General features: G+C 37.8%; 1 protein-coding gene across 3 annotated transcripts; it reads right to left on the reverse strand.

Moving 5' to 3' along the window:
• Positions 1–10,003: 10,003 nt before the first annotated feature.
• avpr2 (arginine vasopressin receptor 2) lies at positions 10,004–35,808 on the reverse strand. Of its 3 annotated transcripts, none has more exons than XM_015377882.1 (7): positions 35,481–35,808; positions 33,442–33,492; positions 22,049–22,425; positions 19,456–19,701; positions 19,080–19,226; positions 16,838–17,369; positions 10,004–12,624 (listed from the first exon to the last, which is right to left on the reverse strand). In XM_015377882.1, exons 3-7 carry the CDS (start codon positions 22,421–22,423, stop codon positions 12,425–12,427), a joined length of 1,500 nt encoding a protein of 499 aa, XP_015233368.1. In that variant the 5' UTR covers positions 22,424–22,425; positions 33,442–33,492; positions 35,481–35,808; the 3' UTR covers positions 10,004–12,424. The 3 variants fall into 3 exon arrangements, with proteins under 3 accessions (XP_015233368.1, XP_015233370.1, XP_015233369.1); XM_015377884.1 differs by having other exon boundaries at positions 12,010–12,624; positions 35,547–35,808; XM_015377883.1 differs by lacking the exon at positions 33,442–33,492 and having other exon boundaries at positions 12,010–12,624.
• Between the last annotated feature and the right edge of the window lie 36,281 nt (positions 35,809–72,089).

Genomic DNA, 72,089 nt, shown 5'->3' on the forward strand with positions numbered 1-72,089 from the left:
CTCGAAGGACTCATAGGGCTCATAGAAGGCCACTTTAGAATGGTCCAGTGTTTTCCTCTTAGCCATTCTTGGGAGTTATTAGGTATTAGGTATTCGAAATAACGTGCAATTGTAGTCTCAGGAACATCAAGCTGCTTGGAGATGTTCTAAAAGCCTCTGCCTCTAACATGCTTGTCTATCATTTGTCCTGTTAAATAAGATTGCTTAAAAATCATTATTGTTCAACTTCATTTTTAAAACCAATTGAAAGCTGCCAATGTGCATAAATAAATAAAATGTTCTAAAACATCTTATTTGTCTTTTACTTTAAACAAGAAACATGGTCCCATCTACATAATTATATTGCAACTCACTTGTCAAACATCACAGACTGAAATCAAATTAGTTTTTTAATGTTTTTAGATTTCTAGACCTTAAAATTAATAATTGAATTTGTTAGTTAATAACAAACATCTTATATTCCATCATTTCACCTCGAGTTGGATTTAAAGTTCCAATAACAACATTTTTCCAAATATCAACATAAAAAGAAACTACATAGTTACTTTGATAAGCACTAAGCATTTACTGATTTACTAACTCAGTACTAGTAACTATAACAAAATACTCTGTTTAAAGTAACTTTGTAACACTTGTTGACACACCTTGATCTAAGAAAGTCCTTTGGTCACATTATTTTCATTCTTTTCTAGGGGTACCATCATTTACGTTCATCCCTCTTTCATGTAATCATTTTTTAAACTCAATCTGTTGTAGCATGCTTGTAAAGTAATGAAAGCAACTTTCAATTTTTGATTTGTATAGAATTTTATTCATTATTTTTTCAAATTCAAGTTGTTTCTGTGACCATTGTAGGTTTTTCTTTGATTAAACAAGAGCTACCAATGTTCTCAACGTGTGAATAGTCTTACTCTGAGTTGAAGTTACTATATATTATGATTTGTAATTTTTTATTTAATTTTTACCAGGAGACAATGATTTTAGTGTTTATCAAAACTAACTGTAGAAATGTAAAACATTATAGGATTCAACCCACTTTTTATTCTAAAGCAATGATGTTTTTGGAATTCTTGCAAAATGCATAACTTTTCTTTTTTTATGTAAATCAAGACAATCCACGTCTATCCTAAAATTGTAGTCTGATTTTATATCAGATTATTGAAGCTCTAGTTTGTAATTACTTTAATGATTGAAAAAGCCTTAAAATTAAAATTTTGGCTAAAATTGTAGTAAGGTAATTTTTTTTCTATTTTATATTTCAGTTACTAAAAATACAAAAACAAATAATGAAGTCCACATGTTGGGTTGTGTTCTGTGAGGCAGATAAAAGCTTCTCTGACAAGGGTGTGTAAAGTTCTGACTTCTGGGTCAGACGCTGATGGGCTTACTGGGAGTCAGCTATGTGGAAACTGGCGTCTCAGAAATTATCCTCACATGGGGTCTCACTTTCTGTGTAAAATCGTTGTTTTTGCTGATACCTACTCCCGTTTTCTGTAAGTCAGGACAAGGTCAACAAACCCTGGGCTACTCAATAATCTGACAGAGGGTTGTATCATTTTACTGCATGTTCGCTGCCCCCAATACAATAACAGGATTTCTTTGATTTGTTAAATATATACCATCTTTAAACGGAGATACGAAACTGTTCTTCTCTATTTAATTTCTTATTTTATTTTCTCTAAACTTTCTCATTTGCATATTCTTTGCCTATCAATTGAAATTTCTGTAAAAAACATGATGGACAAAGCTTCCCGAAATTTGTTCAAACCCTTTTTTATGCTTTTCAACGTATTTCATCGGGATTCTTGGTTAAAGTCCAACAAAGTAGTAAAACAACAAAACTGAATACAAATGTTGTAAGGTTTTTAAAAAAAATAATAATAATAATAACCACAGGTTAAACAGGAGCAGACACCTCTGAACCATTTTTTCATTAAATACTTTATAATACATACTGATCAAGCTCTGGGAAACATGTTTTATGATACAGCATATTAATGCCTTTTTTGTTTTTACTCCAGTGAGAAGAAAATTTGCAGAGGCTTGTTCATATGGCAGTAAAACATCACTGGAGTCACAAAAACAAGGTGTCTCATAATCATCAACCTTGATCCCCAAAAGCTTTTTAAATCCCTTGACATTTTCTTTCTAGAAAATACAAGGAGAACATTTGTTTTACCGGTATATCATGCAGGGGGCATTAGATATACAGTTTTGTATAGATAATAAAAAAAAAATGGCAATGATGGTATGAGATTAAATGTGAAAGAAAACAACAAAACAAAACAAACCAGGGGGATGAACAGCCTCATATATCTTTGCTTTATCTTAACATGTAGCTTGATGCATCTAGAATGGATGCAGTGTAATTGTTGTCATAGATATAACTCTTGCAGTCTTGGAATGATCTCAGCTTCATCAGATATCAGGTCTGCAGTAAGGCAGGGGGTTCCTTAGTAAAACAGATTTATACAAAGGATTATACAGGTTGCCCCCCACCCCATTCTTCAGCTGACCTCAGACTGATCAGAGGAGGGAGGACACCCTCTTTCCCCCTTCTGTCCTTGCAGCAATCTAGCTCAGGTCATTTATTTCTTTCACACCCCATCGCAGCTGTAGGCCCGGCAAACATGCTGCCCGGACGCAATAATGAGGTGACCTTGAGTTTAGACGTCGACCGCTGCTCAGTATGAAAACGAGGGGCGTCAGGACACTTGAGATAAACACGCCCACACTGTCATACATGATTATGGATAAATTGTGACCTACTTAAAGACCATCAATCTTATTTTATGAAACAAGTGGAATGATGACATCTGCAGGCTGCAGCTATAATAGCTCTGCTGCAAGGATGGAAATATTTTAACTTTCATGTTAAGAGGTGAACTTTCCCTCTACTAAAGTTCATTCATTATTAAGATGTTTTAATGTGCTCTAATGACTGTAAGAAAAGCACAATAAGCAGATCAAGCCCATGTGATCTGAAGTCTGGGCCTTTTATTGCAGAGGAATCATCCTCTGACCTCCCTGCTTCCTGACAGAGAGAGAGGAAAAACACACAAATCCTCCAAAGGTTTGGGAGAAGTTTATCCATTTCCTGATATAACAAAGTGAAACACGGGACGTTGTTGCAATAACCTTTTGTTTGGCGGGGAATCAAAGTGGGAGGCCTTGTGTCTGGGGAACAAATGCACAGTGGCGTGCTGGAAGCCCAAACACTTTGGACTCAGAGGAAAAGGTGAGGTTGCTTCTTCAACAAGGGCAAGGATTCCTGAGACACCTTGAAAGCATCCCAGCATTGTCCTGAAGACTCACATAACACTGCAGCTCGGGTGAAAACACAAATATGAGCAAAAACTAAACAGCCCTGAACAAAACAGCATTATTTTCAGGAACGTCTCAAATGAAAGGGATACTTTTACCAAACATGATAAAATCTAATCCCATTTATTCATGCAGAGTTACAGCTCTGGTAAGACATTTATGAGAACATTGATCTTGAATAGCATAGGACGGCTTCTTTTTTATGCTTTTAGTAATGCATTTCAACTGTTCAGTATGAAATTAATACACAGCATATTTGAATAAATATAGAACCTAATTGAATGTTCACAGGGTTAAAACTGTATGCACAGGTTTAAATATCCACATATTCTCCCACTGTTTATTAGATATTAATCCCTAACAAGCTGGATCTTTGACTACTCCTCTTATTAGAATGTGCTTAGCTCTTTTGAAATTGTTTTTGCCACTTTGACTTTGTCACAAACCATAGTCTGTATATTTTGCAAACGGTTTCAAAAGCTTAATGTTCAACAGTTTTATTCATCTCCAAGGCCTTTTTGATGTGTTTGTAATCCTAATTATGCTGAAACATAAAAATGTGCGCAATTTCTAACTGTGTGACGCAAACCAAACCATTGCCCCTTTCGTCCATGGATAAAATGAAAATGATTAGGATGTTCAGGAACAGAGCAGGATCCATTAAATCTGATGGATATTTTAAAAAGCTGGGGCCTCCAAAGGAAGATGGATGTTTTAATACATGGAAGAACTTTTATGGACTTTAATGTACGTGTCGACAACCCTGAAGACAGAGATCCAAATAACCAGTGATATTGTTTAAAGTTTTGGTTGGACTTAAAATGTTAAACAACTCACACTTGAGGACATACTGCATTTTGGACTTGGCCATCAGTAAAGGTCTAAATATTTCTAATGTTAATCTTTCCTACTGATCTAATTACCATAACACATGTCATAAGAGAGCATCTTATGATGGACCGTACAATTAATAACGTTACCCAGGCTTACCATTCTCCTTCCCCTTCACCCTGTCACTTTTTAGATAAGCTGGTGGATATTTTCCATTCTAAAGTTGCAGACGCCATTGGTTCCATTGCTCCAGACAGTAAAAGTGAAAGTTGTCTCTGAGAAGATGAAACATCCACGAAGAAACGCTCCAACAGTGAGAAAAGAAAAGGAGGAGGGCCAAAAAGCTGAACGAAGGTGTTGAAAGAATGGACTCCAGATTAACTATGAAATCTATAAAGAGAACCTTCACAGATATTATTAATGAGCAAAAGATGCAAGAAAATCTTTCTTCTCTGAGATATTAAACAAAAGCATCAATGATGCTCACACCTTATTTGCCAGTCGACAGGTTAACAAACCCTCCTATCCATATGGCAGGTGAACTACAATCTAAAAAGGCCTGCAATGACTTTGCAAAGATTTATACTGAAAAAACACAATGTATTAGAAAGGAAGTATGCTCATTAACATCAACTCCAGTGCCAACACTGTCTCTAGTTAGAACAAACTGTTAAAATGTCCAAATTCTGCCAAATAAACTGCAAAAGTCTGGAAGAGACTGTTCAGCAGCTAAGCTTCTCTTCCTGCTGTTTAGATGTTTTACCCCCTTTTTTATAAACTTTGATTTAAATCATAAACGCAGTCCTTACTTCAGGTCTTTTCCCCCAGGCCTTAAANTTGTCCTCACTTTCAGTTTTCTTCTGTCTGAGGTATTCGCCAAGCCATTAAAATTAATAATTGAATTTGTTAGTTAATAACAAACATCTTATATTCCATCATTTCACCTCAAGTTGGATTTAAAGTTCCAATAACAACATTTTTCCAAATATCAACATAAAAAGAAACTACATAGTTACTTTGATAAGCACTAAGCATTTACTGATTTACTAACTCAGTACTAGTAACTATAACAAAATACTCTGTTTAAAGTAACTTTGTAACACTTGTTGACACACCTTGATCTAAGAAAGTCCTTTGGTCACATTATTTTCAGTCTTTTCTAGGGGTACCATCATTTACGTTCATCCCTCTTTCATGTAATCATTTTTTAAACTCAATCTGTTGTAGCATGCTTGTAAAGTAATGAAAGCAACTTTCAATTTTTGATTTGTATAGAATTTTATTCATTATTTTTTCAAATTCAAGTTGTTTCTGTGACCATTGTAGGTTTTTCTTTGATTAAACAAGAGCTACCAATGTTCTCAACGTGTGAATAGTCTTACTCTGAGTTGAAGTTACTATATATTATGATTTGTAATTTTTTATTTAATTTTTACCAGGAGACAATGATTTTAGTGTTTATCAAAACTAACTGTAGAAATGTAAAACATTATAGGATTCAACCCACTTTTTATTCTAAAGCAATGATGTTTTTGGAATTCTTGCAAAATGCATAACTTTTCTTTTTTTATGTAAATCAAGACAATCCACGTCTATCCTAAAATTGTAGTCTGATTTTATATCAGATTATTGAAGCTCTAGTTTGTAATTACTTTAATGATTGAAAAAGCCTTAAAATTAAAATTTTGGCTAAAATTGTAGTAAGGTAATTTTTTTTCTATTTTATATTTCAGTTACTAAAAATACAAAAACAAATAATGAAGTCCACATGTTGGGTTGTGTTCTGTGAGGCAGATAAAAGCTTCTCTGACAAGGGTGTGTAAAGTTCTGACTTCTGGGTCAGACGCTGATGGGCTTACTGGGAGTCAGCTATGTGGAAACTGGCGTCTCAGAAATTATCCTCACATGGGGTCTCACTTTCTGTGTAAAATCGTTGTTTTTGCTGATACCTACTCCCGTTTTCTGTAAGTCAGGACAAGGTCAACAAACCCTGGGCTACTCAATAATCTGACAGAGGGTTGTATCATTTTACTGCATGTTCGCTGCCCCCAATACAATAACAGGATTTCTTTGATTTGTTAAATATATACCATCTTTAAACGGAGATACGAAACTGTTCTTCTCTATTTAATTTCTTATTTTATTTTCTCTAAACTTTCTCATTTGCATATTCTTTGCCTATCAATTGAAATTTCTGTAAAAAACATGATGGACAAAGCTTCCCGAAATTTGTTCAAACCCTTTTTTATGCTTTTCAACGTATTTCATCGGGATTCTTGGTTAAAGTCCAACAAAGTAGTAAAACAACAAAACTGAATACAAATGTTGTAAGGTTTTTAAAAAAAATAATAATAATAATAACCACAGGTTAAACAGGAGCAGACACCTCTGAACCATTTTTTCATTAAATACTTTATAATACATACTGATCAAGCTCTGGGAAACATGTTTTATGATACAGCATATTAATGCCTTTTTTGTTTTTACTCCAGTGAGAAGAAAATTTGCAGAGGCTTGTTCATATGGCAGTAAAACATCACTGGAGTCACAAAAACAAGGTGTCTCATAATCATCAACCTTGATCCCCAAAAGCTTTTTAAATCCCTTGACATTTTCTTTCTAGAAAATACAAGGAGAACATTTGTTTTACCGGTATATCATGCAGGGGGCATTAGATATACAGTTTTGTATAGATAATAAAAAAAAAATGGCAATGATGGTATGAGATTAAATGTGAAAGAAAACAACAAAACAAAACAAACCAGGGGGATGAACAGCCTCATATATCTTTGCTTTATCTTAACATGTAGCTTGATGCATCTAGAATGGATGCAGTGTAATTGTTGTCATAGATATAACTCTTGCAGTCTTGGAATGATCTCAGCTTCATCAGATATCAGGTCTGCAGTAAGGCAGGGGGTTCCTTAGTAAAACAGATTTATACAAAGGATTATACAGGTTGCCCCCCACCCCATTCTTCAGCTGACCTCAGACTGATCAGAGGAGGGAGGACACCCTCTTTCCCCCTTCTGTCCTTGCAGCAATCTAGCTCAGGTCATTTATTTCTTTCACACCCCATCGCAGCTGTAGGCCCGGCAAACATGCTGCCCGGACGCAATAATGAGGTGACCTTGAGTTTAGACGTCGACCGCTGCTCAGTATGAAAACGAGGGGCGTCATGACACTTGAGATAAACACGCCCACACTGTCATACATGATTATGGATAAATTGTGACCTACTTAAAGACCATCAATCTTATTTTATGAAACAAGTGGAATGATGACATCTGCAGGCTGCAGCTATAATAGCTCTGCTGCAAGGATGGAAATATTTTAACTTTCATGTTAAGAGGTGAACTTTCCCTCTACTAAAGTTCATTCATTATTAAGATGTTTTAATGTGCTCTAATGACTGTAAGAAAAGCACAATAAGCAGATCAAGCCCATGTGATCTGAAGTCTGGGCCTTTTATTGCAGAGGAATCATCCTCTGACCTCCCTGCTTCCTGACAGAGAGAGAGGAAAAACACACAAATCCTCCAAAGGTTTGGGAGAAGTTTATCCATTTCCTGATATAACAAAGTGAAACACGGGACGTTGTTGCAATAACCTTTTGTTTGGCGGGGAATCAAAGTGGGAGGCCTTGTGTCTGGGGAACAAATGCACAGTGGCGTGCTGGAAGCCCAAACACTTTGGACTCAGAGGAAAAGGTGAGGTTGCTTCTTCAACAAGGGCAAGGATTCCTGAGACACCTTGAAAGCATCCCAGCATTGTCCTGAAGACTCACATAACACTGCAGCTCGGGTGAAAACACAAATATGAGCAAAAACTAAACAGCCCTGAACAAAACAGCATTATTTTCAGGAACGTCTCAAATGAAAGGGATACTTTTACCAAACATGATAAAATCTAATCCCATTTATTCATGCAGAGTTACAGCTCTGGTAAGACATTTATGAGAACATTGATCTTGAATAGCATAGGACGGCTTCTTTTTTATGCTTTTAGTAATGCATTTCAACTGTTCAGTATGAAATTAATACACAGTATATTTGAATAAATATAGAACCTAATTGAATGTTCACAGGGTTAAAACTGTATGCATAGGTTTACATATCCACATATTCTCCCACTGTTTATTAGATATTAATCCCTAACAAGCTGGATCTTTGACTACTCCTCTTATTAGAATGTGCTTAGCTCTTTTGAAATTGTGTTTGCCACTTTGACTTTGTCACAAACCATAGTCTGTATATTTTGCAAACGGTTTCAAAAGCTTAATGTTCAACAGTTTTATTCATCTCCAAGGCCTTTTTGATGTGTTTGTAATCCTAATTATGCTGAAACATAAAAATGTGCGCAATTTCTAACTGTGTGACGCAAACCAAACCATTGCCCCTTTCGTCCATGGATAAAATGAAAATGATTAGGATGTTCAGGAACAGAGCAGGATCCATTAAATCTGATGGATATTTTAAAAAGCTGGGGCCTCCAAAGGAAGATGGATGTTTTAATACATGGAAGAACTTTTATGGACTTTAATGTACGTGTCGACAACCCTGAAGACAGAGATCCAAATAACCAGTGATATTGTTTAAAGTTTTGGTTGGACTTAAAATGTTAAACAACTCACACTTGAGGACATACTGCATTTTGGACTTGGCCATCAGTAAAGGTCTAAATATTTCTAATGTTAATCTTTCCTACTGATCTAATTACCATAACACATGTCATAAGAGAGCATCTTATCATGGACCGTACAATTAATAACGTTACCCAGGCTTACCATTCTCCTTCCCATTCACCCTGTCACTTTTTAGATAAGCTGGTGGATATTTTCCATTCTAAAGTTGCAGACACCATTGGTTCCATTGCTCCAGACAGTAAAAGTGAAAGTTGTCTCTGAGAAGATGAAACATCCACGAAGAAACGCTCCAACAGTGAGAAAAGAAAAGGAGGAGGGCCAAAAAGCTGAACGAAGGTCGTGAAAGAATGGACTCCAGATTAACTATGAAATCTATAAAGAGAACCTTCACGGACATTATTAATGAGCAAAAGATGCAAGAAAATCTTTCTTCTCTGAGATATTAAACAAAAGCATCAATGATGCTCACACCTTATTTACCACAGTTGACAGGTTAACAAACCCTCCTATCCATATGGCAGGTGAACTACAATCTAAAAAGGCCTGCAATGACTTTGCAAAGTTTTATACTGAGAAAACACAATGTATTAGAAAGGAAGTATGCTCATTAACATCAACTCCAGTGCCAACACTGTCTCTAGTTAGAACAAACTGTTAAAATGTCCAAATTCTGCCAAATAAACTGCAAAAGTCTGAAAGAGACTGTTCAGCAGCTAAGCTTCTCTTCCTACTGTTTAGATGTTTTACCCCCTTTTTTATAAACTTTGATTTAAATCATAAACACAGTCCTTACTTCAGGTCTTTTCCCCCAGGCCTTAAAAACAGAAATTATCAAACCATTTTAAAAAAAGAGAATTTTGGACAGTAGCAGAACTACAGGCCCATCTCAAACCTCACATTCATCAGGAAAATTACTGAAAAAGTTTTTTTTCAAGTTAAAAGCCTTCTTAACAATGAAAAGCTGTTTTGACGTCTTCCAGTTAGGTTTTAGTGCCAACCACAGTACAGAGATGTCCCTGATTAAGGCGTTCAGTTATTGCAATATAAAAAATAAAAAAAATTATTAATTGTAATTTTCTGTGAAGACCTTTTCTGTTTTTTTTTTTTTTTTTACTAATTTTTCCTCTAATGTAAATTACTCTGAAATGTTGCCCATTGTCATTAGCGGAGTTGCCATAAATAAATTACCTAAACAGCTCTGATAAATAAATACAATACTTTATACTGTGAATTTACAGACATTTGTTTTCAGCTGCCTTTCACTATTGAAGTTAAACTGTTAACTGAGGTATTATTAGTTTAAGGTTGTGGTCCAACTATTTTATTGGTTTAACTACCTGCTTATCATGTTTTTAACTATTTGCTTTTACTCTGATTTTAGTTTTTCTTCTATGTGTCCATGTACTGAATTTTGCTATAAAAATAAAATTGCCCTAGCTTGCCTTACAGCTCTTTAAACACATCTGTCACTGTCTCAAGTGAGGTGAGTTTAACACCATTAGGTGTAAAAGGTGCTGACAAAGAGATAAACAAACCAAGACCTTCAGGAAAGTCTGAATTTGACAGCAGACCTGGAGCACTTTCATGGTATCTTGCATCATGGATGTTTTAAAAATCAACCCTGTTCAAGCTAATCCGATAAAAAATTTGCTTAATTTAGGCTGAAGAACCAGTGAAGGATCTAAAACATGAAGGAAAGCGGCCTTTGAGGAATGAATGAAACATCACAGGCAAAATGCCTTTAGAATAATTTTTTTTTGTCCGGATGAGAAAATTTAAGCTATTCAACTACAGTGACAAAAACAGTTTGGATGAGTTACACTGAGGACATTGTACAACAGGAACAGGAATAGCAGCACCAGGCTGAAGGACTTTTGCTTAGCAGTGCTATTGTTGCTGCAGACAGACTCAATAAAGCAGTGAAAAAGACAAACTACATCCAAATCATTTCACTTTCCCTTAAAATTAAATTAGTAATTGAAACACATTTATTCTAATGCAAGTGGAGGAGTATGCATATATTTGAACATCTGCAAATGGTTTTTGACCTCATCTTGATATAAAATCTATGATAAATTTAAAATTGTGTGTTTAAAAAAAGAAATAATTAATGTCTCACCAGAGTTGTATCTGCTGAACAGCTTATAATATTTTACCTTTTAGATACTGTGTAATATATAAAAAAAAAACAAAAAAAAAACATTGCCATGCAGTAGAGGGGCATTATACATAAACACAGTGTAAAAACAGACCTAGAAATGCCTTAAAACTGGTTTAAATATGTACAGATATATATATTATGGAACTTGTGTGTGTGTGTGTTAATGTGTGTATATATATTCTTCTGAAAAACAATAAATAAGGTCAAACATATAAATGGCTCATGGTGTGATAAAAAAAATCCTATGATTCTTAGCTCTGAGTAAGAATAACACAGCTGACATCATAAGAAGATTAAAACGTTTGGGGAGGCCCCACTGAAAACATCTATAACTCACACCCCAGGCACTTAGTTTGGACTTGAAATCATTTCACTCTAAATGTGGACTTTCCTGCATAGCAGAACAGTTTATTAAAAATAACTGATTTTTTAAACAGTTTTTAAGCCTGATACTGTTAAGACCTGGGTAGATAAAACTTTGGTTTGTCATCTTTCTACATCTTCCGTTTTAGTTGATGACTTACATTCAGCTTTTAAATAAAAGGTAGTATCTGTTGTGCCATAACGTGGTCAATAAATAAATCTTTACATTTTCTACACGTGGAATGTAACATCTCCAGTATACTGTTTGTGTTTTATATTTCCAAAGTCTGCATAACTGGAAAGTCTTGTATGTTTGCTCAAAATATAGACACAACATTGGGTCCCAGTCACTCATGGAAAATGTTTTTTTCTTTATTTCCCTCTCCTCTTTGATAGTTTTCTTAAGTGTGTGTTATTCTGCAGCTTCTTGCAGGGCTCTGTGTTTACTTCAATACGCCATCCTCAGGAGTGAATATACATCCGTCTTCTGAAGAAATCCTTCAGAGTGATTCGAGTGTGAATTCAGTCTCTGATCTTTAATTAACATAAAAAAATGTTCACCTTGGTTTAGGACCCAACTTATAGCTGCAGCAATTTCAAATATTGCTGTTTGCGTCCCTCTAGATCCGTAGCTTTATCTGATGCTTTTGTGCATTAGCCATGCCACGAGGAAATAAATGCAGCAATCCATCCTTTGCATTCCTTGTGTTCTCTGCTGTGTTGGAGTCAGACAGTGTTTTCTTTTTATTTTCCTCACATGAATCACTCCACAAGATCCAAGCCAAAAGCTACTGAAGTGAAAATCTCTTTACTTTCCAGATCATTTTGCATTGCAGATGCAAGAGAGGCTGGACTGTGTGTGGTGTTGACATTGTCAATGACATCCTTCCGGTAGGTAGAGGGGCGGGGGCTGAGCAGACAGGTGAGCACAGATGGATGTCCTGCTGAGGGTACAGCTGTCCTTTGTCAAAGCAAACATCTGGTAGAGGTCAGGCTGTTCCCAGGCAGTGATGCATGAACTACAGGCTGCATCAGTCCTTGCAGCTAACTCGCCATGTGTTTTTCAAGCATGTGCCTGTATTTTCATCTTTTCAGTGTCTGTCAGTACAGGTTGTCCTTTGTGGTGGAGGTGTGTGTGGCCGTAGAGTCATCGGGGAGGGAGCCCCTTCGGCCGAGACGTGACCGGCACTGCAGCAGGTTTTGAAGCTCTCTGGACACGCTGCTGGAAAAGGCCGTGTAGATCCACGGGTTGGTGCATGAGTTCAGGCTGGCCAGCAGCATCAGGATAGTGAAGGCCACTCCTGCAGAGGACACATAACGGAAAAAAACAGCGTGGATCTAGTGCATTATTACTACACATCTCCAAATATTGTCATGTTATATCCAGGAATTCAAAAGTGTTTTACTGGTACTTAATGTGATATAATTTGGTTCTGGAGAGGTCAGCAAATCCCACATTTATTTAAGTCAGTTATGTGGACCTTTAGGAACATCTAAAACATGCTGGACAGTGGACCCTTAGGACCAGGGTTGAAGACCTTTGCCCCAGAAGAGCTGTAGAGCCTCTTAATTAGTGCTCCTCTTGTCCAGGCTTTTAGTTCAGGTGAAAGGTCATGTGTTTGTGGGCCTGTAGCCTTCCCTGGCCTGTCATATGTGTTCCTTGATCTTTATGCTCTACAATTTTCTCTAACAAACCTCCAAGGACTTTGCAAAACATCTGGTTTTATATAGGGAATACCTTTTTTAAAAGAGGAATTTCAGTAGCTTCTGAAAGAAGAAAGTTCCACTTGATTTGGTTTAGGCTTATTATAGTGAAGAAAGGTGATATACAGTATTTATTCTTATATTCATTCAGCCTCACAATCCAGGGCTAATTTGTGTTTATTTCTGTTACATAAAATCCCAATAAAAACCTATGAATAATATACCATGGTGAGTTTTGAGAAGGCTAAAGCACTATGAATACTTTTTGACCGCTACAATCAGAAGTGAGGAGGGAGCATTTAAATATGAAAGCTGTGTTTGCTGTTTCACTTATTTCCATAAAGATTATAAATATTTCAGACGAACAAAACTGTGAGTTCTTTCTTTTTAAACTTCATTTTGCATCTATTTATAAGCTGTTTATATAACCTCTGGTTTGGTTTAGTTTAGTTTGCTGTGGTCACTCAAAAACAGCAGAAATGTTGCAACAGCATTTTTTAATACGGAGCTGATAACATCATCTCCATGTTTCTGGTTGTGTTTGTGGAGCCCCATGCCAGGGAGGACTCATTCATATTAAAACTTTAAATATGCATGTGTGAGTGTGCTTGTATTTGTTCCTACAAGCTTCCCGTGGCTCAGCCTGTGTCCACGTTTGTGTTTTTGACAACATGAGCAAGCTGTTGGCACATTTCATTGTGAATGAAATGTGAACACCTGGTACGTAGTACATAATTAGCAGGAATATACAGAAGTTATTTACTGTTATTCACCCATTAGTCACATATTATGTCACAGCTTTAGGAGGGACAACCCTCTTTTGGTTGCGCCACCTCTAGCTGCCAGTAAATATATCAACAAATGTTGTTTGTGCTTTAGTTCCACAGAGACATGTGATCCAGGGGTTCTGGTTGTGTGTCAAAACAGACATTGTTTTGACCTTGTCTTTCATTCCTTGTTACATCATCTGAGCCGGAGCCTGTTCTTGGAATAACGAAATGGTCCTTGGAATAATTTCTCAATAAGACAGACAACAGGCAGTGATTGGAGGCTGCAGCTGAGTAACATAATCACTTAGTTTTTGGCGTGTCTGGTTTGACAAAACAGATAAGCATTGCCCATTTAAAGCAATTAAAAAGATTATCATGCCTGAGGAGAATTAATCCATCCGGGACAAAACAACATTAAGGATTCTTTTTAGATCCTTTGAAGCAGTTTTTATTTCTTCTCTGTCTGTCTTAGACACATACTGTAGAATAAATCAATTTTCTTATTCTTTATACTTTTTCAGATTTGTCCCATCACATCCAAAAAGGTTAAAAGCCTTTATCTATTTATTTTTGGGACAGACCAACATCAAAGACACCAAGAAATTCTTTAAAAGTGAACATCAATTTCCAAATATTTTCTCAATTTTATCAACTACTTTGAGGTTTGGACTTTGACTATACCATTGTGAAACATCACCATGTGTTTAAATAAAGCATGCTTATACTCTGTAGTGGTTTCAGTCATCAGCTTATGTGCAACAAAGATGAAGCAGATGGATGAGCTCAATAGGGGGTTTTGCTGTGTTTTTAAATTCCCCTCTGGACACAGTGCAGGTGGTGGGAGACAGAAGGACTGTAACAAAATACATGTTAAATGGCCCATACCTTTATATTGCCTTTTCAATTTAGGGGACCCCAAAGCACTTTACACTACATTCAGACATTGATGATGGTAAGCTACACTGCAGACTCTGCTGCCCTGGGGAACACTTAGAGAAACCGGGCTGCTGCGCAGCTGTGGTTGCAGGAGGAACTCCTGCATCCCTCGCCGCTGTTACCCCAAATAACATCACTATAGGAAAATGCCTCAAACCCCATGCTTGAAGCTTTCACAGAACTGTAAAGTTCATTCAGTAATTTTGCTCCTTTTGTGCACAAAGGACTGCAATCCTAGATCCTTCCCCCCGGCTGCTGTTGGACTGTATATTCAATACTGTTCCCAACATGCATAGTGAGTGTTTAAAACCATGCCGGTTTTTTTTTTTTTTGCACAGCTTTTATCTACTTAATAAGTGTTTCTGTACATTAAAGATATGTTCACTGTTTTTACCTGCCCCATTAATATCTCTACACCCATGCAGCTGTTCACATAGATTTCTTTAGTTTGAAATAGGCTGCTATATTTCTTTTTATCTCTAACATTTCTCATTTGTCCATTAAAAATTATTGCACAATGTGGATTTTCCTTTGCCATACATTCTATTTTAACTTTTTGGTACTTCTATTCTATTCTATTGAATTGGATTTGTTTGCAAGGTAGCACTGGTTGTATGTTTAGGCTTGTTGATTTGTTGGAAGGAGAACCCATCCATTGCAAATCAGATCATTCCATCAACTCTGACCATCATCCCCCTAGCATCCTTCTACGTCTACCGTGTTTTATCATCAGTAATGAGCAATTTCTTGTTCTGTTTTCTGTTTTTATTCTACCATACATGTGTTTAGCAGACATGCTAACAAATTTCTCTATCAGTCGTCTTCAAAATGTTTGTTTTGCCTCAGTGGGGAGAATTTCAGATGTCACTCTAATGTCTTTCTCAGTGTCACTTGGCTAATAGTTGCTCAGTTTATTCATGATTCACCCTAAGATAAAGTACTCCACAGCTTCTCCAGATTCCCTGGATATCTGGAGGCGTCTCAAACTAGATACCTAAAGTTTTAAACAGATTTAATTATATGGGCCTCTACATGATTTTGTGGCTTTTGAAGGTCAACATTTGAACTGGGTGTTATTTTATGCTTTATTATGGTAAAGTGAAATGGGCATTACATTTGTAACAAATGTTGAAAACTGTTAATTTTGCTTCCATGTAAAGCTATCCAGCTTAGCTTTTGACCCAGGCAATTGTTTAATTCGAGATATAAAATAATTTCCGTTCAATATTCAGTACTTGCTATGTAGGGATGCACAGTGTGTGCTGCCCTTCTCAAAAACTCCCTTATGTAACTTGAGAGGTTTTGATCTGTAGCTAAATGCGTCATTTGTCCCAGAGTGCTGCTTTACGAGCTAACTGTTGTTAAGGAACAAAACATAAATTACCTGAACAGACATATTTTTTGGCTCTCTGTTGAAGGATTTAATCTAGAGGGGCAAATGTGACCTTGAAATTACAAGCAAATCTTTGACTTCTCAGTCTGCTGGTCTAAAGTGATCTGCTATCAGATTCCATGGCTCCATCTGAGTAGTGCAAATCAGTAAGGACACTTAAGCCATTTTAAATGTGTGTCAGTGGTCCCCATGATAAGTACTATCTGAGTATTGCTGGCAGTAAGGAGCAGTGTTGCCAACTCCTCAGTAAGGAAAGTAGCTATTGGCTGTGCTAAAAGTCGAAAGAAGTCGCTAAATGACGTAATTGCCTAATTTGCATAATCTGCCACTGGAAGCGATGTGCATGTTATTGATGCTGTGGGAGAAATAATGTCGTTACAGAAAGACAAAAAGTGAGTAAAAACATTATATAATAGTTTTTTTCCTCACTTTACTAAACAATATATAGAGCTACTTTATATGCCAGTGTCACTCCCATTCTGACCTGTATCGTTCATGTCCCTGGTGTAAAGATATTGCTTAAGCTACGAACAGGAGGTAGGAGCTACAATTTAATGCATTGGGAAGGAGCCCAAAGCATTGGAAGAGTGCACTGTTGCCAGTGGCCCTCGTGGGGGTTACATCACAAAGTTACAGATCAGGGCCCAATGACAGCTAAATGACTCCTAATGAAAACTTTACGAGACGTGAATTCTGATGTTGATCACTAACCTTGGTCTGGAGGGTCTGGATCCCAAGCCGCCCACAACTGAACGATGAAGAACGGTGACCAGCAGATGGTGTAGACCAGCACTATAACTAGGGTCATCCTTACTGTCTTGGACATGGCTTTAGTGATACTGTGAGGTGGAGTGACCGGATGTGGAGGGGGGGCACAGTCCAGGGAACAGCGGGGTGAAGTGGTACAGGACTCCCGGAAATCGGAGCCCTTTGGTATTTGCTCCTGCGATAATGATGTTCCTTCTGTCTGACGTTCACCGCAGCAGCTACTATACTGAATAACAGACGGCACATAGTCGTAATGTTCTCCCACTTCGCAGTCATGTAAATTGCTGTCCTTCAGCAGTTGTCCTCCTCCTCCTCTCCCAGGCACCTGTCTTCCCCTCTCCCTTTCCCTTGCCCGGTCCTCCTCTTTCCTAAAGCCGTGGATGCGAAACAGGTTTTCACTCCTTTTCAGCTCAGCCATCACTATCCTCTCTGACTTCAGGTAGATGTTGTTGTGAATCTCGCGGAAGATTCTTATCTGAAAGACAGCATTTATAGGAGCCCTTTAATATCCAAATCCAGATGAGTTTTACTGTTACCACGTGCCAGGAGTAGAAAAAAATTTCATTATGAAAGAACATGAGATACAGGCTGAGTTGGTATCAGTCATCTACAATTAAACTGTCTCTGAAACCTTTAAGTAGCATAACTAAACAGGTTTATATCTTTACTGCCTTAGAGAAAGGTGTCTATGAAATTTTATGGTGCTGAAATTGGCTCCACTTTTCCTTTTCAAAGAAAATCTGAAAATCACTGAAAAGGATTTTATAGTCTGACATTCCCAGCTCCATCCAAAGTCATAGAGCTAATCCACTAAATTCTCTAAGGCTTACTTTATTAATATTTTTGCAGGCTTTGATTCCTACATTTATTGCCTCTCAAATGTGTACAACCCTGTGTTGTAAAAGCAAGACCATTCTGATGTTTTCAGTCTTTTTTTCCACCTTAGATAAGAAATTTATTTCATATTTTATAGAATCTTTAATCTTTAGTCTTTTTTTCTGTTCAATTTTTGGAGTGTTTTAACACAGATTTTATGAATTGGTTTTATCTTAGTATTCATATCTTATTTCTGTAAATGTAAATCCCTTTATTGTCCCATAATGGGGAAATTCACTCTTTGCATTTTAACCCACCCCCTTGGGAAGCAGTGGGCTGCCATAGTGTGGCGCCCAGGGAGCAGTGTTAGGTTAAGGGTCTTGCTCAGGAACCCAGATTGCAGGCTGTTGTGTTTTAAGCACAAGTGTACTGCTCTAACCACTAGGGTAACACTTCCCTTTAAAGGTTAACATCAAGCCACCAGTTGGTGACCCAATACAACTTCCCTGACCCGGAATTGGGCCACAGCGGTGAGAGTGCTGAGTCCTGACCACTAGACAATCAGGGACAGCAGTTTGGGTAAACTTGCTTATTTTTTTTTTTATTTTATTTTTTTTTTATATGAACTACATGAGTGAACCAGATTTGAGTCACCTAAAGAGAACTAAGGAAAAGAGATGCTCTCTGAGTTTGGCAGTTGAAAGGCAGAGAGGGGAAGCAATTTCAAGACAAGATGTAGGATCTTGATAGAGACCCCGTATAATGCAGTGAAAGCTGAGTCAAAAGGTAATTCAGAAAACTATTCATTTAACTGGTCTAAGGCTTTTTTTTTATTACATTCCCCTCTAAGACATTAGTTTAAACTGTAGGGGGGGGAGCAACTTTTATATATGAAGAAGGGAGATATGTGATCAGCTGCTAATATTTAAATCAGAGAAAGCATTTAAAGGGGCAATCACTTTGAAAGCCTGTGTGTGTAAAAATACTCTTCTTGAATCAAATGCAATATCAAGAACTAGGTTACTGATTGTGAAGTCGGCTGAGATCGCATATGTTCCACATCCTGGCAGATCGCTCTCAGAGTGGGCAGCCGCCTCAAGCTCTGGTTTAATTAGGGAGAAACGGCCAGACTCTTGAAATATCTTTCCCCAAATAGAGCAGGACCGGTGGGAGGCAGTCCAGAATGTCTGTTCACCACCTTACACCAACTGCAGCATCCCATGGGCTGTTGGACAATGGCTGCCAAGTGCACTTTGCATTTCTTTCATGCCATATGCATCATTACCTGATGAGGTTTTTTTGAGCATGTAATCCTGTTATCAATAGTCAGCGTACGCTGCAGGGAAGCAGCCGGTGCAACCAGTATTACCTGACAGATGGTAATGATGAGGGCGGGCAGCAGGAACACAGCCACGGTCATCCAGGTGACGTAGGCCTTCAGCCCCCACGGCTCAGTGAAGTGACCCCAGCACTCAAACTCTCCTGGCGCTACTTCTGAGCGGGAGAAGATGAACACCTGACGAATGTAACAAGAACCTGTGGTCAGCACTCCCACAAATATGATGTAAGATCATTTTCAGTCACCTGAACTGTAGTGACCTCATTTAGCTAAAAATAAACCATCAACTTAAGCTGATCTGTAAAAACAAAGGTGTGGACACCCGATTAGGGCTTATTTTTCTATTTCAACATGTGTGAGTGTGTGTTTTGTAAGTAAAAGGTTTTGTTTGTTCACCCCTCCCTACCTGCGGTATGCTAAGCACCAGAGCCAGGCCCCACGCCACCATCACAGGGGTGTTCCAGCGGGACATAGCTCCAACGCGGTAAGCCTGCAGTGGGCAGCAGATGGCATGGTGCCGGTCGACTGTCATGGCAACTATCATGTAGGAGGAAGCAAACATCCCCACTATCTGCAAGTACTTGACGGACCGGCAGAGCAAGTCAGGCCCCTGAAACCTCTCTGTTATGTCCCATATCAGCTGAGGCAGTACCTGGACACAAACAGGAAGAAAACCACTATCAGTTACACCTTGTTATGAAGCTTTGTCTTTTTTTTGTTTTGTTTTGCAGAACTATGGAGGTGAAATAGTGAAGGTCATCTCAGGTGATACCGGCTGTTATCTTTGTTGCAAGGTTTATCCTTTTGTACAACATGCTCCTATTCTTATCCTGATGCACATCAGTAAATCACAATGTTGCAGTGGATTACACACCTCTGCAGCCTTTAACAACAGGAGTCTATTTATACGCACTTAAAAACTGTCCCGACAAATGACCTTATACTCCTGTATGCGATAGCACACTAGAAGCAACAACTAACAATGCTCATCCCTGTAGTTATGAGCAAAACACTTTATGATTCTACATTAAAAAAAAAATTATATTAGTGCATTTTTTCCCCAAAAGACTAATCAGAACTGAGATGATGATTTCCAAGCATGTAATTTTTTTATGGGATTTCTGTATCTTTGGCTCCATTCAACTTTCCCTGCCTGAACTTCAGAAATAATCCCCAGAGCATGATGCTGCCACTTCCGCATTTAATCCTGAAGGCTGTTCTGATTGGGTGGTCTGCAGTTTTATTTTATTCCATGCATTGTGTTTCGAATATAGGCTAAAACATGCAGTTTTGGTCTCATCTGACCGGAGTGCTTTCTTCTCCTATATTCGCTATCTAAAGGCAGTTTGTTGCTCTGGATAACCTTTATTTAGGGGAATTCTGTACTGAATCAGTAAAATTTCCTATTAAAACAAGAACCTGAATTGAACCGAAGAAAGAAGAACACATCTAAATTCAAAACCTTTGTGTCTCACACAACAACAGGTAAAAAATTTTTAAGTTGAACACTTTTAGTGGATTAAATTTGACTATATCCCTTATAATAGCACAATCTTCAAAAATATATTGATATTTTTATGATCATATTTATAATATTTATACAAATACAAAGCTACAAAGGTGCAACAGTATTTGAAAAATAAAATGCCTTGTTGAACGCCTTTGTCGTGCATCATTAACGTAACAAATTGGTGTGTGAAGGTAAATTGGCTTAGATCTGCCTATCCAAAACAAGACCTGTTATCAAAACAGACATTCTACCAGATAAGCCTGATCACGACATGCAGGATAGCTGGTATCCTTGCCCTGATAGTTTTTAGTTCACTGCAAGAGCATCTGCTCTGAATGAGTAATTTCCAAAGCAAGTATGGAATAATGATGACAACATCAACAAAAAGGCTCAGCCAATATGCCATTTTTGTTTGTAAATAAAGAGCCCTTATGAAATATTTTGCCAGGATCTCAGATGTTAAATTGGCACAACAAGTCATTGGATGGTCAAAAAGACATGAGAATTCCAGAGTAGTTCATCCAGTGTTTTATGAACAGGCATGTAGAGCAACTACGATAGATTGATTGATTGATTGACTACATTGATCTCACAGTGGAGAAATGTACTTGTTACATCGGCTCAAACAGTCAAAAAGAAGAAGAAGGTGCCAAAAGGAGGAAAAGGTGCATAGGGATATATTCAGTATATACAGTGCATCCACAGACGTCCAATACGGATGGATTCACCAAAATATTTCTTGTTCTTGATGCAAGCTTTGTTCTCAAAATCTCAAAACAAAGAGGTTATAAACTTGACAGCAGCCATTTTAACTGATAGCAGTGAACCTGGAAGTCACACAGTTTGCTCCAGCTTTCAACCTTTGATTCTATGCTTCAGTATGTTTAAGTGCTGATGATGGATCCCTGATGAATTACCAACAGATTTTCCCGTTATTAATTAATAACTTAAACCATATAACATAAGGTTATTTTTTATATTTATTTGCGTATTTACTGACCCACATACATTCTTCACTATGAGCAATATTAGCACCCCCACATAGTTATTACCTATTTACTGTAATATATAGTTAACTACTTACCTACTAATTTATTTACTTTATCTTATTAATTGGTTTACTTAATGCTTACTAACCTAATTATTAATTCCTTCCTTCCTTCCTTCCTTCCTTCCTTCCTTCCTTCCTTCCTTCCTTCCTTCCTTCCTATTTCCATGAAATTCCTATCTAATTATTATTACTGTGTGAATTCCTTGAATTACTTCAATTGAATTATTTATTTACCCATTAGCCTACCTAATTTTATACTCACCTGGATGTTTTATTATTATTTATCTAACCTTTTAGCTGCTTACAGTAGCTTTCAAAATATTTGCTTCTATTCTTCATTGCTTGCCTTATTGATTACATATTTGCTTCACTGCTTTCCTTTAGAAAGAGCAGTTTTTCATGTCCCAACACTACTATAGATAAACCAAATGAACTGACCTGAAAGAGAGCCACCACCAGGTCAGCCACACACAGGTTGACCATAAACAGGTGCATAGGTGCATTGTGCTTTCTTCTCCTCAGAAGGACCCACAACACAAAGCTGTTGCCCAGCGTGGTGAGAGCCAGAACCATCCCCAAAACGGCAATCTCAGCCCGGGCCAGTCCTTGGTCCCTGGTCCGGGGTTGAGGCAGGGAGTGAGGCGTGGTGTTGGAGCCATTCTCTTGAAAGATACCAAAGATGGATCCTCCAGTGCGAGAAGCGTTAAACGAGCTCAGTTCAGTTACAAACACAGAGAAGTTGTTTCCTTCGGAGGCGCCTGGAGAGGAGAGACCTAATCCATCCCAGTCTGTTTCTACGCTGATCCTTTCCATTCCTGAGAAAACAAGCAAAGTGTTAATGTGTTTATTGTTTATCAAAACAATTTCCGGCAAAAGATAACAAGCAGCTAAATTTGGGCACACTCAGAGGCCTCTGTACTCTCAGTCTGTCACGACACAAGTATCATGTTCGATCAGATAATGTAATTTACCCGAATGAAAACTATTTTTGTTTGCTGAGTCCGTTGGGTGCCTTTTTTGTGTTTCTGTATCAAGTAGCTGGGAATCCCAAAAAGCTTACACGTAAGCACAGAGACTGTTTGTCTTCAGAGCATCAGAAACATTCTCACGTCATTCACCAAAAACAGATTTTCCTAATGTTCCTAATAAAGTTTTGACTGAAAGCTAGACACAATACCAATCACGGTGAGCTTTGGAGCTCTCTCACATTTTTTTTTTTTTGTACAGCTCCCCAGCTTTTCCACTTGTCCATCCAACAAAATTTCCATTTTGTCTGACGTAAGTCTGCTTAGATTTATTTACTGTTTCAAACTTTCTCAAGGATGAATTGACAGCTTTCCCCTTTATCCCACCAGTCTACATCCATTCACCTCCTCACCCAACCGTTCTCATCTCATGGTTCCCCCTCCTCTGACATTCCTGTCTCCCCTTGTTTTTGTTCCCCTCTGTAGCTTTCTCTCATGTCACACTCGCTCTTGATCGCAATAAACTTTTGGTTTATTTTTCTTTGCTTAAAAAAAAAAAAATGCCAAAAGAGAGTGGAAAGTTGATAGGGGTGAGATGATAATTTGAGAAACAGTCATGGGTAGCTTGGGGTGGGGGTGGGGGGTCAAATTTGGTCAAATAAACCAAATGAAGACTGGAGGATGTAAGGACAGATGAAGGGACTGGAAAGAAAAGATGTGAAGCTCAAAAATAAATTAATAAAAAAGGAAGATTATAGCACGGGTAACATAGAGGTTAGCAATGTGGGATGTGGGTATACAATGCATGCAGCCATACTGGTCAGATCTGAAGAAGTGGTTACATTTAAATGCCTCAAATTAAATTATTAAAATATATCTCTATATCAGCCAGACCAGACCCTGACCACATTTGAAAATATTTTCAGATTAAAAACCTGCAGTTTTCAGAACAGGGGCTGAACTGTTAAACCCAACTAACATTTTCAAATCAGTGTTTTAGATTTTCGTAGTCACTAACCTGTGTTTCCTTTTACAAAGTTTCCTGTGATTGAAGGCCTAGTCGCTGCTTCTTCATCATATTAAAAAACACTTTTTTTTAAATTATCCTATTAATTATCCTCATCTTTTCTGAGTCATGACATGGATAAGTAGTTGATGCACTGTTGGAAGGTTGGCTGATTTACTGGAACCTGAAAGCTTAACAAATGGCTTGTCACTGACAGATATATGCGTTCTGAATCTTGCATTGTATCTTTAAATGTAAAGATTATTAGAATGTTGAGAATAATTATCTAGATTTCCTTTTTTGTTCCAGACTGCTGGGCTTTTCTGTTATCTTTTAAAGCACAGTTTTGAGCTATTTTCTATTTTGCTTAAATTTCATGATAAATCTTTACTGGGATACATGCACCAGTAAAGGGGCAGGTTTACCTGTATAATAGGCATGATAACAGTCAAGGTGGATGTATCTCTCAGGATTGATGTCCCATGAATGTGCAATTTGATTGGCTTCATTCATAGTTAAAGACCTCTCTGTCTTTCAGTATAAGTGTCGCAATGAATGGATGCCACCCCTAAAAATAGCTATGAACCATCCAGTGATAATACGGAGCAATCAAACGTGTCTAATACTCCATTATGAGGTTATTGTCACTGCTACACTAAGGCCTAATGGCCAATTTGCAAGTAATAACCCCCTCATTGACAGCCGTGTGAGATAAGAGAGCTTATGATGCTTGCAGCCTAAGGTAACGGCTTTGCCAGATGAAGTTTTCAAGATGTACACGTGATAGAGCATACCAGCTGGCCCTCTGTGTCCAACAGGATGTTGGAGATGGGGAAGGAGGGAGAAATACACTTTTGGTTTATATGATTCCATACAGATGTTTTTTATTATCATGAAACGTTAATCCAAAAATATCTTTTGAGTTTGAAGCCTTGAATGCTCTCCTATTATGTTTTCATTATTTTTCTTTGCACACAGTAAGGTCTACTGCACTGAGGGAGCTTCTGACCTTGCGTTGGTTGGTCTTATGTCCTTCTCAGCAATAACAGTATAAATTATGAGCTCAATCATAAGAGCCGCTATGCTCCTTTTGAACCGATAAATACTCTTATTAAATATGAGTGCCCATGTCATCAATTTCTCATATGAATTCCTGTTTCTTAGTTACATCAGGATATGATGTGCATGGAGGTTAGAAGTAGTGGCACTAAAGCAACATAAAACAAAATAAATTATGTTTAATCAAATTAACATATTTATTACATACTAAAGAGCTTAGATGTCTGAAAGTGAGGGCTTTGCATCCTTCTTCCCTTTAAGCATCAGCTGTTCTAAACCATCAAAGGACGTGGTGTTTTTTCATTCAATTGCTTCAGCTTCATTTGCTTTGCTTGTGCATCACAGAGATCCATCCAGGCTGTCTTTCGCACGCTCCGTGACTTACTGCATAAACAGGAGAGGCGAGCACATCCGAAAACTTCTGCTCCTCATATTTCCCATATTCAAAGAGGAAACTCGCCGCAACATGTTGAAAGAACATCACGTCTGCAGAACCGTGCCGGATGCTGTTTAATGTATTCCAGGCACATCGCATCAATCCCTGTTTGTCCGACTGGCTTAATGTAAAGCTCAAATTATCCCATCTCCCTGCGCTGAATGGACTGTAAACACTGCTTTTAGGAGTTAGTACACTACATTGCTTCCCCTCTTTACTCTAGAGCTTTCAGGCTGATTAATGATGGAGTTGGAAACCTCGAACCCTCCCTCTGCCGTCCTCCCCACAGACAAGCTGGTGTTCAACCATCCATATTCCTCCCTGTCTCGCACTGCCTCCCAGCATGGGGGGCCCCAAACACACAAAGCCTTGGATTGTTAAAAAGGCATAAAAAGCATTATACATATTAGCCCCTCATGTCCACTCCTTCTTTTTCCACACATGTTTTGGTCATACTCTTAAATTACATCATGTTCCAACTATGCCAAGTTGAAAAGCCCTGAAAGTTCAGGGCCCAATGTGTAAAAGGCATGGATTTTAGGTGAACATCAGGTTGTCAGAGTGTTTTATTATGAAGATATGAACAGCAGCCTCACAGTTATTGATGCCATTTGTTAAGATCTGTCTAAAAGCTTAGAGTTGAATGTCAGTATAATACTTAGTGAACCCAAAGACCCCAAAACACTGCTGATTTTATTATTTTTAATGTTAACTTTCTAACCATCATTATTGCTAGGTTTTTTATGCTTCCAGGTAATGCTGCTCTGACTATAGATATTAGCAAGTTTAAGTATTTTATTGTAGCCATTAACTGGAGTAAGAAGATTAATGTTCAGGTGTCTTTTTTAATGGCATGTTTGATTGTCTTTACTACTTTAAAGAGGGGCTGAAAGAAAATTGTATCTGTGCTAAGTAAAAGTTCTACTACAGGGAAAAACTACTGTAAGAGAACTATATCTAAAATTCTAACATGAGGAAAATTGATTTCAATCAGGTGAACCTATTTAGCACTCACTCCTGCAAAGTGCATTGTGCATACAGATGGAAAGACAGATATAAATACAGACAAACATGGACATGAAGATAGACAAAACATCTCATAGAATTGCATTTGTTTAATGGGTTAAGTAAGTTACAATTAGAGGAAAACAGTCCAATATTATAATCTATAGTCAATCTATAATCATATTCTAAANATATATATATATATATATATATATATATATATATATATATATATATATATATATATATATATATATATATATATATATATATATATTCTACCAGTTGTGTATTTATTCATTGCTACATAAATTATATTACATTATTATAGTAACTGCAAAAAAAAATTCTGATTCTTATTAGTTCTGTTGACAATATTATCAAACAGTTTTCTTTGTAATTAAACTATAAAATTATGTAATTTATATATTATCATTCGAACTGTTAAAATTGTTGAGAAGAAGTCAACAAACAAATTGGTTGTTACAAAATTTATATGGCGTTGAACTGATTCCAAGTCAGTTACAAACGTACTGAAATTAGAAAAGAGTCCTTGAACTAATGAGAAGCTGTAATCAAGAATAGTTTAAATATTTTTCTCCTCAAACTTAAACAATAAGTTAGTCAAATTCTCACAAATCTGAAGAAAAACAAAAGGATTTATTTTTTTGCAAGTTTCATTTCTTTTTTAGTTTTTCTCGTTAGGATAGGATAGACATTGATTTCATACATCATAATTAATGTTGATTTTTATGTCAAATTGAGTACAGGTAAACATTTGGGAAAATTCTGTTAGTATTTGCAGAGGAGCTTTGACTCGTTTTGAAAAGAGACTCTATCTCTATGTAAAATCACGATAAAATGATTCAGAAATTTAAGGGGAAACGTATTAAAAGTAAATGATCCTTATATAACAGAGACATAGTTATGCAAATAGGTTGATTGGGTATTCATATCAAAAACCTTTGACCATATACATTTTATTCCTTTAGTCAAGATTTCCTTGTGCCTGCAAACAGGTTTTTTTTTGCACATTAGGTGGTGTAAATCCAAGCATAATTAAAAATCAATCATTTTCCTCTGCAGCCTTGCTTCTCTTGATTGGGCTTGTCAGTCCCTTGATTAGTTTCCGTTGACAAGGTCCAACCCAGGCTGATCGATGGGAACCTCTCAGTCCTCATTAGCAGCCCAGCGTGAACCACAACAACACGCTGTAAATTCCCTTCTCTAATCTCCTCTTCTTCCTTCTCTCTGTTCTTGTTCTCACCCCTATTTTCATCAGCTCACTTCTTCCCTGGACAATCCAGCACCTTTATCTGTCTTCTTTATATTTGACAATAAATAGCTCCTAATTTATAGAGCAGCAGTCAAAAGCACAAATGAGATTTTAAAAACGCACCCATGTTGACAGGGACTAAAAATCAAATTTAATGATATCGCTGGGGGAATGATATAAAACTCTTCTTCATAGAGCGTGACACTTTACAAATGGATCAAAAGATTTTTTACAAAATAAAGGTTTGAATGAGTTGTGTGGTGCCACTAGCTCGGATGGCTGACGTTTCATATGCTTGATAAAGTGGCTGTGACCACAATTTCATCCTTGAACCCCCATATATCATCAGATCCTCGCCTTCTCACCCACATGCAGTGTAAATTCACTTTCTAAAAGATCCTCAATGATATCTTCATACTCTATATATGCCCATGCATTTCAATCCGTACGAGATAAATTTATAGCTCTCTATTCACCTCCTTGTCAGTATAAATTGACTCAAAACCTTTTGTCCAAACCGAATATGAAAGGACAAATTTTGTGTTTTTGAAAAGGCACAAAACCAAAGAATCTTAAATTTGAGCATAAATACTGTGTTAATCCCTTTAATTTTGTTTCAAGAAAAATAATGATTAAAATAAATAAATAAATAAAATAAAAAACTTTAAACAGCCTCACCAATCTAAGATAATGACAGAATATGGATCCAACCCCACCTGCTTAATTATTAATAGAAAATTTGATCTCTTTGTTACATCATGAAATAACTGTACTTGGTTTAATGGAGTCTAGGCGGAAGTTCAACGAAAGAAACTGATTGCTCTCCTACATCCACGTGCGACACAGCCAATCAGCTTTGAACCACACCTCCACGAAAGCCAATCGGCATCCAAAGTTCATCTTAAAAGGCCTCCGATTCGCACTGTCTGCTCCTATGCGCAGGCTGTGGATGCGCTGTGATTTCATTCAGATGACACCGTTTCAACCCACCTCCAGCCCCTCCTCCACCTTCGTAGCTAAAGCTTCATCAGAGTGTCATTCCTCCTGGACTCTTACTGTGTTCCCTGTCTCATCTCAAGCCTGGTTCTGCCAGAGGTTTCTTCCTAACGGGGAGCTTTTCCTCTCCACTGTCGATTCATGCTTGCTCATCATGGACAGGTTCTCCAACCTGTGTTACAAATGGACTTCCATCTTCCAGGTCCCTGAGTGAAGCTCTAGTATCAGCTCACGCAATCCACTGAACCTCCACATGAAGCTCAGCATACCATCTCGCTAACCAGCAGTCTACAGACTGAACAACTTCATCTATCTCCACTCAACCACCAGTTTCAGGCCTGGGGGGGAAACAGCCCTATTCTTTGCTCCTGTTCATGCATATCTATCAAAATTAAGCACTATCTTTTTTTGCCGAGGTCTGAGCGCAAAAGACAAAGTAATTGTATCAATAGTAGGGGTGGGTATTGCCAAAGATGTCACGATTCGATTTGAATCACGATTCCTATGCCACGATGCGATTCTATCACGATGCATCACGATACTTGAATTATTGCGATGCATTGCAATATTTTCTCCTCCAAGTTTTGTTTTTGAATAACTCTGCGCAGTATCCCGTGGCCGGAAATGCTTGTGACACAAGGCAGCGTGCGCCAACACATCCGCAGCGACATCTACTGGACTGGAAGTTGTATTACAATATTTTTGGCTGATGTTCGCCAACCATTCATGCAATTTTATTTATTAATTTTTTTAAATTAATAATCGATACCTGGCGTCAAGAATCGATGCAGTAGATCACGAAAATTAGAATCACGATGCATCATCATGACGATTATTTTGCACACCCCTAATCAATAGATTTCTCTTTAATTGTCTTTTCTCTTCGTGTGAGTTTTTCAGATTAAAATGTCACTTACTACATGCCAAGAAATCACCTGAACAGAACCTGTCTGACAATTGGAGTAAGCAAAAAGGTTACCAAATTTACATTAAATCAACATCCAAACTCAAAGTGAGTTTTATTTAAACTGAGAGTCTTTAGTATGACCTTAAAACAGCCAGTTTGTGCATGTAAAACCTTCACTAAATATAACAAAAGCAGGACAAAATTCTTAAACAGCTTACAAAAACTTTATGGTTAGAGTGGCTCAGACTATCCTGAGCTATCCTTGTAGTTATGCTGATATAGGCTTAGGCTGCTGGAGAACCTAGGGACCACTTTTCATTATTTTTCTACACTTTATTGCTATTCTTGGGGATTCAACATGGCGGCGCCTGTAGGCAGCAGCTCAATTCAGCTCTCGACAATTCCACTGTCTCAAAGCTGTATAAACAAAATTTAGTTTCTTATACACTCTGTGTATACAAAAAAACAATAAAGTTGTCTAAGTCTGTCTATGTCATTCTTCAATTCTGTAGTATTTGTCTCTCCAACCCCTACCTTTATGTGCTCTCTTTCACCCTTTTTTTTTTTACAAGAAAACCTTTTCAGAGCATATCAGCTTAACAATTTCTTTCCCAGGTGGAGCCATCTATGGAGCTAGTTCACCATTACCTTCCCATACAAAGGATTGATGGATCATTACTTCTTCATTCCTTGTTCATTGTGTATGTCTGCTTCTATCTTCTTGAACCTCCAGTCAGCCTCGGTGGAAGACTGATCACACTATGCCTGGTTCTAGTGGAGGTTTCTTCCTATTAAAAGGGAGTTTTTACTCTCCACTGTAGCGGCCTGCATGCTTGCTGTGAAGGTTTGCTCTAGAATTAATGACACACTCCTCCAGGAGGAACAAATCCTGCAAAGTCAATGACTTGATGCAATCAGCTGTTGTTCCTTAGATACAGGATTTTAAACCAATCTGACTGTATGATCTGATTGAACTAACTCTGTAATGTGTCTCGATATGTCATGTGTTGTGAATTGCCGGTATATAAATATACTGAATTCAATTGATTTACATGGGAATGTAAATCAATTAATGCCTTACCGCTAACTTCTTTCACCCTGAGCCAAGTTGGTTTAAACATTTTTCCCCTTAATTCTTGAAAGGTACATTTAAAAAACTGCTTTTAGGATTTACTCAAATTCTTGTTATCTGCTATGGTATTTATCTGATAGTCTGGACTCTAACTCTGATAGAAAAGGGGGAAAAAACTGTTGCACTGTAGACCTTACAAACCAAGCTTGACCATCAAGCTGAAACATTTAACTGGATTTGGAGAAGTGTAACCTTTGTCGACTGTAAATATTTTTTTATATACTTCCTATGTTTCCACTGTCCGTATAAAACATTGACACTTATGTTTATAGATTTGCTTATATATTTAAATCAGTAACTGTGCTTGGTTAACTTTTTCACCAGTATGTTTTTTTCACAATATTTAGCAGTTATTATTTTTTTCTTCTTAAATTAACAGATTGAATATTATTATTTTTAACCACCATAGGTGTAGCTCTAGCATGAAGGGTCAAAATACTTTGTTGTGATAAAACTACCTTTTGATGGGCCTGTTTAGAATGAATGGAGTTGTACTCATAAACATGTTTTGGTAGCTACAACAATAGAGTCAAGTTAAAACCATATTAATAAAACAGACTGATAATGCATAGAAAAGCTTTCATTCATTACTCCTATGCTCACCCAAAGAGAGTCCTAATTCCTATGAAAATAAAAGGCACTATGCAGGCGAGAACAAAACTAAAAGGGAGTCAAACAACTGGTTCTGCCCTGATTCCCTTGATTGTCAGGCAATCATTCAGTCGAAAAGTGGCATCAAGAAACAAATAGGCAATGAGGAAAAAGCACCCTTATACACCAAAAGCTGTTGTTTTTTTCATAAAAACTGACTTCTACCTAAATTAAAAATGCTTTCGATTATTTCACAATATTATTGCCACATAATATATCTATTATTTATTGATGTAGATACTTAATTTTGTGGTTTATTTATCTAATTCTAAGCACTTTCACATTTCATGGTTAAGAAGGTATTGCAAGCAGTGCCAGGATTCCCGAAAGTGAAAACCCAAATTTATTGTAGCTGTCATGCCCCTCTTTTTTTCACAACCAAAAGTTTTGGGCTCTGGCATGATCAGCACAGTTCAGTGCCATAGAAATTAGGAATATGTCTTGGTGGTTTTTAATGATTTAAATCTGCGGATGTTGTAACATTTTTTTCACCTTCGTTGACTCCAGTTGGAGTTAAGCATAGCAGTTTGTGAAAAAGAAATCTGGGAATTATGAAAAAATATTCAATAAGAAGATCTATTAGGCATGCAAAAATAATTCTATAAAGTTTTTTTAGGTGAAAACACGAGAAATATAAAATGTTGTCCCCAAAATGTGACAAACTGTGAAAAAAAGGCAAAACATCCAACTGTGTCTTTACTAAAAACTGTAACTTTGCTCCAATTTACCTCAGCTGTAGGAATTATTGCACTGGTAATGTCTAAAGGTGGATCTACAGCTTTTTTTTAAAGGTTTTAAAAGTCATGAATAAGGCTCCTTTTAAAAGGTATTATAAGGAGCCTTATTAATGACTTCCTTAAAAAGTTTGTATAATTGCCCTGCGACAGTCCAGGGTGTGCCCTGCCTCTCACCCATAGATAGGAACCAGCCCCACTGTGACCATGATGGAAAAAGCAGGAGAAGATGGATGGATGGATGGATGGATGGATGGATGGATGGATGGATGGATGGATGGATGGTTTATATACTTATAACACTAAATAATATTGGCAAGAGAACAGGAAATTGTTCTATATTTCTATGCGCCATTCTCATTTTCTTTTCTTCAGCTGCTGTGATAATCTCTGAAGTATTAGTTTTATCATGATACCATGATTATTTAGTAAAATTTGGGCATGTCGTCATGGAAATCCCTTGGAGCTTAAAAGGTTAAATCCCAGGCAGGGTGTCAGTTTGTGACATCTTCAGCATTTAAAATCTGTATAATTGACTGTTTCTTCCTCATTGGATTAATGACTGTATGAATCTTCACATTGTGAATTCAGAGCAGTGCACTAGACTATCCTTTCTTAGATTTCTCTAAATCACATGTGAACATTAATATGACTATAATGAGCTTTAAGTACAAACTCAATTTGCAAAAAAAAAAAAAAAGGAAAAATAACGATTAATGCCCTTGGAATTTTAATGATGTTTGACCAGCTCTCCTCAAGCTTATTTAATAGGGTCACTGTCTAACCGCATCTTAAATGGGTTCAGTTAAGTCTTGTGCTCAGATAGAAAAGCAGGGATTGTGCTCCAATCCTCCAGCCAATGGGAAGGTCTAATGCAGAAGAGGGTCCAAGTCCTCTTATCATTGCTGATAATGTCTATTCATGAGACCATGGGCTGTTTTCCTTGTTATGTATCATTAACCAGCACACCAACATCAAACCTGCTCCTTACACAAAGCCGGACGTCATGCAGCTGATGTAAAATTCAGAGGTTGGCCCCTGCAGACTTAGAAGAAAGCTGCTGTGTTACTACTTTAACTAAAATAAGCCTGGAGGTTGGCAGCTGATATGGTCAGACCCACACCACATGACAGAATGATTCCCTTTTAGAAAGCAGGCCAAGCAGACTGTGACAATAACAGTTTTGATTGTGATTATTCCTGCTGGGGTCGGCAATCAAGCAGCTGATTTTGTCGACATTGTGAGGAAAATAACTCTGTTACCTCATTTTTATTACTGCAGTTTGTTGATTCAACTGACAAGTCAGACAAATTGACTTTATGGCTTAATGTAGGCCATTCAGACACTATTCTGACAAAAAGATGCGTGTTTTTACTGTGATATTGCTGCAATTATCATTTCACTGGCAAATAAAATATTGCTTTATAATGATCCGCTCTGCTGTGTAAATCTTCCTCTAAAGCAGGCAATAAATCAGTGATCTTTGACAAAGCAAACACACAAGAATCCAATATGGGATAAATCTCCTCTGTCGTATACAGAGCCGTATTTTACCCACTTTAAAATCCATGCAAGAATCTAAAATTTTTAAAGAACTACTCATACACATGAAAGCAGATACAGAAGAGCACCCGCAAGGTGAGCAACATGCCTCGGCCACCTACCTCGCTGTCAGTGCATTGTTGTATGTCTCATGCGTGTTCTTTTCTCTCGCTCTGTTTGGGTATAAGACAAAGTGTGAAGAGGCATCATCATTACAGGCCATTAATATTACATGCAACAGTGGCTCACATTAACGACCTGACAGTCCCTCCCCCCTCAAGCTTGTCTCTAATCCATGGAAAAACTTACACAAACACCTTCTGAGGGAGATACTGGTAGAAAAATACTTCTAACCGAAGGTAATCGTACATTAAGACCAATTCTCACTAGAGCTCAAAACCTCTCAGCAAGAATTATATACTTGTTTTAAAGATCTTTACAATTTGGAGTTGCAGAATTTAAAGCAATATTTTACTATAAGGACGTTGCGGTGATAGTAATGGGTATATATTTAGGAATTCATTTTTGAGGGATATATTTTAAAGCTAAACCTTAAGTACACTGTTTCCTTATGTGACACTACGGAAAGCCAAAATAATTCAGCCAAGATTTCAAAAACTGAACAGTGGACTTCCACACATCTTTGACACATCTTCAGAGAAATATTCCAGATACCTCATTGTGCTACAAACATCTATTCAAATAATTATGCACACGTTTAAACACCCTGAGAGTGTCCAGCTATGATACACTTTATGAAGAAGACAGCTGATGTGTCCCAGAGACGATTCTTGTGGAAGCTTGTAACAGGGAATCAATCTCCTCAGCAATACCTGTGCTTAAAGGCTCTATTTCAAAAGCAATATAACAAAATGATACAGTTTTCTAAAGTACAATGATCTTATTTTTGGGAGATTTTGAAGCTAAAACAAATGTGTTTACCCGTAAGGATTCTTTCAAAATTATTTCTTCTTACAGAAAAAAGGAGAAACATTTAAACCTGAGAACACCACCCCAGCTATAAAGTAAAGAGGTTGTACTATAATGTTATGGGCTTGGTTGTGTTTTTCTGCAGAGTGTATTGCTGCAATTCACAATGTATTTGCATCTTATATAAAAGAACAATACGTACAAAATGATAAATCAGTAATACAAAACATCAGCCAGAAAATTAAAGCTTGAGCAAAAAAGGATCTTCCAAACTAACCATCAAAACAGTTATAAACCAAGTCAATGTTTTTGAGTATCCATCATGAAGCCCTGATTTCAGTCTGAAACATTTTCAAGTACAGCATAAAAGGAATGTAAGCAAGGCCCACTCAAATCTGACTCAGCCATGCATTTTAAATCAGTAGGAAAAAGCAAAAGATTATAGCAAACTACTGTAAAAAGGTTCACATAACACTTTACCCAAGTCACAAAATCCAATATATTGAATCCCAATTAAATGTGTGTATAGCTCTGAAACAAAGAAAAGTTTAAAATAAATTCTTCACATCTTATACTTTAATTATTTATGTTATCCTTAACAAAGATAGTATTACATGTATTCTATCAATATGTGCATATGGGTTACATATGAAAAAGTGTGTATAGAAATTAACTTACAAGCAGCTAAATTTTAAAAGGAAATACAATTCCAACCTACAGTAAAACTACACAAGTGCTGCATGAACTCCATATATTTTATCAACAGTTAAAATATTTGTCTTATTTTATAACTAGTATAGATTTTATTATGATATTTTAAGTGCAAAATAATTTTCATTCAAACAAGACAACTAAACTAATTAAACTAACAGCGATGCTGAATGTGAGGCCGTGACATTAGTTTGATATATTGTAGAAATATATGAACTGATTTATACTAACAACACACACAAAGGTTAAATTGTAAATTTTTTTAATCATGCAAACAAACTTAGACTGGGCTGATGTAGATTGATTTAGAAACAAGTTTCCCTTGAACATTTTTCAAAATAATGACTCCTAGTAACTAAATAAAATCAACAACATTTTTAGGAAAAAAAAATAATTAAAGATCTACGAATTTTCTTATTTTTTTTCCAAGATGGTAGTGTTAAAATACTAGTAAGACTAAAAACAGTACGTGTGAGCAATCAAACAGATTCCCTCTGACAAAGTAAAGATCTCTGCTTACCAATGATCTGTTTTTGTTCCCAGATTTAGGTCTAAACCTTCAGTTCTTCAAGATTCTTAAACACTCCTCAGTGTCCCATCAGCTGACTTCTCAATGAATCTGTCAGGACTGAAAAAGCCTGGCAACTTTTTCCTGGCCAGTGTTTCAAAGACAGAGTCTGTGCAGGTCCCCTTAAGTTGTCCTTTCCGGGCTGTAAGTCACAACTGATTTTTTAGTGTGGTCCATTCAAAGGCCATGTGCGTCTCAGTTCCTCTTGCTCCTGATTGTGGTTTTGCCTAGTCTGCCGTGTCTCCTGTACTACCACCACCACTGGATTTTAGCTCTGTGCCCCCCCCACTGACTTCCCACCTCTCGTTCTAAGCTTTCTCCTCCTCCCAGGTCAATCAGCCTGTCCTCTGTAACTGAGGGTGGAGCCTGCTGTCAGCAGCCGAGGGAGGATGTTACACATACCTATGAAGAGAGAAAGTGTGTGTGTGTGTGAGAGAGAGAGAAAGGGAGACAGAGAGAAACACACAGGGAACAACTCTGTTCATACATGTGTATGTGCATCTCCAGCTTTAATGTGAGCAAAAAACGTGTTTATTATGTTATAGAGAGGACAGACCAAGGTGAAGGTTAAGCAGCAAACCCGCCCGTCCAGTTTTCAGTCCAATGATTTGTCTCTTGTGTAACTTATTTTGTGCGTTTGTTTTGAATCCACCTTTTGTGCAAAGCTTTGTTTTTTCTTTACTCCTTTGTTGATGGAGGACAAGAATCGGAGGACCTGGTAAGGAACATAGAGAGGCTGAGTCAGCCCGGTCACACCCTTGACGTACACACTAGAGTTTATACAAAATAAATAAAAAAGATGCTTTATTTCAGTTCACTGTACCAGCTCGCTTTCTCTCTTTAGGGTGTGGACTTCACATTGTAAGAAAACACTGCTAGCATGCATGAAAACATTCAGAGGTGTGCACAGGGAGGGGACACACAAATCCATGTTCATACCAGTATAAATAGACAGAAATGCTAACAGGAAAATGGTGGGTATAAAGCAATGGGATTTGCAAACATCTAACATTTTTATCACATTGTTCCTTTTTTTTCCACCATCTGATAATGCATGATGAAAAGGAAAGGTGGCATGACTCTCAATTTCTTTGCAAATATCTGATAATATGATATCACAGAATAAAGTGTAAGAAAAAAAATTCCAAAATCAGTTAAGTCAGGCCAAAACCCAATATTACTAGGAAGTAGAAGAAACGTATAAATGTTTCCTTTATTGGTTGTTGTTTTGGGTTTTTTTGCAAACAAAATCTAAAAATGAGCATGTGTTTATTTTTGAACTATCTTTTTCTGCTATTACATAGGTCATATTTTTCTAGGAGATCCCTCTACTGTGTGCATCTAAAGACAAACATTTCTGGTTATTTCCTTCGGGAAAAGAAAAAAAAAAACTCAGGCTAAGCCAGACTAGATGGAAAGCTTCAGCGTGCATAATTTTTAAGACTTTCAAGGGATTTTCATTTAGATCACCTTTCAGCCTTTGACTAGACCATTCTTGTTTACCATTCTTTGTACACAATGCTCCTTGTCTTTTTTTAACTCTATATAATGTAGCCATTATTTAGGTTTGTAATAATGCTAGTGAGTAATGGAAACCAAAGTTAAATTCGTGTCACTGGATACAACTTGGTCTGTGTAGTTTGTTCTAATTCTGATCTAAATCATTCAATTTTTTCCAAGGCTCTGTTTATGCTATCAGTCCAGCTGGAAGGTAAGAGCCTACCTTACTCTCAATTATTCTTTATTTAGAGCCAAGATTGCATTGAATGATTGTCCTGTATTTAACTCCATTCCTCACTATCCCTGCAGCATAATGGTTCTACCAGATTGTTCTATTATAGTTTTCATTCTGATGGGGGGTTTTTTAACTCGGAAGAAAAAATAGTGAAAGAAACACTGTTTTTAATAGCTAGGTGTCTTTTTGATTTTTACTTGCAAACAGTAAAAAAGGCATGCACAGTATGATTTCTTATCTACTTCACTGCTGTGTTTTTGTGTTAGTCTCTGAATGAAAAGTGGTACTTTGTTAAAATGAAACACAATCTCACAATGTGAAAATGTTCATGTGGTATACATGTTCTTGCAATGCACTCTAAAATTGTTCCAAAAGGTTAAGAGAGTTTTTTAGCTTTTCTCTTGTGTTTTCACCTTCAAACTTGAATCAATAAGGATATATGCACTTTGCTGATATTTGTGCAAATATCATTTAAATCAGTTCCAAGATGATATAGGATTGTCCCATGATGTCAGAGAATCTGTCCTTTTCCCTCGGGTGTTACATGACTCTCCTCCTCGGTTGAACTATTTAGTCCTTAGCTGAGGAGGAGGGACAACAGGTTTCCTGAGAATTACTCTAATGTGATTATCTGGCTGCCTGGGTCCCGAAGGACATTTTGTTTTAAAGCAGTAAAGCAACTAAATTAATCCACTTTTCTTGCTGAGTGGCCAAACTTGACAATTGATTAAAAGAAGTGAAAAGATGGCAAGGCTGAAATTAAAATCTATAAAATAAATAACTTCAGGTCATGACAAAAAAGAAAAAGTCTGTGCATTTTTCTGCTCTGTCTATCATCCACGGGAGCATCTTTTGCAAAACATGTTAAGCTGCTTTGAAGCTCAAAAGGAATGCAGAGACTCTAAATATCTCAGATCATGACAGTCTTTTCCTTTGAGAATTCTGGCTGGTCATTCTCCCACATGCTGGAGCTTATTTTCAGCTCCCAGTTTGTGCCAGAAATAAAAATGACAGCTGTTTCTCTCTAAGATGGACTCTCACCTGCTAATATATCACCCCCCCCCCAACTCCTTTTCATGACTATCTTTTCTTGCAAAAAGGTTTATTACAGGTAAACACAAGTCAGCAGGCATGTTGAGTTAACAACAAAAGTTAGATGGAAACATTTTAATATTATTAAAGGGAGTCAAGTAAATAAGAAAAGTTATCAATCAACTTCACTTACCATTACGATGTGTTTTTCTGCAGACATCATTACCATCAGCAGGAGCACTGAGAGGAAATTATGCCTAGGTGAAAGTGCAAGGCTCAAGCTGTGGACATAGCAGAGAGAGAAAAAACACCACCTGGCCACTTGAGGAACATCTGAAGGAATCATTAGCAGTCAGACCACCAATAAATACCCGAGACGAATGGAGAATTTAGTGTTAATCTTTTGTGGACCTGTAATAACCAGGGAACACAACATCTCAAAGCTCCTTTTCACGAGATTGCTTTTGCAAACCTGTAACTGACCTTGAAAAGGATCAGTTCCACATCTGTTTCAAGCATTGTAGGCACAACTGTAATTTTCTTATACTAAAGGTAACAACAATAAAACATTTCAACGTTTGGACAACTTAGTTCTGTTTTATCAATGACTCTTGTTTTGTTTCAAATGTTGAGATTGCGGCATATCCGAGTAAAAAATGTCCGTATAGTAAAATTATAGGAAATAAAGAAAATGGGTAACTCATTCATAGCAAATTTTTGGTGTGAGAATCATGAAATAAAATACATTTATTTTGTGTGTTGCTTAAAGCACCTAGAAACACTGTAGATATGATTTCCATTTGTAACATTTTCTTCACATTACTTATACAATACTCAATATTAGTATTTTCTGTGATAGAACAGAGACACAAGGACATCCCCCTGACTGTTGTCTCAGTCAATGGGTCGAGATGTGGTATGGATTACCTGGGCCTCTTAGCATCCCTGCGGGGGTTGCTGGATAGTGGCCCTCCCGGGGATTCCATCATTCTGCAAGGGGTCTTCACATTTGGGAGGGAGCAATAGGGTGCAACAGAACCCCCAGGTCTCAAAATGAGCTGTGTTTCATCATTGTACTTTTGTAAAATCAAGGATTGCACCAAGTATTAGGATGCCCATCAACACCAGGACACACAAGACTTTAGGACATCGGTCAACGTTGCAGTCATATCTTCTGAACTTGGGCTGCATGTCTTGGACATGAGAGTGAGGAGAGGAGCAGAGCTGTCCACTTATCACCACCTGTTGGTGAGTTGGATACGCTAGAAAAGGAGAAAGACAGACAGACTTTGCAGGCTCGAGCAAATAATGAGGGTCTGCTGTTGCAGAGCCCACTGCCAAGGAGATCTTGCTTCTATTTTCTATGGAGGAGCCTGCAACTGTAGCCATAAGGTCTGCAGAGCCTGTTGCAATGGCAACCTCTGAATATGGTGTTGGACACCATAGCGCGATTATCAACCAGGTACTGTGAGGCCAAGCATGCCACTGCCTGGACAGTTCAAGAGGAAAAAACCTGGTCCTCTGCAGAGCAGTAGAGACCATTGAGAAAGGCCTAAAGGGGCTATAAATTCAAAATAGACGTATACCAAAAACCAATCAAACCAATCCAACATATACTAAGTTAACACCAGTATATTTATATGAATGCAGACAAGAAAAAACATTATGATAACCCTTTATCAAAAAAAAAAAAACGAATTTCATGCATAGGTCTACTTTTTGAACATAAATGTTGCCCTTCTGAGGCTTTGTGAAGATAAAGCTGTGTTTTGCATGGTGCAATATTGTGTCAAAAACCTAAAAAAAACAATGTACCAGTTTTATAATGGACAAGCTATTGGCCAGTTTCATACGTTTAAAAAAAAATATATATATATATATATATATATATATATATATAAACTATTTTCTGATTATTTACGAGCAACTATGCAAATGAACAAAAATGTAGAAAAAGTACACTATATTATATTATTTTTCATGTGAAACCCAGATTGTTCATTCTTCTTTGCCTTTTCTAAAAAGTGCTTTATATCAGTCCAACCTGTCTTTATCCATGCTCTGTCAGATCGTGATGTTTAAAAAGGAGTGTTAGCCTTGTTACATGCAGTTAGCCAAGCCTTCTTGCTAAACCAGGTCCTGAAAAAAGAAATTTCTTGCACCATTTCTCTCTGCAACTTGACCTGTCAATCACCTGCAAAACATCTGCACTGTTGTGGGAGGTGGTGAGCAAATACACTTCCTGTCAGCTCGGAGCGTAGGAGCTCTCCTATATCTTTGTATTGCCGAGGAGCTACTGCGCATGTACAACTTTTTCAACGACAGTCAATTGGCAAAGATTTCAAAATATTTAACAATTTTAATTTGAAATGAAAAAAAAAATATATTATTATTTTTAGTATGTCTTAATCAGTGTCATTGGGTGTGGGACAGTGCCCTAGCGCCCTCAATTGGCTAGCCTAGACAGCTTAATAGACTGATAGTTGAAAACTCCAGCAGGGTCAGGAACAGTCTAAGTTTCATTGCAAATAGACAGGTAAATAACTGAGAAAACAGCTGGCTTGAAGGCTGAAGGGATCAGGGCTGCAGATGATCTGGCAGGAAACTGGAGAGAACCTGAACTGCAGCGAACAGGTGCAAGCAACTTGAGGTCATTGAGGTTTGGTCTACATTGACGGCATTAAGTCGGACCCTCTCCCACTGCACGCTGGACTGCAGCAGGGCTGCCCTTAGTCACTGGTCCTCTTCATATCTTTTATGGAGAGGTTTTCTTGGAGCAGCCAAGGGCCGAAGGGGGTATGGTTTGGAGACCAGCAGATTGTATTTTTGTTTTTTTTCTCATGATGTGTTTCTACTGGTTCCCTTCAGCCAAGACCTACAGCATGTGCTGTGGCAATTTGCAACCGAATGCATAGCGACTTGGATGATGATCAGTTCTTCCAGTACGAGGCCATGTTTTTGGAAAAGGTAGTTTGTCCTTTTCAGGTCAGAGGAGAGTTCCTTCCTCAAGTGGAGGAGTTGGAGTATCAGGGGGATCTGTTCATGTATGATGGGAGAATAGAGCTGGAGATTGATAAGCAGATCAGTGCAGTTGCTGCTATAAAGCGAACGCTGCAATGGTCTTTTGTGGTGAAGAGAGCAAAAAGGCATGGTTCTTGATTTACTTGTTGGTCTTTGCTCCTACCCTCACCTATGGTCATGAAATCTGGATAATGACCAAAATAACAAAATCCTCGTCACAAACAGCTGAAATTAACTTTTTCCGCATGGTGACAGGCAGTGGAGTAGAGCCACTTCTCCTTCACATCAAGAGGAGGAAACTAAGGTGGCTCAGACATCTTTTCCAGTTTTCCCCTGGATGCCTCTGTTGGGAGGTGTCCAAGTCATGTCCCACCAGAAGGAGGCCCAGGCGAAGACCCAGGATATACTGGAAGGACTATGTCTCCTGGCTGATCCTAGAACGCCCTGGGCTTCCCCCAGAGGAGCTGGTGGAGGTGTGGAGAGGTGTGGGGAGAGAGAAGTATGGGAATCTGTGTGAAAGATAAAGAGTATGAGTACAAAAGTAATACAAAGTATTACATAATTATGAGCTTGGTTTTCAAAATTACTTAAGTCGATTTAATTAAGTCGATGCTTTAAATCCAACCTTAGCTACATTAAATCCACTGGTTTGTTGGTGTATGTCTCTATAGCCACTACTGAAGTGAAAATATGGCTAACAGGGGTCCATATTGGTTGACTCTCACATGACCTGTTTAGGCACAGAAAGTTCCTGAAAGTCACTGATGGTTGATACATAATTATAGAAATGGGGGCAAGCTACATTTTGGGCAGCGTCCATGCTAATCATTAAATGCTTCAGCCCAATAATTTATCAGTAAACATTATTATTTCTAAACATCTAAGTTAGCTTAACATTTAATTGTTAATTTGTACTTTAAAGTGAGTCTTCATAGATAAGTCTCATGAGCATCCAGAAAAATGTGGCAAGGTATGCAACGGAGGGTTTGGGTGGGATTCAATCCCACAGACTACCAGGTGAAAGTCACGCATGGTGACCAGTCAGCTAAAGGAAGACCCCAAGGTAAGGACCATACTGTCACACATATACATGTTTCTCTCTTTTGATTGTTTTGTTTTTTCATTACTTTAATCACTTACCTTGTGCAGCACATTTTAGTTCCCAGGGTCTCATGCCACTGATATTGGAAGCACCTCTGTCCCATATATAGGCCTCCATGCTTTGCACTCACCTTCTCCTTTTTATCTTGCATCCTTCCAAAAGTTGTTCTCATCTGCCTAACTCTTAAAGAAGGGGTTGGTCCACGCCCACCTGCATCTCATCCTCACCTGGACTAAAAAGCCAACAGACCAACACACATTCCTTACTCTTGCCAACTGAGCCTTAAATCAGACAGCTTATCCCCAAGGACAAAAACTCTCAAAAACCAAGTAAGAGCAAACCATTAGTGTTATGTTATCATCTGTTGTTTTGAATGTCTTCCAATTTATTCTAATCCTTACACATTCTGGTCCTTTAGAGAACCATCTCCACTATCTGTATTCAGTAAGACATTTGTGTGCTATTTGATGCTGATCTTTTACATACATTGCCAATAAAAACACTACGGTTTGTGGCTTTAATGGAACAAAATATGAACAATGGGGTTGCCTTACATTTGCATGTGTTCCTTATACTGTCTATTTTTTTTATAGGTGATTCTCTCTTTACATGCAAGGGCTTTAAACAAATGTTCAATACAGCATGGCATTTACTTCCAGAGATGCTGCTGTGGTCTGCTTTTCTTCAAGGTGATGTCAATGAACAAATACATTTCCTAAAATAAAAAGCAGGCATAATTATTGTTTTTCTGTTACTATCCAATGATTCTCTATGACATAATCTGTTATCAAATTAAAAAGGGGGAGGGCTAAATTAATTTGTCACATATGTGTATGCAGTTTGATAACCAGAGTCACTTCTCATATAAAAATTATCTCTGTAAACGTTATCATACTAATAGCCATAATAGACATAGATGAATGTGCTGTACAGCCCTCCTGCGAGTCTCACTGCCAGCCGGGTTATAAATGGAAGCTTATGAAGACAGATCAGAGCCACCAGTCTGCACAGATGTGGATGGAGCATGACCTTTTGGCAGGGTTAAACAAAAGCACAGCTGTATTAATTCTAGAGCATTTTTGCTGGTTGATGAAGGATCTGTGATTCGTAGAGGTCATGATTAAAAACACAGATTATTAAGGGGATTTTAGGAGAGGTAAAGACATTTTTAAAGTAAAAGGCTTCATGTCTAAAATTAGGAACCAGATATGCTGCCTCAAGGACAACAAATGCATTCAAACAAATGAACAAAAAATGCTTTTGCTTTAATATTGATTAACTACTTAAGGAAATGTAGTACTTTGTTTTTCTTTAAGTATATTTTATCTAAAGAAGTTGAAGAAAGGAAAAGTGTGATACAGAACTGATAGGAATAAAGGCAGCATGTGTTTGTGGAATGCCAAGATTTAGCCAAAAAGATGTTATCAGTCATATCTGAATCCAGAGTTGGGCTCTTTTTTTTTTTTAAAGATGAATCATTTAAATGGAAAGAGAAGTTCTAAAAAAAAGAATAAATAATTTTGTTATTCTCTGAAAATTCAAACCTAATTTATGACAGAGCTGTTCCAATGATCCATGCTTTCTCCTACATTTTCTCTTTTAGTTTATCTCCACAGCTGAATCATTACATCTGCCTCAGACAGGCCAGGTTTAAACATAATTAGTTTCAGGTTATAGAGGTGTGGACTTCACAGATCAAAATGTAAAGCCTGAAGTGTATGTGCTGAGGAAGTTAGTCCTGGCTCTAGTTGTTCAATGTTTAACTTTCATTTGTTTCTCTGCTTCAAACAAAAGCAAAAATATTCATAAGCATAAAGTTTTTGACATTTGTGCTGCTTATTTCTGCTGTGTTGCTCATTTATCTATTCCCCGTCATCCCATGGTGCAACTTAAGGGACCACGTGAGATTCTACAGGGATATCAGATTTATATAATCTATTTAATTTGCTATATTCCTGTTTTACCATTTTTTACTCTGTCTTTTTCAGTCCTTTTGAGACAGTATCCAACTGAAGCTGTTTCATGGCTCAGCAAATAAAAGAAAACTCACTTGGGGAATTAACTTAAACCCAAACAGGATAAATAGATTAAATAGTTACTGTGACATGCTTGTTGTCCATCTTTCTTAACTTCTCTTGGATCTACTGTATCTAGACTACCAACTATCTCAAAACAAATCAGAACATTCCTGAGAGAGACAGCTGCTGCGACCATGTTCCCTTTCCTCAGATCACTTCCCTCTTTGTCGTCTAACACAGATTAAAATACCGGTAGTCTAACATTTGGACTCACGTTGTACCTAAGGCAAACAAAACAAAGACTTAGTCTTGTCTTATACTCTGTGATCTGAGCTTCATAAACAATCAGGTGAAAGAAAGCCATAATGTAAGCCACATGGAAAAGCTTTGAAGGTAATAGGCATATCATCAGTTCTAAGAGTGTGGTTGTTTTTTAATGAACGGGTGTTTGCTGTTAACAGTTTAGAATTGTTTAATAGCTGTTGCATAGCTATAATGACCAGACAGCTATTTCTATATCTGAACTCTGGTAAAATGGGTCATTCGTTTCAAAACAACATCAACTTCACTTACCTTCAACCTTTATTCTCTCTGTTTAACTTCTGTTGGTGATTCCAAACCAAGCAAAGTTCACAGATTCATATTTTACTGTATTTAACCTACTAAACATGCTCCTCTTTCCATACAACCTGACATGGTGGAGCATGTTGACAGGATAAAGGTCCCAGGCATTCACACTTCATCTCACCATTCCTGTTTTGAGAATACCTGCCACTTGGGAAGAGGGCACAAAACAGCTACTCTCTCTCAAGAAGCTGAAATGAGATGACTCTTTACCCAGCTGCTCACAGACATTCATAGAGCAACAACTGAAATCATCCTGCCTCACAGTGTGACAGTGTGGTATCGGATGTATTTGGTAGAGAAGAGAAAAAACATAGCAAAGATGTTTGTTGATGGCAAAAAGGATTATGGGATACAGTCTACCTGATCTGCCAGATCTAGATAGGTGTATGCTGCAAGAGTTTAGAAAAGAGCCAGAAGCATTGCCACATATCCCACCCGCTTAGGCGATGCACCATTTTTTTCTATTTAATTCAGGAAAACGATTCAGGGACATTGAATCCAAAACAAACTGAATCAGGAAACTGTTTCATTCCAAGGCCTGTAAAGGTAACTGTCCACCTGCAGGTAGACACTAAACACTGCTGAAAATCACATAAACCTCTGGCTTCTTTTTTTTGTTTGTTTGTTTTTATTGTCATTACATTGCTCTCTGCATTTAACCCACCCCCTTGGGGAGCAGTGGGCTGTCATTGTGCGGCACCGGGGGAGCAGCGTGGGGTTAAGGCCTTTGCTCAAGGACCCAGAGTGGCAGTGTGTGGGAGTGGGGCTTATACTCAGAAACTCTGGATTCTCTAGATTCCAAGCGCAATGCCCTAACCACTAGGCCACCTCAACACCAGGACTAGAACCCAGACATTGTGTTCAAGTTGGGTGACTTATCACGTATTACAGGCACTGATTTCATAGACTCTTTCAGCAAAAGCAGCATTAGGGATCCTCTTTCCAAATTTTTTAATCTTTGTGTTTTTGGTGTCCTCTATGTTTGTATGTCACATATGTTTTTCTCTTTTTAAGAAATAACTGTCTTGCATTTTCACTGTCACCTACTGTATTGAAGATACATCTGATAGGAAAACTGTAACAGCTGGGCTTCCGTACACCCCTCTGCAATTGGCTGTTAGACTTACTCACAGACAGACCTAAGTCAGTCCGGGTCAGACAGAACACCTCTGATGTCATTACCCAAAGCACAGGTCCCCCTCAGGGCTGCGTCCTGAGCCCTCTACTGTTCACCCTAATGACACATGACTGTGTCCCCAGGTTCACCACCAATCACATCGTGAAGTTTGGAGGCGATGGGCCCCATCAAATATGACAACGAGGAATACAGAAAGGAGGTGGAGCAGCTGGTGGACTGGTGCAGAGACAAAAACCTGATCCTGAATGTAGAGGAGATCATTGTTGACTTTAGGAAAAATCGGCCTAACCACGCTCCACTGCTCACCTCAGCTGTTGAGGTGGTCAGCAGCACCAAATTCCTGGGGGTTCACATCACAGACAACCTCACCTGGACTGTAAACACCGCCTCACTGGTCGAAAGGATGCAAGCGCATGTACTTCCTGCGGAGGATGAGGAGAGTCCACCTGCCCCCACCCATCCTCACAACCTTCTATAGAAGCACCATAGAAAGCGGAGAATGTGAGAAGAATAGTGAGAACTGCTGAGAAGATCACCTGGGCTCCTCTTCCCCCCATTAAAGACATTTCATCCCAGCGCTGCGCGTCCAGAGCCCATAACATCATAAATTACCCCTCACACCCCCACCATGGACTGATCTCCCTGCTGCCCTCTGTGAAGAGGCTTCGCAGCATTGGATGCAGGTCCAGCAGATTCCAGAACAGCTTCTTCCCCACTGCCATTACACTGCTGAATGTTGAATAAAACGAAAACATATCTCAGTACCAAGTTTACATTTGATCTCCATGTTTACATTTGATTACTCCTGCACCTTAAGAAATGGAAATGCCTTGAGAGCTGTACAAACAAAATTTCGTTTTGTATACACCCTGTGCGTACAAAATGACAATAAAGTTTGTCTAAGTCTTAATGTATAATTAAACTTTACTAAAATAAGTGCAAAAATATTCACATTGGACATGTTTTAATGTCATCTTCTGATTAACATCCATTCTTAAATAAATCTATTTAACTAAAGCCTGCTTTAGAAAAAAATATAAAGACTAACCTTATCAGCACTTTTTCAGTCATGCTGACTGGTCAAACTATTTCATACTAGAGCAACATACATCAAGTAGATTAAAGTAAATCCTGCATGCAGAAACTGAGGTGGTATGCATTATAAAAAGCCTGAGAACCAGTGTCTTTGGAGTAAATAAAAGTAACCTTTTGGCCTAAACCTCTACAGGTCAGTGACTATGTGGTAAAGAAAGAAAAGCGAAAGAAAATTAAGCCTGCAGTGAGAGTAAAATTAATATACCCACTGTGATTTGAATAAACAATAATCATAACTTTGCTTACTCTACACTATATGTGGAGTATCAATATTTACAGTGTTTGAACAGGGTCATGAGAACAGACCTCGTCTGCATATCGGTATACAATATTGGGCGCCTGTCAAGAACTCAGAATTTTTTTTTTACTCTTGTTCTTCTGCTCTATATTAGTTTTCTTTCAAGAGCCTGTTTTTTCTGCTCCTTCTTTTAGGGCCCTCCTACTAGATGGCCCTGGTGGATTGCATGTGCTGGTGAAGATTCTAAGTCATCCAGGTCAGTCATTCCAAAAAAGAAAAAGAAAAAAACACTGGACTTTGTTTCCATGTTTAAAGATGTTTTGCTTCCCATCCAGGAAGCGAAATGTCTTCAAATTTTAGAAACAAAGTCCAGTGGTTTGTTTTTTAACTTTTTTGTAATGGTAGATTGCATGTGTGTACAAAGAAAAGACAAAAAGACTTAGTATGGAACAAATCAACCAAACAAGTTTATCAACTGAGAATAAGAAGCATGCAGGGATACAAGGGAAACAAAAGAGCAGAAAGGGAAGAAAAAAGCTTTAGAATCAATAAACGTGAAGAATTGAAACAGCAATGCTTTCTTAAAACCCAGTGTGAAGAAGCCTCTAAAAGATTTGTTTTACCACAGTGGGCTGCATTTAAAGTAGTTTTTTTTTTTAAGTTTTCATTTTCTTTAGTGATTCTGCTTTCCCTTTAACAGCATTACTAAAAACTGTCAGACTTATGGTATGTCCATGTCCCAATATGTACACTGAACACTTGCTCTGGGGTCCATGTGCATTAATTATTGAATCAGTGCAGGGTAGCATGGAGGAAATCAGGCTATATTTTAGCAAATACATAGCTTTGATATGGTCCTTTTTCTAAGCTGCAGTGTTGACTCTGATGTATTAAAGCTTTCTCTTGACAATAGGTTCATACCAGGCCCTATGGCCATTAAGGTAAGTGTCACTCCAGGTGCATTGAGTTCAGTCGTAATCCATGGCTTTTAAATCAAGTTTTACTAACCTTTCCTGAATAATTCTGTCAAGACTTCAATTATAGGTTTTCAACCTTTTCCCACTCAAATTTCTTCTTACATTTAACTTTCCATCAATATATTTGAATGCAGCACTCACTGAACACTCAGCTTCTTTGACTTTTTTGACCTTTTAACTCCTTGTAGAGGGTGTTGGTGACTTTCTACTGGACAAATCTGGAAGCAGTCTACCCCCATTAGTGTGAAGCCACAATATCTATGTTTTTTTCCTATTCTCCTAATGCAGTAGTCTAATTGTTTAAGGAACAGAATTTGAGCTTTTCTTATATAGTCAGCTATAACCATACAATTTAAGAGAACTTATTTTAAATTTAACTTTTTTCGTTGAATTTCTATAATAAGATTGATTTTTTTTTCTTTACCTAAAGAAGAAGAAGCTAGTGTTGTACTTTCACAGAAGCAGATCCACCCCACTGACACCGGTGAACATCCAGGGAATGGACATTGAGTTAGTGGACTCGTATAAGTACCTAGGTGTTAATCTGAATAACAAACTGGACTGGATTCAAAACACTGAGGCTCTGTATAAGAAAGGTCAGATCAGACTCTTCCTGCTGAGGAAATTGATGTCCTTTGGAGTGCAGGGGGTGCTCAGAAAAACATTCTATGACATCAGGGGCATCAGACATCTTCTTTGGAGCTTTCTGTTGGAGCAGTGGCTTATCTATAGCTGAGAGAAAGTGGCTAGATAAGCTGATCAGGAAGGCCAGCTGTGTGAATGGATGCCCTCTGGACTCAGTGCAGGAGGTGGGAAACAAAAGGTTCCTAACTAAATGAACATCTCTGTTGGATAATGTTTCCCAGCCCATGCATGAAACTGTTGCAAAATTGGAGAGCTCTTTCAGTGACAGACTGCTGCACCCCAAATGCACCAGGGAGCGCTATCACAGATCCTTCCTCCCAGCAGCTGTAAGACTCTCTAACCACCATTATTCCCAACAACCTCAAAAAGTTCTTAAATTCATGTTGATTTTGCACAGTTTCTACCATAGTCAGTTAAATAACATGCTGCTGTCATTTTGCATAGCTTTATATTGGTTATTTATTCTCCAGGTGCACAGTGTTTTTATTGATAAAACACTTTACAGTACAGTATTTGATTTGTTTATCTTTTAACTCTTCACTATTATGTTTTTCTTAGACATTTTTCTAAGGTCCACAATGTGTGACCATTTTTTTCTATAATCTTTTTGCTGCTGTAAACACCAGAATTTCCCTATTTTGGGACAGTAAAGAGATTTTCTATTATATTAGTGAGTGGATTTGTGTAGGAAGTTGGGTTCTCACTGAACCTGTCAGTTCCCAGTGAACCTGTGAGTGTTCAGTGGGGGGAAAAAAAGGAAGAAATGGGAGAACAGGAGTTACGTCACAGCAAAATAAAGGGCCATGAGAATTGTGTGATCATCCAGAAAAAAGCAGCATGTAAGCACAACGTGATGGCAGGGGGGGGAGCCTGGCTCATGTTTACTCAGAATGTGTACATAAGTAAGCAGTGCCATGTTTCCGTGCAGACAAACTTTTTTTTTTTCATAGTAGAGCTGGTTATGAGTAGTCAGATTGCATATGTGTAAAATATTTAAAATACTACCCTTTCTACCTCAGGGAGATTGTGGTGAAAATGGAAAAAGACAGAACCTGTTTCAACTTTTGCACTTCTTCACTTCCTCAGTGCCAGGTAATAGCAGGCATTTGGCCATCCATTCTCTCAGCTCTTATCAGCCATAACTTATTATTATTTTTGTTAATTATGTTAAAGAAAATATGTTTGCATAAATACAATGTGATCACTTCATCCGCAGTAACTGAGGTGGCATTGGCAAATGTAGAACAAGATCAGTCTTACAATTGCTTTGTTTAGTTAATTGTTCAGAGTCATAAAAACATATTAATTTTACCTGTCTTCTTTGAGAAAAAAGTACATTTTCTGGTCTGTGAGTATTTACACCATAATGACATGAGGAGTTTCTGTAGGGTTTAAGAATTCACCATAGCAATGAAACAGCTCTGGTCAAAGCCATTAATTATATTTTCATGTTACTCTGCAAGTTTTCAGTGAACCGGGATATGGCAACCACAAAAAAGGCTCAAATCAGAGGCCGCTGGAGTTTAGCTCAGTTTTTCTGAAAATGTTTCAACGCTTATTTAGGAGTGTTCTGCATATAGTTGCTACATTGTAGAGTGCTGATGTTTTCAGCAGCTGGAGGCCCATCCTACTAAACACATTCCAAGTCAGATACAAATCAGTTATCCATTTGTCATTCTGCTGGGTCGTTGAAGTCTGTTGTTTTGAATAGGATTTGTGTTTTTGTGGTTTAAATCTTTTTTTTTTTTTTATAGATTCCATTTTTTTCATGTCAGTGATTAATCTTTTTCATTTCCAGGTCTACTTTTGGAATAATACAGGGAGGAGTAATGTATGGCCAGTTCTCTTCACTTTATGTAAGCTTTCAGTAGGTAAAATTATTTTACAGTATGGGGAAAATCTTCACTGCTATGCTGATGATGCTTAGCTCTATGTAATCATAAATCCTGATTAATCCAACCCGTTAGGCAGGCTACATGCATGTCCTAAAGGGGTCATAGAATGATTATTGAATAAGGGTATTTGGTGCTGGTCCTTAAGGTCTCTGAATAGGGTGTATAACATTGGTTGGGCGGAACATGGCATATTTGCTGTTCTATGAGCCCTAATGCAAGCCTGGTTAAAAGCCCTAGAATGAAACGACAGGTTTTCTTCCTTTTATTGTATGCTCATGAATATTTAGATGAGCTGTGCTCTGATTGGTTGGTTTACAACAAGGGAAGCTGCTGGGGAAAGACACATCATAGCGGCGGACAGGAGCAGGGAGCCAGCGGGGGACGGAGCGACCGAACCAACCCAAATTAAATGCTTTTCAGTACTAAAGAAATCTCCAAACTTTGCAGAAAATTGCCTCCCGTGTGAAATATATTCATATTTTAATGGAATCTGGAATGCCCGTCACCGATGCCCCAACAGCACCCCCTAAAGTGAGGTGTTGAAAACCGTAAGTCGCAGAGATTTTAAATTTGGTATGTAGGTATCTTCTATTCGTAACTTCCGAAATCATGACTAAAAGTTTTGAACTTTAAAAAACTCCTCCTAGGAATTTTGACATGTCTGCTTCAAACTTAGTCTATATGCAGCTACTGAAAGGCTTAGGAGATCTAGACCTATAAAAATCGAGTATGCTGAGGGGGCTTGGACATGCCCTGAAATGAACATACTCACCAAGCAATGCAATAACTTTCACAGACAAAATCTAAATTGAACCAGTTTTGGTAATATTGAGCCCCTTTGGCTGCCTGCCGATACTTGCCAATGATATCATCAAAGCCCCACCCCCTGAGAGAAGAAAGGCCCTTTTTCCCACTTTGGAGGGTTCCTTTCTGACTTCTTTAACCTTACTTTATATAAGTTATCTTTGAGTCTCTATGAACAGGTTTCTCTGATGGCATGGCGTTTTGACTTCACTGTAACCCTAAGTAATTGGAATTAGGAAGGTCGGATTTCGGCCAAATTGGCATAGGCATGGGTGCAGCAGTGCACTACTCACATGGTCACAATATGCTGAATTGAGCTGTGAGGGCCACCACTGTCGCTTGCGGCTTTAATTTAAGTTTACTATGTAAATGATAAAAAAAACTTCATAGCATATTAGGAAATTAATGGTCTACTCATTTTTAACACTTGCCAACAGCTACAGTAAAACTGGTGGAGTTCCTCACCAGTTCAGAATTTATTTTTATATTGTCATAGCTCTGTGAGATCACACTTTTGATGGACAGAAGTCACACTAAGCCAAGAGATCCAATACATGGTAAAGGCTACATCATCCAGTTTCACAATTGCTCCTTTCTAACCTGTGTCCTTTGAAGGATCTGAAATATGTAAACATGACCTTTGAGGGACACCATTTATATTTGGACCCTGTATGTGTTGATGCACGTTCTAGTCTAACTGTTCACCATAATCTGTAAGGTTTGTGGCACAGACAAGCATAATACCATGACTAAAACTTCAATGAAAGGACTCACATATTGCGTGAATTTACTACAGACTGTAGCTGCATGTATCAGGTCAAATGTATATTTAGAAACAGACAATCAAGCTACATACAGGTTTCAGGTGACACAGCTCATTGGTTTGGCTGCAGAAACATGGATGGCAGCAAAAAATAGGCTGCTGTCAAGAAAACCTGATAGAGCAGTGTCCAGAATATCGTTACGGTGGAATTTCAGTTTTACATGAACATAGCCTGCAGGAAATAAGGTACCATACCAACTGTGATGTGACCCTGAAAAGGAAGGAAGGAAGGAAGGAAGGAAGGAAGGAAGGAAGGAAGGAAGGAAGGAAGGAAGGAAGGAAGGAAGGAAGTTTAATCTCTACGGAATGAGTGTTTGCTACAGAAGCCAAATGACTTGATTCTACACAGTCATTGACCATTAAACTGAATATGCATTTCAGAGGCATCAACCTGATATTCTGCCATTGTTCTTCCTTAAATGTTAACTGAGAGTTGGTAACAAATTTGAAAAGGCAAATGACGGCCGATAAGACTGGTGGCAGGTTGAACAGAGTGGGGACAGAGAGAGCTGGTGCAGGTCATGACCAGAGTCAGAAGCCAATGAGAATCCAGTGAAGGCACGGTGAGCCAAATAAAAATACATTTATGTTGGTGGTATAAACATGGAAAATGTAAAAAAAAAAAAAAAAAAAGGGGATCAAGGGGTATGATTACTTTGTAAGATACAATATTTTTTTATCAGCATGATTGTATCAATTTTCATCACCAGATCAAAAGCTTATTCAGTCCCATGAGACAAAGCTGCTTCAGTAAGCCCTTATAGTAGCAGGCCCTTTCTTGTACATTATATACACAGTGTGTAATTTAAGGATACATTTTTTTTTATTATCACCCATCATAGTAGAGCCATCCAGTTTGTAATAATCTATTTTAATTGCCTCTTGTTGATATTGGACGTATATAGTGCCTATTTGCAATTAAAGTAGTCTTTGATCAAACTGCCATAAAAAACATGCAGCAAATATGGAACAAGGAGGAATTTCAGCAAAGAGTTCATATTCTTTTGCTTTAGGCAAAATATAATTAAGATGCCATGTGTAGAAGACTGTGTGCTTGATTGATACCTATAGGTAAAATGGAACAGATTTGCACAATGGAGAGAGTGGGAGGAGTGAGGTGGGTTAATGGGAGTAAAACCTCTGATGCAGTTTTGCTCCAAGGCTTCTTGCAGCTGTGAGCTATCCTTTGTAGACGTCTGTCCCTGCAATTCTCATTGCAGTATGGATTTTTAAATCACGGAGAGCAGTCGAGCATGAAGAAAAGAATGGCAGTGATGGAATAAAGACAAGCATCATATGAGAAGCAGATGTTTGTTTAGACAGCTCTCCCTGAATCCTGGAAGGTCCCTGTTGTTTCCAAAAGATAACACTCATTTACTCAGTGTCACACAAACTGGAAGAGACAGGTGAGGAGTTTCAGCTGGACACCCAAAAAAACGTACAATGGAGGTGTAACCATTTCCTTTTTAAAATAGAGTCTAACAAAAAGAGAAAACCTGGGCAGATAATTAAATCCTTCCCTGACAGTAACCCAGTGAATGAGATCCATGTAAATGTTGTCAGGGCCAGGTGGATCCAACCTGATGGGTTCAGCAGGCAGAGATTTTGTTATGGCTGTCTGAACAGGACTGTATAGCTGTGGTGTGGTATTATCACTAAAAAGTTGTTTTCTTCTGTTACACTGAAATATAATTTTTGATTTATAGAAGCAATTTTACCGCCTTATGTAGTCCTATTCGTGGCCTTATGCTATAAAGAGTAACTAAATTCAAAATCTTTTGTTTTTTTTTAGATAAACCATAAAAATAAACTGGGCTGCAAGTGAGCTATCTTTAAGTTAGTTTTACATTTGTAAATAAACTTCTTTAAACCTATAATATTTGGCCTAAAAGCGACATAGTTCTGCCCTCTGTGTGACTAATCAAGTTGAATCTTCTTACTGGTTAAATTGATACATGTCTACATAGATTTGTACATTTCCTTGTCACAGCCCCACTTTCAAATATCATTAATGCCTAATTAGTAACTAGTTAGATATATTCAGCTACATTTATTTGAGTAACTTAAGAAAAAAACAAGCTTGTGAATTATTACTACTACTACTAATACTACTACTACTCTGCCCAATGTGAATGATCTATTTGGAGATCCCTGCATGCCAAAGTGGTCAGTCAGGAGTTGGATTTAAAAGCATAGTGTATAGTGATTGATGGCGTTTTTTAAATGAGAAATTTATTACTTTTTAGTCACGCCACCAGATAACTTATTTCTGATGGAGACCACTCATGGCCAATCATGAGATGGTTATATGATGGTAATGATTGACTCTGGTTATATCAGCATATCATTTTATTGAAGTTAATTAGATTATTTAGTCATGTCTTATTCACTGTCACTCTCCCTCATTCTGACAACAAGCCTGTTTAACTTTCTGTACTAATCACCACTGTTGGCCTTTTCTCTTCACCACTGCCCAGTTCAGTGACATTTGTGAAAATATGTCTTTTGGGGCTGGATAATGCTTTTACTTTGGGTTTAGTTAGTCCTTAACTGCTGTTTAGAGGCTGGATAATACAATCTAGAGAAGCTACTTTGGTGTAGCTTGTAAGTCCTAAACGGGGAAGGGAGAGAGGCAGTGTCACGGGGGTCTCTGGGCCGGCAGCCTCCTCCCAGAGGGATGTCTGAAATAGTTTGAGGCTGGTTTGTGAGGGATCAGCCACAATCTTCCCTGCACGCCTCAGGGTCCTGTAGGCGTACAGATCCTGGAGAGATGGAAGATTGCAGTCAATCACCTTCTCTGCAGACCGGATGACACGCTGCAGTCTGTCCTTGTCCTTGGCCATGGCACCAGCGTACCAGATGGTGATGGAGAAGGTGAGGAGGGACCTAATGATGGAGGAGTAAAAGTGCACCATCATTTTCCTTGGCAGATTGAATTTTTTCAGCTGCCGCAGGAAGTACATCCTAAGCCGGACTTTCTTGGTGAGGGAGATGATGTTTGGCTCCCACTTTAGGTCCTGTGAGATGATAGTTCCCAGGAAGCGGAAAGATTACACAGTGTCAGTTGTGTGTATTCACCCAAGTACCACAACTATACACAATTCACAATCTAAACAATCATTTTGTGTTAAATGTTGTTTTGAGTTTAGTTTTTGTACCAACATCATTAAACCAGACTTTAGAACCTAACTTTGCATTTCTGTGTATTTGCTTACGTCCATTGCTCAAAGTTCTGCAGGCATTACAGTGCTGACGCAGTTTTAATGATGGTGCTGTTTTCTTATCTGCAGAGGCAACAAAAAAAAGCATAGACATTGACTAAAAGAGTGAATTGTGAATCAAACTAAGATGAGTTTGAAGGATGTTATGAAGGAGACGGAGGAATTACCAGTTCTCTGTATGAGCTCTAAGGGAAGAAAGAGGAACTCTTGTGGTATGTTTACATGTCAGCAGCATAGTTCTTGTCTGATTGATTGCACATATGTGTTTGTGTATCTGTGTGCTCCTGGACTGCTGTGCGGTTCCACATTCAAATACCTCACATGCCGTAAGTTTAAGTGCAGCAATGTTATATTTGGTTATGCGCTAAGTGTCATGTGGTGATATGCAGCTCGGTGTAATTTCATTTAGGTGCACTCTAAGTGATAATTAATGTGCGGTCTATGTAAGAAGGGGTGGAATACTATAAAAGGCTCACTGCTGGATGATGTTTTCCCTTCATTTTAATATAGAATGGCACTTACCCACCTCAGTGTGGCAGGCAGCGTAAATTTGAGTTCAGTTAAGTGCCATTTTGGCCAGAAAGACGCCAGCAGTAGGACAAAGGCATGAAAAAACATAGTTAGAATTTCCATGGGTTGAGGAAATTAAACAGTTTATATATTTATTTCACATTCCCAGAAACTGATTTTCACAGTATCATGAGGTATTTAATTCAAGAAAAGGGTAAAGGAAAACCTTTAACTATTATTTTTCATAAATTATATTCCTGTGCATATCCAGAAAACTTTACTAGCACACCTAGTGACAATGTACGAAATAGTCTTCTTCTTGTTCTTTTCTTACTCTCAAAAACCATACAAAAACACAACTTTTATTTTTGGGGGACAGTTGCTATGTAGGGATACTGAGTAATGTAATCAGCTCCAGGTTTTCATATTTAACACACATTTAAAACTAACTAATAATGTTGGACTAACATATATTTAATAGAAATTTGACTTTTGCTCTAAAATATCTTTTCATTATAGTGCAACTCATTCATCAGCCCACACACACCAAATAGTGCTGATAAGTTTTCAATGTTTTCAAATCTTTATACTGTACCTTTAAGATATTTATTTAATTTATTAATTAATAACAAACACCTTAAACCTTTAGTTATATTAAAAATTATAACAACAAGAAAGTTTTCCACATGCTTCGAAATTTTATTTGATTACTAGGGACACTTACTAGGCAGTAACTCAGTTACTTTTTTGAAGAAGTAACTAGGAGCTATTACAACTTTTTTTAAGTAACGATGGCAATTCTGACTACAACTGCTTCAAAGTTCAAATAACTTTATTGAGCCTCTATTTCAGACTAGTAATTTTGGGATGGTTTAGTAAAAATGCGCCTACATTCTCTAAAAATATTTTTTCACATTTTATGAAATCTCATCCAATCAAAGAACCCATATCTGTTGCAGGACTCCTTCTGTATATGACATAAGCATAAGCCTTTGACCATGGCATCCTGTGTATCACCAAAATGAGTCTGGGGCTAATGGTGGCAGGTGTTTTTAAAAAAAAGGCTTCGGCAACATGTATGTTAAAAAGACTGTGTCAAATGCTTCAATGTTGCCAGTGATGGTTAACAATAAATAAATAAATAACACAGAATAAATGTAGTCTAATAAAAGGAGTTTTGAACATTGTGTGAACTTTGTACTGAAATCGATGTAATTCATTTCAATTATCAAAGTCTTAAACAAGCATTAATTTTTACATTTTTATCTTTTTCCTCTATCACACCTTTTTATTTATTTTGTTGTATGTTTTTGTTGCAAGGCATACATCTTTAGATTTTTCTTTTGATTATTTTGTATTAACTGGAAATATGTAAGTGGCTGGGTGTTCAACTGCAATTGGATAAAAATTTGATTTAAATCAAGAGAAAGTTTCTCACACTGCAGGAAACCCAAGTTGGATTTCCTAAATCTTATTCTTCCTGCAAAAATGGCTTTCACTGCTATTAAAAAACAAAGGCATCTTGCATGCTGCCAGCTCACAGATTTTCAAAGACGACTGGGTCAGGAGACTGAGAAGGCTGTTGCAAAACCTTGGGTTTGAATCACTCAAGGAAGCCAGAAGCCTTTTGTTCTGTTTTGCATAAGTTTTCTTCCTTAACTTGCTTGATTAATTCAGATGGGTCCATAATTTCATAAATCACTTTAACATTTTCTGTGCCACCAGAGACAGCATAACCCTGGTTCTAAAACAGTTGAAGGATGGTTCTTTGCACTGAAATTTTGCACCTTTTTCATTCTCTAAACATTCGGTTACTTGCAGCCAAAACAGTCATTTTGAACATCAATAGTCCCTGTGAAGTGATTCCAATCAGGCTTGTTTACTAGTTTTCGCAAACATCTGAGGCTGAATGTTTAAAGGACGGTAGAAAGGTTTTCAGCTGTTGCCTTTCTCATGGAAGTCTGGTTGTTTCTGCAGATAAAGCTGCAGAGGGATGTGGGTAAATCAGTGTATAACTTCTCGATTATATGTTCTCATTAATCTTGATCAGAGTTGAATTTTCTTGTCAAATTCACATTACAAACTGATCCAATAGAAGCCTAAAGAGCTTTGGCTGTCTTTAGCTGCTTAAATAGCAATAGCTGTCTATTTATAGCGTTAATCTATTTTTTGTGTTGCTTTTGTGTTCTCTATAAACACAAATCCTTCTATTCTGTTCTCTATAAAGTTAACAACAAGTAAGTCAATTATGGCTTCTTTAGCCACTCTCACAGTTCATGGGACATTTTCTAATCCTTTTTTTTTTAACTCCTTTGCCATTTATGATACATAATGCTTTACCCATCTCCCTCTGCAACTTTAGGCCTAACATTCTAGAAGCAGCCTATTTATGTGCATGGTTTTCATTCATTAAAACACTGGAAGTGCAAAGAAATGCATAATATATCACAATGCATTCCCATCTTCTTCTCCATTAACATATTTACTTTTATATATGTATATCAGCAGGCTTAGATAAACAAGTATGCAAACTTTAGGGTTTCTAGAAAAAACGATGTGGCCATAGTGATGGTGCTGAGCAGCATTGATGCAGTGGGTAGCACTGCTGCCTTGCAGCAAGAAGGTTCTGGGTTCGATTCCTGGCCTGAGGTCTTTCTGCATGGAGTTTGTATGTTCTCCCTGATCATGCGTGGGTTCTCTCCGGGTACTCTGGCTTCCTCCCACAGTCCAAAAACATGACTGTTAGGTTAATTGGTTTCTCCAGATTGTCCTTAGGTGAGAGTGTGTGCGTGAATGGTTTTGTGTCTGTGTGTTGCCCTGCGATATGGATATGTATATATGGTTTTAGGTGAGGAAGGAATTTGCTTATCTACCACATCAATTCATAACCCGGTTGTCTAAATTCTCACACAGCCCAAATACATCAGATGCACTTGGTAAAATTAGCTTTTTTAGTTTGCCGTCTTCCTGACTGTTAAGATGGAGCATGAACCCTCAAAGAATGTTGAAGGTCCTAAGAAAGAAAACAGTAGCAGCAAATAAGTCTTCTTAGGTATTTAAAGAGGTCTAAAATTATTTCCAAATTATTTCTAAACAAATTCAATTGATAGGAAAATAGGTTGCAGATGATTTTCAAAATAACTGTCCAGACTCTGAGGTTTAGTCATCCAGGCAAAAAGATCCTAAAGGGGGATCTTATAAACCCTATAATAATGACCCCTTTAGTGGTTCTTAATATTATTGGTATTAATCTATTCATAAATATTGTTTAGAAAAAAATGCAAAGGCCTACCTAAGTTAGGCATCAGATTATGACGGATCAATCTAAAACTGAGTACATATTTAGCATGAACCAATAGAGAGTTCTTTGAACAAGGAGGTGGAAGTGTTGTGGTTTATGGCTATGCTTTATAAAATGCAAAGTCCTAACCCAATCAGAGTCCAGTTATTGATCTCATCCAAATGCTGTGGGGGGACTTGAAATATTTAAAAACTCTCAGATATTTCCCAGCTGAAGGTGAGGAGTAGGAAAAACTTTTCCCAGACTGATATCCAACTGTGGTCGATGGAAACAAGAAATGTCTCACTGAAGTTATATCAACCAAACCACGTATGACAAGCCAAAAGGGTTTTGGTGTAAGCTAAAAAATTATGGTTACATTTTAAGGATTAAGCATAAACATGTCAAAATCAAGTTTGAAAGAACTGAACATTTACTGGGGTCTACAAATTTTGACCATGACTGCATGCAAACTGACATCCAATAAAAGGTGCTGCAATCGTTGCTTTCATCTCTAATTACAGTCAATGAAACATTGAGTGTGTTCTTCACCATATATAGCCTGCTGCTGAGGTGTCAGGTTATTACTCTGTGCTGAGAGGTATCACCTCTGTGGGTTGTGCTTGAATGGATCCATGTGTGTATGAGCTTGTGTGTGTGTGTCTACCTGTCTAACCCTTCGAGTGAGGACAATTTTTCCAATTTCAGCATCAAATTGAGGACCAGTTGTTGCAAAGTGAGGACATTTTGCCAGTCCTCGCATGCTATTTTGCTAATGGTTAGGTTTGGGCTAAGGTGTCAATTGGGTTAGAGTTAGGGTTAGGGCGAGGTATGCATTGGTAATGGTTGGCTTTAGGGTTAGTTTTAGGGCTAGGGCATAGAAAGGGTTGAAAATGACTGAAAATCAATGGAAGTCAACACATGGTCCTCACTACATACTGTATAGCAGAACAAGTATGTGTGTGTGTGTTGGGGGGGGGGGTTCCTGCGTGTGTACCTGTGACTGACTATCTACCTATTTCCGTTTGCCTAATGAAGCCCTTTTGTGTAAAACGAGTCTTAACACTCGATCAGGCTGAGAGTGTCAGCCTGTGTGCTGGATCCTAATTTGGCAGATTGACTTTGTCAGACCATGTCTAGACACGAATGTTTATAAGTTTGTGTTGCACTGAAGACACTTTAGACACACATCAATGTAGTTGGGATGGTGTTAAAGTAAAGGTTACTCTTGTAAAGTTATTTAAGAACTTTTATTCGAGATTCCTTAGCAGTGCAACTATTGAGGACAGAAAATCTGAGTAAATCCAGAATCTGTTTAACTTTATGGGCTAAAAAATACCACTGTATTTTTGATACCTCTATATCTCCTGGGACAAATAACTTTTAACCCGCTTTAAACGATCTGGGATGTGGAGCAAACCTGTGTTCTGCCTTAAATACCTTGTATTTACTGTTTTGGCAAACTGCTCTGACAGTTCAAGCTCTACTCCCGTCTTCAGCTGCCGTTGCTCAGTTTCTGGGCTCATGCAATTACAATGACAAGGCAGTGACAGGATTGCTATGCTAATAAATCAACCTGCCAAATGGGAAAGATGACAAATTTCAGCGCCCAACAGAGGATTAGGTGTTCCTTATTCCACATGGTTCTTGTTGTGAAGGCCATATGAAGCAATAAATGTCATATTTTTTTTAAGTATGCAATGTTTCACTTTCCATGAATAACTCATACATGTTGGAGGGAAAGCCTCTCAGGGATATATATTGGGGTTTATGGGAAGGGCCTCTCTAGAAAGTAAACCATCTCTGGGTGGCCCCACTTCTTCTTTGTCTTTTAGTGGATGTCCTGAGCTCAGTAGTTCATATGGTGAAACACAAACAGCTCAGCCCGGCGTATGTGGTCATGTGTTAGCCATTATCCTGAAAACTAGCCAAGGCAATTTGATATATACATCCAGGGCTAAATTAAACTGACTTTAAAATATTTTCCCATGATTAAGAACCACCTGGATCAAAGTGCTGTTTAATAATAATTACAACATAATAATATATCACTTTGTAGTATTAGATAGCAAAAAAGTTTACTTTGGCAGCCAAACAATTCATTTTTTACTGATTTATAGTACAGTATCATGTGGTACAACTTGTTGTACCACATGATACTGTTTCTCCACATGAAACAGCTTCTCCACTGTTTTCCACACCACCTGTTTTTGTAACCTTTTAATAAAAATGCAACAATTTCTTTCCTTTTATCACAATAAAAACTTTAAAGTTCAGAGTATTTTATTTTTAAGTTTCACATGACTGGCAAGCTTTAACTGCTGCACAAATGTGAAGTGCAATGACATGGATACATGTAAGGTTTTTATTCAAAGAAAGGAAAAAATAAAAAAGTGGCATGCCTTTGCATTAGTATTCTTTACTCTAATGCCATTCAATAAAACTGCATGCCAAAATATACTGATAAGTAATACTCTCTCTTGCTCTATAATCTCAGTATCAGCACATCTGTTCTTTGACTGCATTAGCAATTTGTTTAAGAACACTGGAGACTAAATGCAAGCATCATGAAGACCAGCTTATAGGCCAGGGGGAAGTTTCTGAGAAGTTTGAAGTATTCATAGGGTAATATGCAATGCCCTAAGCTCTAAACATTTCACAGACAACTATTTATTGCTCCCGGATTTCTTAAAAACAAAATAATATGACACAACTGCAAAGACCTTTATTGATAGGTTGGATAAAAAGAGCATTATACTGAGAAACAGCCAAGAGGCCAGTGGTAACTCTGGAGAAGCTGCAGATCCTAAGCTTATATATTAGAGCAATTCTTAGTCATGCACAACTCTGCATTTTCAGGAGGATTGAATCGAGGGAACTTATTAAAGGTTTAGAGGACAATCTTTTAATTCCAGGTGTATCATCAAAATAAGTGGTTCTCCTAATTGTCAATTATTCTGGTGATATGTTTACGTAAGGCTGTCCTACATGCTCGTTCCCAGTAAGCTATCTTTTTTGTGTATGCACACTTTTAGGCATATATTTGTAGTGAGCTACGGTTTCAGACAGCCATTGAAGCTCACCTTTTTCACCATGTTTCTATGAAAATGGCTGAGGGTCCTCAGAGAAAACGTGTCTACTTAGTGCATGAGAAGATAAAAAAGGCCTAAGAAGAGGCAGATATATTCCGGAATGTTTTGCGCCAAGAGCTCTCCTCACAAAGCATTATGGGATTTGTTGTCACAGCAGCCCACTGTCACCATAGGCTATCGCCAAAAGTAGTGATCATCTATCCAAAAGGTTAGTTAACAGAGTTCGCTACAAATTCCACTGTATAGTCCGCACTCTGTATAGCGATTGAGGGATTGAGGGGTTAGGGCAGATGTTCGGACACCGTAAACTTGTATGAGATATGAGAACAGCAACTTTTAAACAGAGCATGCACGAGGAGAAATGGGCTTGTGCATGCTCTTGCATTCTTGGAGAGGGCGGGTCTTTTTAAAAATTCGTGAAAATCCTCCACAATACCTTTAAAAGGAAAAATTGAAACAATTGAAGGTGCCCACAGCAAACATGTAGGGAAAAAGGGCACTGTTCAAGAGTGAGAGATGAGATAAGATGAGAAAATAAATACACTTTGAAGCCTTTGTAACAGAAAACCTTTGCACACATAATCATGCACTTTCTGAAGCAGCAACACAGAAAGGGATCAGAGTGAATTGGAAGATAGACAGATCTAGGCACAGGTTAAGTCATAGAGAGAACTTGTTAACACAAAACACTGTTGATTGTGAGATTATTCTTCTCACAGGACAAAAAAAGAGCCAACATACTGCCAATGCTAAAATGTGATGGATTTGGTCAGAACATATGTGGTCTGTTAGAATTATCCATTTAAACAAAACCTTAGCAAGACCTAAAAAAAACTGTTATTCACTGGTAGTTCACATCAATTCTGACTGAGCTTGAGCTATTATGTGCAAAGCTGGTAGAAAAATACCTCATAAGACCTGCAGCTGCAATTTGAGTGAAATGTGGTTCTTTGAACAGAAATATAAATCCTGTTCCTTCCACTTCACAGTTATGCACCATTTTGTGTCGGTCTAACACATAAAATACAAATGGGATACTGCTTATGATTATAACCTGACAAAATCTCAAGAAGTTCATGTAAAAAATAGTTTTGCAAGGTGTTACATCAGTCACAAAGAATCAGACACATTAATATTATCTTCACACATGTAACACACACTCCTGAAGTAGGTGAGCACCTGCTTTACATTCAAAGCTGTTAGGTCTTAGGAGTGTGCTAAACCAGGCCTGGTAAAATTAGTGCATGAGGTCACTGCAAAAATCTGAAAAATGAACCCATATGTGAAACCGTCTGTCTTCAGCTCTACCTTTTTTTTTTAGTTTTATGGAAATTAGGGGGTGGGAAACTGTGGAGACAGTGGAAAGCTTTGAAGTAGGTGAGGGGAAGCGGCCGGGATGATATGTGCATCTGATGGGCTGATGAAAGAAGCACCAGGTCAACAGCACCAAAAAAAATGAAATATGTCTGTTGTGTCTTCCTTTTGCCCTCAAAGTACAAAGCGGAGGAAAGTAATGCTGAGAAATTGTACATTCATAAAAATTGTATAAATAAATACGACTAATTTAAGGAAAGTGTTATACTTACTTGGTTCTATTTTCTTATAAGTCTTTATTTATAAAATAAATTACATAAATACTCGTATGAATAAAATGAAAAAAATATTTCATTTTTAAATTTGGGGAGGAAATAACCAATAGCTTCATTTTACTTCTTCTGCACAGGTTAATTCAAAGACTGGGTTGACTTGGGCTAAAGGTGAAATATGAGAAGGAAGCATGGTCACATCTGCAATATATGTACCAATCTTCGCTTTACGCTGTGAAAATTCATGCATGTTGCTGTGACCGTGTCCTGAGTCCAGATGTGTTCTGGCTGAAAGTTAAAATTGTCTGCAGCCTTCCAGACAGGTCATCCAGGTCAAAGCAAAGAGCATTCATGTAAATGATGAGAAAATGGTATCCCTTTTTTTAATGAAATTTCACTAAAATCACAGTTTTATGGAAAAAATTCACTTGTTCCCCTCTTTCATTTTTTTCCATAATTGTTGACACAGAGCAACACATCAAACCTTTTTTCTGTCCCTGTTTCAATCTTTTACTGGAAAAGAATCTAACCAGGATGTCCCTGTGAATGGAAAAATCTAATCAAAGCTGAGCTTTCTGGTGGATTTGCGGAAATCATGTTTCATCAAAACTCTTTAATGCATGACCCGCAGACAGAACAGGGGACAGCCCAGATATTTAAAACAAGGCAGAGGGTCAGGGAAGGTAGAAAGCAGGAAAAAACCACGATCACACAAGTCAACAAAAAACAGAACTTTAAAACAAAACACCTAATGCTTCTTTTTTTCTTTTTCTTTTACAAAGGAATTAATTTGTAGAAACTAGCTTAAATATGTAAGGATTTCAAACCTAATCTTTGTATATATTTTTTAAAAGATTGTATACAATGTAACCTAGAAATGTGATTGCACACTTGGAATGCAAACAGCACATATATGAAGCTTAACAAAAACACACAACAACGCAATTTTTTTTTTTTTTTTTTTCCAATTCTCTGCTTTTTCCTTTTCTTCCTTATGTGTTGCCTTTCATCTGCTGTGCTTCTTGAAGTGCCGTGGTCATGCCACCCCTTAGGAGTTTTTCATATTTTTAAGCTTAGCCCTTTTTGTACCAGAATCCACTGGGTACGCTGTGGGGCCATCTGCTGCGGCATGTAAAACCAACCATGCCTCATTTCCTACTGTATCTGCTGTTTGCATTTTTTTTTTTTTTACAGAGCAACTGACTTTCTGAAGAAGTTTCAATTAATCAGCCTATTCTACTGTAGTTCATTGTTAGAAACTGTGTGTTTTTGACTCCAAAAAATAATCATTGATCACTTAATATAAAACAAGTTCATAATAAAACATCTGCTGGTCCAAACAGAACAGCACTCAGTGAAAATCTTTACAGCAAAAAAAAGGTTCTATATCAGGCTTTTTTAGCTTTACAAAGTCAACTATTGGCAATAGATCATATAATAATAACATCATATAACTATATATTGTAAAATATTGCCTGTGACACTGCAGAGTATTGATTTGTTTGGGGGGGGACCCATTTTCACACCTCTGCTGGTGATTAGGCTTTTCTTTAGTAATGTTAGCAAAGTCTGAGACCCCTTGAGGCCCTCCAAAGAAAAGCGACTTAGACATTAACTTAAACAAATTAAAGCTTCTGTCACCGTGCAGATTAGCTGCTAAAAGAGAAACTTCATCTCGGCAGTGAGAAGAAATTATCACCAATAGTTGATTAGAGATAGCGGCTGTGGTGTTTACCAGGGAAGGTAAACAATGTATCAACAAACAAGGTATCCTGGAGGGGCTTGGTAATCCCTGTTCAACATAGGATAGTAATGGCCACTCATTTCTCAGGACAGGGAGGGGCTGCTGCTCAGATACTATCGTTATAATAGTTACAATAAAAAAGTACATTTTATTTTATATAAGCCCTTTTAAGAAGAGATCTGGCTACTTTTTTTTTTTTTAACCTGTTCATTTCTCATTTTACTACTAACAGTTAAAAGCAGACATTTATATAGAGTATGAAAAGACCCATATCCTTCTCTTACGCTCTGTCTGACTTAAGATGATAAAATTATATTGTTTCCCTCAAAATAAACTAAAAGAACTTTGTTACATCATTTTTACTACTTTCTTCAAATCCAGAGGTTTACACATGCTGGGATTCCCTTGCATTTAAACAGTTTTAACAGTTTAGTAAGCACATATTATGATGTTCTGCACAGGTCTTTGACATTGTTGGGTAAAACACCAGATGCCTCTAGATGCAACATTCATGTGTACAAACAATCATATATAATCATGAAGCTAATGGAAATGTTCAGTCATTAGGTTTTCTAACTGATAAGGTAGTGGCAATATTATGGTATTTCAAGGCTTTGCATTCAGAAGGACTCATGTAAGCTACAAAAAAAAAAAAAAAAGAGTATCATAAGGGAAAAAAAACATTCCTATAGAAATACTGAAGTATATTCTGTAGAAATCGGCCAGGAAGTGAAAACAAAATTGGGAGTAAAAAATCAGTCTTCCAAATCGAAGATGACCTTTTCAGGCTGAATTATAGTAACGCTTCAGGGTGCTGCATTGCCTGATAAGTGCTGCAGGCATTCATACTTAATACTGGTGCTGAGACAATTTGCACAACACAACACAACACAACACAACACTCTCCTAAAACATGGGGGGGCAAGTACACCACAAACACAGTATAGAGATAGTAGAGGGAGAGGAAACCCTTTACATACCTCTAAATATCTATGTTCCTCATTGAAAACATAATTTCTTTTCAATTTAATGGTGGTTCTTGCAGATTTTTAGACCCAAAGTATAATAATGTAGAGGAAATAATGTCTTGATCTCTTTGCAAAGTATATAAAACAAAAAAATTCATTAAAATTAATGTAAAATCACGTAAAATCTCATGTTAAAACTTTCCCGGGAAAATAATAAACTTACCAATGTAGCAAGTAAAGCCCAAGCTCATGCCATTGCTCCTCAACCAATGTCTTTTTTTATTGTAATGAAATATCCATTGCTTCTTCTTCACTGGCCATATTTATCCACTCTGAACTCAAGTTTGTTGTATAGATGTCTTGTGAGATTTTTTATCTAAGACCTGATTTTTTTCTGAATGCAATCTGTTCTTTTGTGGTTTGTTGAGCTTGTATTGTTTCTGTACACCAATTCTGTACACCACAAACTGACTGAAGCTGCTATATTGCTATTTCTTTAACTAAATGTCTTAAGTTTTGAGACTCACCTCCCACTTTTAAAATCTTGCTGTGTGAAGCAGGCTTGATTCCAGTTCTGTCAGGGGAAATGAACCAAAATTATAGCAAACAATATTGGAGAAATATCCCCAACATTTTGAACTAAGAAAAACCTTTTAAAATTGTACCAAATATTGAAGAATTATATGTAAACGTAAAGGACATTTCAATATAACAATTCTTTGAAAAACTCAATAATTTCATCTTTAGCAAATAAAATAATCTTTATTAACCTAGCCCACCTAAAACAGGAAAGGTTGAGCCTCTATGTAGGTGACATAATACTTTTTCAAATGAGCCTTTCTAAAAAATATGCCCTTTATTTTGGGAGCCAAGAACATATAATTTTTTAACTTGTGAACATAACGTTGGAGAAAGGAAACTGCATGATTGACAAAGTGCCAAAGTGCTAAAGGTTCAAAAGAGCAGGGTTTTCATGACATCAGAGTAGTGTAATGCAGGTTGTCATGAGTGCAGCATGTTTTCTCTGATACAACTCCATTAAAACCCTCTGAACTCACAGTAATGGCACAGGCAGAAACACATTTACTGGACGGAGACCAAAAACAGAGAAAAAAGCAGGTAAGCAGGGCCAAGAGGGGAGGAAGGCATTCAGCTGGAACAAATAATGCATCAATATCCAGTCACTTTCTTTACTTCTCCTCTTTTGTTTCCTCTTCATCCAGCATGTGGCCAATTTTTCATAAGGCCCCAAACTCTTTTCTTTAGACTGAAGACAGTAAGCAGCACATGGCCTCTGTTTTGTATCTAAACATATAACCAAACAGAAATAGCTCACAGTCTCTAGTCCATCTCACTTTGCTGAGGGAGGTTCAGTGCCTGAGGTATGAAGAAGTAGCTTCAGGGAAAGCAACTAGGATTCTATTCAGACACAATGTAATAAAGCACCCGACACACATTCCCAGCATTTACCCTTGCTGAAGCGATGACAGGTCAGGATGCCGGAGCAGAATGGCGTTAAGGACCGTCTCGAGTAACAGGTGGAAGAAGTGAGAGCACGGCTGCAATAAAACTACATGCAGATGTTCACCACATACCCGAGAGCAGGCAAAAACACCCGACTGTGCCTGGAGCCTTGGATTACATCTCCAGGGATGAGACAGAGAGCACTATGTATTTTCAAATCTTGTTTGTAAGGTATAGAGAAAGCAGTGGAGTTGCACAACACAACCATGTGATCTTTTTGTTTTGGCTACGAGCACATAGTGGGGAGATCCCAGTTAAACATAGACCGATGCCAAAGTAAAGCTCCATCTTGACTGATTTGCCCCACAGCAAGGTTCTCTCAGTATTATTTGCTAGTGGGCAGGTCTCAAAATAATGGGTGACAGCAGCAACATACCTGGAAAATGTTAGCCATTTCACAGAGGATTTCTCTTTTTGCTGCAATAACAGGTACCAGGGCCCCAAGTGTTAGTATTTATGCTTTATAAATTAAAGGAACTGCTAAATATGCTGATGTGGGTGTAGATTTGGTGCAATGCTTTGCACAATATTAATGTTTAAGTGGTTTTATGGTAAAAGACAAAGTCTTCCAACATCTGTTTTTCCCAATTAGACCTAAACAACTATTCATATACCTGAAACCTTTTGACCCTATTTCAAAGCCCAACATGACACCTTCATGCAGTGGTTTTGCTTTTCATAGAAAATCACATACAATGAAATTTTTTTAACAAGAAACAATAAAATGTCGATATCCAGCCAGCTTCACTCCGGTACCTGGAAATTACATTCAGTGCTGCATTCATGCATTTGAACCAGACAGTCTGTGAAGGCCTCAGATGTTTGTTAGAAAAAAATAAAATAAAAACAGGATCAGGAAAAGCATAAAGGTGGAAAAGCAAAGTCAAGTTATAGAACAATACCAATAGCTTTGACCATCTCAAATCCATCGCATTAAAATGGCAAAACTACAAACTGAATGAGATCTGGCTCTACACCTAAATTACCTGATCAGAGAAGCAGTCGAGGTCTAACTGTTGGACCTTTAGAAATGCCCAGCTCAGGTGCAGGAATCTGTCCACTAAATACATATCAATTGTGCATAACATAAATCTTACCTTAAAAGAGGAACATAAAAGATATGTGCAAAAGGTGGTCTGATTTTCTGACCATAATTTAACTTTAAAACACCATGTTTAAAGAAACACTAAATCTAAACGTCGAACTGAGCACCCCATATTCAAACCTATTGGTAGCATCATGGTGATGGGATTATATTTTCTGGTAGGGTAACTGTTCAGAGTTGGAGGAAAAATGGAGGAAGTTAAAAACATAATAGTGCTGCAATCTTTTCAGCTTGTCTTGCAAACAGGATTGCAGCCTTAGCTGCATGGGGCAACTTTAGTTAATTTCAATTCATCTATCACAACTCCAGGTCTTTGTTTTTTTTTTTCTGTTTAAGTTTTTAGTGTTTACTTGTGTTAATTTTAATCTTATAGCCTGGGCATAAATTTAACCTGGCACAAATAACCTCTCCATCCACTTCTCCTCCAGCCAATCAGTGCTGCTTCAAACCTTTGCATCAGCCAATCAGTGTTAAGGACTCTGCTCTTCAGGCTTCATCTTCAAGGACAACCCTCCTACACCCCTTTAACACCTTCGCTTCTCTCCCCACGGCTCCACTTACTCACCAGCCTCCATTCCACCACCAGTTTCAGACTTCGGGAAGGAAAATACCTCTCTAACCTAGATCTACCTGCTCACACAGATCAACTGTATTCAAAACTAAAATCTTCTACCTGGATATGAGCACCAAAAATGTTCTAATTTCTTCACCGAAATAAAACTTTCTAGTTGCTGCCTTTTTCCATGTGGTTCTGTCCAGGTTGAAATGCTATTTGTACATTATTTCTGTTACATTGCCTAATTGATGGACATTTCCCTTTGGTTAGCTTATATCTTTGTTCAGTTCCAGTCATGTTGATTAAAACCACTTCCTCAGTCTTCCTGCACTCCTACAAACCAAGCTGCTTCACATGATCTCCTGATTAACTCAGCTGTATTTGTTGTCATTCTCCACTTGTCCCTCAGTAAGCTCATTGGTGTTGGGAGCTGGAGAAGTTCCACCTTTCTCCAGCAGAGTCCGCCGTGGATCCTCCTGAGTGAGCCTTCTGCACAGCTGCAGCCCATCAGATCATCAGAGGATCCACTACATAAGCTGTCTTCAGACCTTGCCTCAACGCCGCAGTGTTGATCCAGTTGGTCAGCGCCTAAGCCTAGACTCTCAGTGAATCTTTGTGACTTTTGAATCCAGCCTGGATTCTAACCCTTGTCTCTGTCTTCCAGGAAACCAGTTTCTCCTCTGTGGAGCTCAGGAAGAGCTAACCTGCTGAGCCTACCCTCAGAGCCAAACCTGAAGAACCACAGTGAACTTCCATGCAGTTCAGGACTAAGAGCTGGAAAACTCAAAGCCAAGGTCTGCTCAGAAATAGAAGAAAGACGCTGAAGCAGCTTGCGGACTCTGCTGATCAACTCCTCTCCAGATCCAACAGTAGCCCTCTCAAAGCTATCTACAAGAACCCTCAAGGTACAATCAGTTACAATCTGGGAATCAAACTCCTAGGTGCAACGCTAACTGAACTGTCTCTCACGCAGACTCCGGTGAACCAGTTTACAGGCCCGAACCAGAACCAGTCATATCAGTGTGCTTGTGCCAAAATAAACTTTTACTCCTGTGTCCGTCTAGTGGTGTTCTGCATATTTGGGTCACTCTCCGTGCACCCATCATGACAATTGGTTTTTATTCTCCTGTTTTCCATTGTGTTTTTCAGCCCCATGTTCCTTTCTCCTTAAACCAGACTCTAAGTTTTTGTTCTTTAAATTAGAATCCTACAAATCATATAGTTGCTCTTGAGATCCTTTCTAATCTTTGGTAGAGCTCCTAAACCTGATATCAAATTCAGATATTATTTCAGCTTATTGATATAGTACCTATTTAAAACTATAATTTCAGGGGACTGTGATAGAAGGGTAAATTAAATCTAGTCCTGACAATCATACAATGCTCAGAAAATGGTGCCTACCTTCAAATCTTAGCTGGGACAAACAAAACTTTTATAACTCTAGATGTGCAAAAAAAAAAAAAAAAACACAGTTCTATAAAGAATTGACACAGGGAACCAAATATGGTCTCTATTTATGAAAAATAATTAAATCTCGGTATTATATTTTCCTTACATTTGCACGCATGCATGGCTTTGTTTTGGTTTGTGGTCAGAATGTATAAATGTGGGAAAATGAAAGGGGTAGGAATACTTCGGTAAGGCATTGTAAAATCCAATGGATACAGTGAGTTAAATGCCATTGTGTTAATCATCCAAACCCAAGAAACACCATCCTTAATTCATATTTGTATTATCATTCTCAATTTTCTCTACACATCAAATTTCTCACATGCAAATATCACCACAAACCACCAGAAACCATTTTAATGTGTTTAGGGTTAAA

Source organism: Cyprinodon variegatus, unplaced genomic scaffold (genome assembly GCF_000732505.1).
Source record: "Cyprinodon variegatus isolate N-32 unplaced genomic scaffold, C_variegatus-1.0 Scaffold161, whole genome shotgun sequence".
Classification (NCBI taxonomy): domain Eukaryota; kingdom Metazoa; phylum Chordata; class Actinopteri; order Cyprinodontiformes; family Cyprinodontidae; genus Cyprinodon; species Cyprinodon variegatus.

Bases quoted from the DNA above. Each gene is read 5' to 3' on its own strand.
- avpr2 (XM_015377882.1), bottom strand. From the start codon at position 22,423: ATGGAAAGGATCAGCGTAGAAACAGACTGGGATGGATTAGGTCTCTCC. The intron at 19,702-22,048 runs GTCAGTTCATTT...GTTTGTGTCCAG, and splicing joins TGGTGGTGGCTCTCTTTCAG to GTACTGCCTCAGCTGATATG. The intron at 17,370-19,079 runs GTAATACTGGTT...GCTGTCTTTCAG, and splicing joins TCATCATTACCATCTGTCAG to ATAAGAATCTTCCGCGAGAT.